At 35.6% G+C, this 58,934-nt stretch overlaps 1 protein-coding gene across 1 annotated transcript; it reads right to left on the reverse strand.

Annotated features, from left to right (window-relative positions):
- Positions 1 to 14,291: 14,291 nt before the first annotated feature.
- Positions 14,292 to 41,093, reverse strand: RPP40 (ribonuclease P/MRP subunit p40). Its single transcript, XM_074270865.1, has 8 exons — positions 40,855 to 41,093; positions 35,225 to 35,369; positions 21,647 to 21,715; positions 21,429 to 21,524; positions 20,287 to 20,412; positions 16,348 to 16,546; positions 16,078 to 16,212; positions 14,292 to 14,876 (listed from the first exon to the last, which is right to left on the reverse strand). The coding sequence occupies exons 1-8, from the start codon at positions 40,975 to 40,977 to the stop codon at positions 14,678 to 14,680; spliced, it is 1,092 nt and encodes a 363-aa protein (XP_074126966.1). The 5' UTR covers positions 40,978 to 41,093; the 3' UTR covers positions 14,292 to 14,677.
- Between the last annotated feature and the right edge of the window lie 17,841 nt (positions 41,094 to 58,934).

A 58,934-nucleotide genomic window follows, 5' to 3' on the forward strand; every position in this document is an offset into this window, starting at 1 on the left:
TTGCTCCCTTCTAATCTTGTCTGCATTGGTTTTGTTTGTACAAAACCTTTTTAACTTAATATAATCAAAATTATCTATTTTATGATCAAGTGTTAAGCACTTTAATCTCATTTGATCCTCACAACAATCAGGAGGTAAAAAGAGATTACAACATGTTACTAATAACAACAGAGATGATGTTAGGGCTTTAGTTCTGAATAAAGAGGTGAGGCAGCCATGGGACAAAAACAAGAGGTGAGCAGAAGGATAACCTGAAAGCTGTCCTCCTAGCTGCACAATGTAGATTCTTTAGAGACAGCATAGAGAGTTCATGGGCAAACAAAGGGTGAGAAAGACTGGATGAGCTGTGATTTGCATCCCAAGAAAGGATTTCAGCATTGATGAGCTCACAGATCCATTAAAGTTAGTTACACAGAGTTCCATCTTCTTCTTTAAGAGCAGATTTGGCTTTCATACCCCAGCACTTTTTTCAAAAGAAAGAAGCAATAGACCGCCACTTCTTTTCACTCAACACCTTATCTCCAAAGTAACAGTTTTATAAACTTTTATCAGAAACTCCTGGCTCCTCAATCCTGGGCTTTCTCCATTCATCTAGCTCATTTGAAGTAATATAGTCCCATCTATCACTCCAACTCAATGCCTATTTGGTTTGTGTTTCTGCGTGCTATTAATCCCTTGCTCTCCTAACCTGTTTTGGTAGGACTTTTAACAATAGTTAACAATTTTGTTATCCCAAACCATATTTTACTAATTCCAACCAAGTCCCAAAGAGGAAGCAAGAAAGATGATCTTGCTTGCTTGATAATTATACAAAATTTGGGGATGTCTGTTTACTTCATTTTACTTGCTTATAATCTTTGTCAATGTATTTACCAGTGAAACAAGTATGTGTGTACTTCCCTAATAAAATGTAAACTGCTAGAAGGTAGGTTTGTACTTTTAGACATGTAGTAGACACTTAATAAATGTTAATTGGCTGACTGATTGACAGTGATAGTAAAAAAGCCAAATGTGCTAAGAATTATACAGTTTTTAGATTCTCTATATCTACTGATAGGTAGTGAGTGAGTGAGTGAGTGAGTGGAGGGATGATGGTCATATCAATTCTGACACTAAGTGAAATCAGAAAAGAAAAGTCATCTCAGCTGAGCATAATTTCCCAGATTGACCTAGAGGAAAATAAAAAAACTAGTAAGTTGGTTATGTTGTGTAACCAAAGACAAGGAAATCATAGCATGATATACTTGAGTGATGCTATATTTTGAAGTGTTCATTATAATAAACATTTGCAAAAAAAAAAAAGTCACTGAAGATAATTGCAGTTTCCATGTGAACATCTGTTGCAGAAGATGAGGTAGAGACATTGTGTGAAGATCGTCCAAATCAAAGTCAACGTATATTTTAATATTCAGTGATTTTGATAGTGAGCATAAGGATATGTTGAAAAATATATTAGGAGAAATCAAAGAGGCAAAAGACCTAAAGCTTATACAGAAGTCTGGATATCATGAATATTTTCTTCAAAGAAATGAGATGAGCTGGACTTGGCTAGTTCTGAATGACATCATGAAGAATAAAACTGGGGCCAGCTGGGTGGCAAAGTGGGTAGAGAGCCAGCCCTGAAGTCAGGAGGAACTGAGTTCAAATCTGCCTTCAGGCACTTTAACACATCCTGGCTGTGGACCCTGGGCAAGTCACTTAACCCCAACTACCTCCGGAGGGAAAATACACACACACACACACACACACACACACACACACACACACACATGAGTTGTTCTTAAAACAATATTGTTGTCACTCTATGCAATGTTCTCTTGTTTCTCTTAGTCCTTTCAGTTGAGTCATTTTATTTATTTATTTATTTTGGTTGAATTTCTAGTCTTTGGCTTGCCTTTTACTCTGAGAAGGAACATTGCAGGAAGCAGATCCAACTATCACCAAGTGATTATCTTTTGAACTCATGAGGTAGCCACTAGGATTGGAAACCTCTCTTTTCTCTCTCTCTTGTGCTTAAGGAAATTGGTTGCTTAGATTAGAACACACTTCACAGGCTCCAAAGCCCGCTTGGCCACAGCTGGGAAACATCAGTGTGTTTTGGGATGAAAAAGCAATTCTCGTTTTAGCCTCTGAAGCAGAAGAGTTGCTGACTGTGGCTCTTTAAAAGGGAGTGACCTGCAATCATTTGTTGATTATCTATCCCTGGAGGAGAGGTGGACTTAGTCCTGCAACCTGGTGACATGGTAGCTACAGCAAGGAGCCTCAATCAGGAGAGTCAGAGCCAGGGCTGTTTCTTTTGAAAAAGTGCACATTCACCGCATTTCTGTTTGTTCATTTGTGTTGAGGCCCTATTGAAGTTAAAAGAATAGGGGAAGTGTTCTTTTGTGCCCTTAGTGCTACTTGAAAGGACTGGACAAATGAAAATAAAATTAAAAATTCCTAAAAAAAAAAAAAAAAAAAAAAATTCCTAGCTGTGTCCTTCAAAAGTCAACGTGGAGATTCAGCTTGATTACCTCAGCTCTTCGTTATTTAAGCAGTTTTAGGCATAATCCCTTTGCATTTATTTTTTAATTTGTTAAATATTTTATATCTCATTATATGAGTCATTTCAAATCCAGTCTATTCAGTTTATATTTTGAAGCCCTCCCTCATATGATAAAGGAAAACAATCAAATCAAAATATCTGATAATATTATGACTGGGCCTGGCAAAATAAACAATACTCTGTCCCTTTCTTCTTTATCTTGAATAGAGAATGTTATCTATTTTCCAGGATCTTCGCTGATTTTTCAATTACTGATATTTCTATTTTTTTATAGGGACTTGTTGTTAATAATTATTATAGTCAGCATTTATGTTTTTTCCCGGTTTTCCTTTTTTTTTTCACTCTGAATCAATTCATACAAACCTTTCCATGTTTCTTTGAATTCCTCACATTCATCTCTTATTTCATACTACATTCATTTTATTTCATAGTATAACCATTCTATATAGTATTTCATATTATATTCATACATCACAAGTTTTTCAGCCATTCCAAAATCAATGGATACTGGTTTCCACTACCTTGATACCACAAAAAAGTATGGTTAGACCTTTTTTGCCTGTATGGATCCAGAAGACAGCTGATTCCCAGGATTCTAGGGATAACACTGAAGATTGGGACTCTAGAACTGTACAACTCTATTAATTTTTAGAAAACAGAAGATATTAAAAATCAGTCATAACAAAACAATCCCTTCAAAATGAAAGTTATTCACACACAAAATCCTTGGGGAAAGTAGGGTCAGACTTGTTCAATCATGATGAAGCACACATGTTGATAACATGTGTGGCCAAGGGATATTTATCTCCTGGCCCCAGAAGTCTTTTTTTTTTTTTTTTCTTTTTGGTTTTTAAGGATGAGTGTCTTATCAGAGTACATAGCCAACACTTTTCTCTGTCACAAGAGGTCAGAATCCCTGAATCTGTCTTCTTAGGACATTCTTAGGAAACTGTCTTTTCACTATCTGCTATTAAATTTAGTCATTGATAGAACTTCTGTTGCCTCTGCTGGATCTCCTGTTCATTTTCCTCTTAGAAAATATAGAAAAGAATAAACTTTTTAAAGAAATAAATCACCAGGTGCTCAAGGATACATACTGGCTGGGTAGCAAATAGAGCATCTCTCCTTTCCCCATTCTCAATGGCACACATGATTCGCTAATGGAAAGGAGAAGGAAAAAGGGGATAATATGGAGGAATGTGGTGTATGCTCGGTTCCAGTTAAGTAACTTGTGAGCCAGCAGTTCTAACTCCTCAGCCTACCTGAAGATTCTTTGTCACCACATAGTTTCAGTCTCTCGGTCATTCATCTAGTATGTGATGAATTTAGTAGCATAAGCTACATTACTTGATAAAATAGGTTCATCGAGCCTTTGTGTATGAATGGATCAGAAGTCAAAGTATGTAATACTCTAAAGACTGAAACAAAAAAAAAATATATATATATATATATCTGCACCTGCTGAAAGTTCGGTCCCATATTACATATGTCTATATGTAAATGTAAATTCTGTTTCACTTTTATTTTTCTATTCCCAAGACCTAGTATAGTCCCTGGTACATAGAAAGTAAATAAATTGACTGCCAGGGCTTATTTCCAGCTGGCATAGCCTTTAAGAACTCAAGATCACCTCCATACTTCTCTGAGGGCACCAGCTTACAAGTTTAATGTAGAAAAAATAAAAGTAAGAGATATTTTTCTATTCATGATATAGTATCATACCCACTTCCTTTCCTCACTAACTAGAAATGCAGATCTATTTTCTTTTCTTTCTTTAAATAAATGGTTGTTTATAGATGGCAGAGATTACACATGCCTCTCTGCCATTCTTAAACTCCATCTATATTATCTGGGTCTGTTATACTGAATGCTATGTTAAGCTGCCTTGGTCTAAGAGCAGAGCTTCCCAAGTATTTGTTATCTGGAATGAGAACCAGATGCAAGTTCTGTTTAAAGGAAAGGGTCAAACTTTTCTCATTAGCTAAAAGAAGAAAAGTCTGAAGGAATATAATTATCTCTTCCTATTTTCTTTGAGAGAGAGAGAGCCCTAGAAGTAGTTTTCCACCCTGGTCCTTCCTCAGACCCATCACACACCTGATCTTTAACTGTCCTTCTACCCTCAAGGAAACAGTCTAGCAGCATCCAGATGCTTGAAGCTGTTTTAGATGGAGTTTCTTTTTTAACATTATTTTCTTCTTTAAACACAGGTAGGAAAGAAAAAAAGTAATCCAACTAAGAATACCAATAAACCCTTATTATTTCTTGTCTAAAGACCATTAAACTCACTTTATAAAGAAAGCATTAAAAGAGATTCCGTATCTGGGGTTTGTTGTTGTTATTTTCAGTTGTGTCCAACTCTTTGCGATCCCTCTTGGGGTTTTCCTGGCAGATTCTGGAGCCATTTCCTCCTCCAGCTCACTTTACAAATAAGGACACAGGATCAAGTAATTTGACTAGGATCACACAGCTGGTACCCGAGGCCAGATTTGAACTCAAGAAGATGAGACTTTCTGACTCCAGGTCTGGCACTCTACCTATCTGCCCTGATACATGGGCTATGGAGCCCACATAAGAGAAATTGTTTTTGTAAATGAAGTATACACATACAACTCTTCCAGGGTCGTTGTGAGGATCAAATGCGATAAAATATATGTAAAGTGTTAACACAGGGACTGGCACATAGGAGGCTTCATATAAATTAGCTATCATTTTTATTATATAAAATATAATATTTTATTAAATAATATTATATAAAATATAATAGCTATCATTGTTATTATTGTAGCTATAATATTTCCTTAGAACACACACAGGAATCAGGGGCAAGTGAGTCATTAGATGTGGTTGCTGCCCATCAGGGGCTTGCAATCTGACAAGCACCCGAGTCATTATAATACATAACAGAAAGGGGCAAAGGGGCTGCAGAGCCGGATGAGCAGCACAACAGATGCTCAGTAAAAACCAGGCAGACTAAAAGAACAAAACAAGCATAAATTGCTGAATCTCGTATATAAAGGGCAGACACAGCCATTGGGGAACGCTTCGTAAGCCCTTCAAAATCAAAAGGGAACACTAGTTTCAGGCAAAAACAGAACATGTTTTGCCCATTCGTGGCTGGAGGTGGCAAGTCATCTGTCAGCCATTCATTTGGCTTCTGTCCACTTCCCTAGAAATGGCATACAGCACTTGGCTTCCATCACTGAATTTATCTGTTCATTATGATGAATACAGCAGTAAGTCTGTAACCAAAGGAGACAGTCACTGTTTTTCCTCACCCAGATTCCACAGAATAAATTTGTAGCTATTTCTCTGGTCCCTAAAGCGCTTCCAAGTTATGCTATTATTTTTAAAAAATCTGATTTTTTTTTAAGAGGAAAGATTCAAGCTGAGCTTCATCATCTCTGTCCCCATATATGTGGGTAAGGACTTCATGTTGTTTCCACGTGATCAACACGTGGAGCACAAAGAAATGGTTTTTGTATCTTATGATTTCTTCAAAACTCTCCTTTGATAGTTTTGCTCCATGTAGATCTGTAACGTCATTCTTTTCTTAATTCACATTTATCTACTTTCATCTATCCCAGATGCAGCCTACAAGCTGATGTGTGTATGTATTTAATCTTGATTTTGTCAGAATATATTTTACATTTAGCAAGACAAAAGTGAAAATAATTCTACACAATTCTTTTTTTAAAGCTTTTTATTTTCAAAATATATACATGGATAATTTTCAACATTCACCCTTACAAAACCTTGTCTGCACAATTCTCAGGCATTCTGAGGAAGTGTAAAAAATGAATTAAAGTCTCTTGTATTAGGGCAGGAGTTGGGCAGGAGAGACTGAACTATTCACTACATTGAGGAAAGAGAAAAAAAATATCTTGGAGTTCAGTAGATAATAGCCAGCAATGTCCAAATTGGGTAATAAATATACATACAGTGAATTTTAAAACAGGAGAAATTGCTGAGTGATGTCTGGAACTTTGAGGAACCATTATTCTAATTCCTCCATCAGGACCAGTTGTTTGGAACTGGGAGTTGGGAGGTATGAGAGGAGGTACAAAGGATATCCAGGAGTGGAATACTGTCCAGAAATAGCCAGGTGTGATAAGTACCAGAAAATGGAAAGAGAAAAAAGAGGTTTATTAATTACAGAGTATGAGTAACAGGGCACAGTGAAAGGGGTGGGTGGGTGGGGAGCAGATACACTGCAGGCGGGGTAGGTTGTGATAGATGGCTAAGAAGGAATCACATAGCAGACATCGGGGAGAGCAGTTTTGTTCGTTAGCTGTGGAGGGATCTCTCGTGCAATTCTTTATTGTAAATTTACTACAGGCTGTTGAATCCTACCATACAATTCTCCATTGACCTGTGAGTGACCCAAAACGATAAGTTGAAAGACTCTTAGTTATGTAGTACCCCTCGAATTAAATTGCTATTGTAAAAGATGGTTTTTGTTTCAGAGAGAGACTTAGGATCATTAAAAAGCACTGCACAATTTCCCAAATGCAATCTAGCCTGTTTTCTTCCATTCAATGCTGGGCCTACTTCATTGTTCTTCAGCTGCACTTGGCTGAGATATATGTATTAATAGACCAGCTCTTTGGATTATACATTGAACTGAAAGCCATAGTTAGAACAACAGACATTCTTCATCCATTTTTTTTCCCTATACTGGATTCTCTTAAGTGACTGTGAATCTCATTTAGGGGGCTCTGCAATGTTCAATGTCACCATTTACAGGGAACCCTTCTTCCAATTGGACTCGGTCCTAGACATCATCCATAACAGTGGCAAATACCTATGGTGAGTATATATTTCCCTGCTTTATGCCTTGCTTGACATTTATGATCACAGGATTAAAGTTCTTTGTTGTTGCATCTTACAAGGAATTTCATGGTTTTAACATATGTAGTGAGGACACCTTATTGAAAGAGCCTTTAAGAGAGAATTTGGCTCTACTGACTCAAATGTATTTTTATAATAAACAAAGAACACTGTGGTATATTACATTCTTTACACTTTTCAGTCATTTGTGATTAAAGAGAAAGCTGCCTTAGAATATCATTTGTGAAAGCCTGTCTGTTCTCTTTACATAATTTCATTTAAAAGTCCTTAATATTTACATAGATTATTTGAAAAAAAATGTAGAGATGGGAAAGTAGGTACAATTTCAATAATTTTTTAAAATTGCCATTTTTTGTGTGAGAAGAGGTAGTAATAATGTCCATCATCATTTTTTTATATCTTCTTTCAGAAATTTTGAAAATCAATTCTTCAATACAATGAAAACAGTAACAATTTTAGTAGAGATCTTTCTCATGTACAGCTTTTCTTTCTATCTTTGTTTTCCTTAGTAGCATTTCTGCTTATTTTGGAAACTGGGTATTGTGATATTAGATTCTAAATGAAGTGATTCCACTGAAGAAGAAAAGTTTGTCGCAGTAATCATAACATTTTTTAAAAGCCATTTATATTTAACATGTATGGGTCAACCTGCCATCTGGGCAGGGGGGAAAGCGGAAAAATTAGAACAAATGGTTTGGCAATTGTCAATGTTGTAAAATTACCCACGCATATATCTGGTAAATAAAAACTTATTAAAATAAAAAAAAATTTTAAAAAGCCATGTTTTTTTCTTATATCTATTTAGCAAGGAGAATAAATGTTGGCCAAATCAGTATTTAATTAATCAGTCAGGACTTATGTGCTAGGCCCTGTGTTTCAGAGAGACCAAGAAGGATGAAGCCTAAACGGGAAATTTGGATTTGACAATTGAGATCATGAAAAAAAAAAGAAAAGGACCCCCATGTGCAAAAATGTTAGTGGCAGTCCTTTTTGTAGTGGCAAGAAACTGGAAACTGAATGGATGCCCATCAGTTGGAGAATGGCTGAATAAGTTATGGTATATGAATGTTATGGAATATTATTGTTCTGTAAGAAATGACCAGCAGGATGATTTCAGAGAGGCCTGGAGAGACTTACATGAATTGATGCTGAGTGAAGTGAGCAGAACCAGAACATTGTACACAGCAACAAGACTATATGATGATTAATTCTGATGGACCATGGCTCTTATCAACGAAATGATTCAGACCAGTTCTAATGATCTTGTGATGAAGACAGCCATCTACAATCATAGAGAGGACTGTGGGAACAAGGTGGGTCACAATATAGTATTTTCACTCTTTTTGTTGTTGTCTGCTTGCATTTTATTTTCTTTCTCATTTCTTCCTTTTTGATCTTATTTTTCTTGTGCAGCATAATTGTAAAAATATATATAAGAGAACTGCACATGTGTAACGTATACCAGATTACTTGCTATCTATGGGAAGCAGTGGGGGAAAAGGAGAAAAAATTTGGAATACAAGGTTTTGCAAAGGTGAATGATGAAGATTATCCATGCATGTTTTGGAAATAAAAAGCTTTAATTAAAAAAGAAAAAGTCCACTTCAAAAAATAATAGTTACCTTCATCAAAAAAAAAAATTGTTCACCTCTATTAAAAAGCTAAAGAAAAGAGAATCAGGGATGAAATTAAGGGGTTTTTTTGTTTTTTTTTTTTATGTAGAGTTGGGATGAGGAGGAAGCTCATAGTGAATGGCTTCTGGTATTTTGTTTTTCCCAGTACAATATGAGATACAGTCCCCAGTTGAGGTGATAGGTAGATGGGCTGTACAAGGCTCGAAACATTAAGCATTAAGGTTTGAAACATCCACTGTGGGGGAGTGGATCAATTAGAAAAATAGAACTGTCTTGTTACAGTGAGTATCCATTTGAGATTAAAATAGATTAAGAGTAGGAACAGAGAAATATAGAATGGTAGGTAGTTATCTGAAAGGCCATTCTTGATTACAGCAATTAGACCCTTATGAGTGATGATCAAGGGTGTGGCCAACATCTATTTGATTTCAGTGACATGAAGGTGTAAAACATGGGAGCTTCTTTAGCTCTTTTGATCTCTTTGTTGTGTTAACTGATTTACGTCCATTAAGCTCTTTTGAAAATAAGCGTCACAGTTTAAATAGACAACTTTAGAGTTATTTTAATTGCATGCTGTTTTCTCATTTTGTTTATTCTTCCAAATTGATAGATATCACTGTTTATGAATTTGAGGACCTGACTACACAGTTGATTGATGATTTCCACTTCCTGATTTAATAAATTTTACATCATTTTAAAAAATTAACTTTGTTCCACACCTGTCCTCTTATTCCCTTTTTTTGAGACTGAGCTTCTTCTCTATTTCACTCAGGCTGACAATGGAGTGAGCTTTCATAGGCGTGAGTATCTGTTGATAGATATGGGAACTTGAACTACTCCATCTCTAACTTGGGTTAATTTGCCCCTCCTTCGGTAACCCCCTTGCTTGGGGTTCATCTTATTGGTGCTAGACTTAATGTGGAAATCTGATCAATTTTTGTCTTCTGCAGCTCAAGAGATCCACCAACCTCAGTCTTCCTGTTAGCATAACTAAGTTATGGATCATTATGCTTGGTTTTGAAGACAATATTCCTGATAAACAGGTGTGATGCTTTTGCATGGTCTCTCAGTCTTTAGTTTCTTTTATTTCTTACTCCTAAATAATAAATTCCAACTTTTCTTCTGCCTTCTAATACCAAATTTGCTTTGAAGTTACTGAATATTAAAATATGTTAAGGCAGATTTCAGAAAAACCTGGAAAGACTTGCTGATGCAAAGGGAAGTGAGTAGAATAAGAACATTTTACACAGAAACAATAATATTGTACAATGGTCAACTATGAATGACATAGTTATTCTTAGTATTACAATGATCCAAGACAATTCCAAAAGCACTCATGATGAAAAATGCTGTTCACATCCAAAAAAAGAACCGATGGACTGAATGTGGATCAAAGCCATATATTTTCACTTTATTTTTTTCACCTATTTTTTTTTTCCTTTTGGTTGGTGTCTTTTTTCACAACATGACTCATATCAAACCTTACTATCTTAGAGGGGGGAGAGATGAAGAAAGGAGGGAGAAAATTTGGAATTCAGAATTTTAAAAATGTTAAAATTTGTCATTACATGTAATTTGAAAAATATTTAAAGATAACAAAAAATAAATGTTAAAGAGTTTTATGGACTTGACAGAATTTTTCTTTATTGTAGAATAATAAATCTAAAACTGAAAACAATCTCAGAAACAGTCTAATGTAACATCTTAGAGATGAGAAAACTTAAGGAGAGTGATCTGGTGAGGTCACACAGGTAGTCATTATCAGAGATGGGATATGAAGTGAGGCCTTCTAATTTTAAGGCCTTTCTCATCCTATGAAATAGGTATTAGTATATAACTATATCAGTCTTTGAGATGTTTTTACAAATGTTTATCATACAAGAATACCAAATATACGATGCTACTTATTACCTTTGGATAAGTAATAAAAACAATTTTGCTAGTATCTTTCTTTGCCTTTCTGAAGACCTGTGAATCATTCATCTAATTAGCTACAATTTTCTTTGGTCTCCTAATTTCATGTACATGGGCAATATCAATATTGATTTAATTTCGTTCCACCAGAAATTTTTCTTCTCACTTGTCATAGGATAAGGCTCTCCAGTTAAAATATAGCTACATTAATCTTTATAAATAGTCTATGTGGTATGATGTTTATAACACTCTCTGCCCTGATGTTCTGATATTCTGTCCCTGTGTCCCTGAAGAAAAAAAAAAGTGGGTCAAAAATAGTTGAAGGCCAATTAATCATCTAGTGGTCAGCCAACTGGTGATGGAACTGCCTCTGCTTAGCGAAGATGGTCACTAGAGAACCAATTCAATCTGAGGCTTTTCAAGCATGATAGAAGGAGCTTGTGTTCTGCTCTCATAACCTTTCAGAATCCAAAGTTACCGCCATTCCACAAAGAGGCATCAAAGTAGCACTTTACAGAGATGAACATAGGGACAAAATCCCTAAAAACAGAGACTCAAATATATACCTATTTGGAATGGAGCATAAAAATCAGTCTAAGCACTAAGCAAAAGTACTGATGATAAAAAAAAAAAAAAAAAAAAAAATCAGTCCCTTTTCTCTAGGAGCTCAGTCTAATGGAGAAGACACATATAAACAACTATATATAAACAAATTATATGAAGGATAAATAGAAAATAATCAACAAAAGACTTCCCAAGGAAGGCAAGATTTTATTTGGGATTTAAAGGAAGCCAAGTAAGGAAACAATTGAGATGAGGAGGGAAGAACATGCCAAAAATGTGAAACAGTAAGTAAAAATAACCAGTTGGAGATGGAGTGTCATAGGCCACAAAAGCAGAAGGAATACACGAGAAACAAACAAAAGACAATGGAAACAAGTTATCAAAAATGGAAATAAAAGTACCTCAAGTAAATGAGAAAACAGAATTTGATTTTAAATCATTTACAGAGATATGTTCTAAGAACATACCTTTCACAACAGACAAGATACACCTGAACTGGCATTCACAAGTGAATAGTACAGCTTGCACGACCATGAAAAGAAGTCTATATTTATTGTCATGATACTTGGACTGCCTGACAGCTCTGACACATCACCTATTTAACTCTGAAGAAGTCATTTATTCTTTCTGACCCTCATTCTCCTTTGCTTTAAAATCACAAGTTGGGTAAAATGTTCTAATGAGACATCCACCTTTAAAATGTGATTCTAGGATCCCAACCAAAGTATGGTCCCAACTTCCTTTAAATTACAGTTCATTGGGATGACATACATGCTTGCTTTATTAGAAACTGGAAGAATGGATAACAGTTAAATGGAAGAAAGGTTTAAAAATAACCTTTGTGTGTCATGGACTCCTTTGGCAATTTAGTGAAAGGGTCTATGGACCCTTTCTCAGAAAAGTATTTTTAAATGCATAAAGTGGGGTATTGGGGAAACTTACAGATGAGAGGGAAGACCAGGAGAGGAAGTAGGCAGAAGCAAAACACTGTTGGGGAGGGAAAGGGTGAAAGGAGAGAAAAAGGACAAACAGGAGGAAAAATAGGATGGAGGGAAATCCAGTTAGTAATCATAACTGTGAATGTGAATGGTGTGAACTTTCCCATAAAATAAAAGCAGATAGCAGAATGGATTAAAAAACAGAATCCTACAATATGTTATTTACAAGAACACACTTGAAGCAGAGATTTACACAGAGAATAAAAATAAGAGGCTGGAGCAGAATCTGTTATGCTTCAGCAGAAGTAAAAAAAAAATTAGGAGTAGCAATCCTGAAATTATCCTGAACTTAGACAAAACAAAACCAAAAATAGATCTAATTAGAAAGGGAAGGAAACTACAGCTTGCTAACAGGTATCATAGACAATGAAGTAATATCAAAATTAAACATATGTACCAAATGATGTAGCATACAAATTCTTAAAGGAGAAATTAACTGAGTTGGAGGTTCATGACTAAACAAAAGACAGAGAATATTACAAAATGTAAAAAAGATGATTTTGATTATATTAAATACCAAGCTTTTGCACAAACAAAACCTGTGCAAAACCAAGATCAGAAGGAAATCAGAAAGCTGGGAAACAATCTTTATAGCAAGTGTCTCAGATAAAGGTCCCATTTCTCTAATATAGTTGAATTTATAAGAATACAAGCCATTTCTCAATTGATAAATAGTCAAAGGATATGAACAGGCAGTTTTCATGTGAAGAAATCAAATATAGGAACAAGTGCTCTAAATCATTTTTGATTAGAAAAATGCAAATTGAAACAACTCTGAGATAACACCTCACACCTATCAGATTGGCTAATATGATAAAAAAAAGTAGAATGATAAATTGAAAAGGATATGGGAAAATTGGGACACTATTGGTGAAGTTGGGGCATTATTGGTGAAGTTGTAAATTGATCCAATCATTCTGGAGAGCAATTTGGAAATATGCCCAAAAGGCTACCAAACTGTGCATACCCTTTGACCTAGCAATACCATTACTAGCTGTATAGCCCATAAACATCATAAAAGAGGGAAAAGGACCCACATGTGCAAAAATGTTTATAGCAACTCTTTTTATGGTTGCAAAATATTGGAAAATGAGGGGACTCCCATTAGTTGGGGAATGCCTGTACAAGCTGTGGTATCAGAATAAGAAATAATAAATTAGCAGATTTCAGAAAAAGCTGGAAAGACTCATATGAACTGATGCAAAATAAAATGAGCAGAACCAGGAAAACATTGCACACAGTATCAGCAACATTGTGGGAGGATCAACTATGAATGACTCAGCTCTCCTCAGCAATATAATGATCCAAGATAAGGAAAAACTATCCACATCCAGATAAAGAACTGATGAACTCTGATAAGAGCATACTTTTTTCTCTCTTTCTCCATTTTTTGGCAAGGCAATTGAAGTTAATTGATTTGCCCAGGGTCACACACAGCAAGCAAGTGTATCTGAGGCTGAATATGAACTCAGGTTCTTCTGGACCAGTGCTCTATCCACTGAGCAATATAGTTGCTGAAAAAAAGGTTTAGTTAGATAGAGATAAAGAAGGAATAAGAACATTTGAAAAATCCTGTTTGCCTTCTGATCTGCTTCTTCTTTCACAATTGTGACTAATATGGAACTATGTTTTACATGGTAACATGTATAACCTATATAAAATAACCATAATCACAACCATACAGTGTGTATAAAAGTAGATCTTCTCACTGGTGCTTGGGCTGTTTCCTCTAGTTACATCACCAGGTGCTGAATCTGGCCGACTTGCCTGAGACATGAGGGCCTGGGGTTTCTTTTTTTTTTTCCTCAATTCACACAAACAAACCAGAGAGCTAGTTTGCTAGTTCATTGTCCTACACAGCCCTTGGCCTAGCAGCTCGCAGTCTTGGCTTGCTGCAGCTACAGAGAAGCAACACTGGCATTAGATGTTTTACAAAAACACAAAGTGACTGACAATCATTTCATTAGGTTATCCCCAAACTTTTTGCTATTCATTTTAAAAGGTTGTGGAGAAAAAAATTCTGGTCACCACAGCAAACAACACCTCAAAACATAACATCAGTCTTGGTATAAAAAACAAATCATGTTATATAAACATCCTAAATATGCAACTTCCTTGGAATGAAGACTTCCAAAGTGAACCAGAAAAAAAAAAAATCACAAGTATCTTTATTCTCATGGTGGACAGTCATCATTGGCTCCCACAGCCATCTGAAGCCAGTAGTCCTTATTGCTGAAAATCACAAAGTTGTACAAGTGTTCTCCTCCTTTTCGAAATCCATGTTCATTTTCTCTCCAAGATACAGGGCTGTCTGCAAAGCCCTGAACAGACAAGGTGACCCAAGGAGTTAACTTTGGGTCATCAAAATAGTGACTAAAAGAGAAGGGAAAAAAGCTTTAGTTAAAGAGAGATAAAGAAGGAATAAGAACATTTGAAAAATCCTCTTTGCCCATGTAGAATAGAATAACTAGTGAATTTGTTGATCAAAGAAGTCAAAATGCTAACTTTAGAGTATAGCGCTAAGAAGATGCTCATTAAACTCCTGCTGCCTTCTGTAAATATAAAGAACATAAATGGGTATAATACACATGAAACATACTCCAATAGTTACCCTACTCAGCCAGAAATACATTTAACAATGAGACATTTGTGAAGTGCACAGTAATTGTTCCCCTCCCTGGGCATTCAGACTTCATTGTTGCTATGTTTATATACACTTTTTTAACTGAAACAATAAAACCTCATTTTTAAAGTGCCTTTACAATTCTATTACGGGGAATTAAAGTACTATGCTAACATGAGTAAGAGAACAGAAATCATATTGGAATGAAAAAGCAAAAGATAAACTTGATAGATGTTTAAAGTTCAAAAAAAAAAACATATTAAGGGAATCTGTCTTGACAAATAAAAACTAAGTTGAACAAGGTTTCTTCTTTGTTGTAAACTCTAGATAGCAGAGACTTTATTTATTAAAGCAGAGTGCTTTATTTAGCCTTATTACCCTATTGCCTAACACAACACATAACATACAGGTGTTGAATAAGTGCTTATTCAATGGATAACTCTAATAACAAGTGATATGAGTCTACTACTATTACCTGAAATAATGATGAGTATGTTTCATGCCAACACTTGATGTAGCAGGCATACAATAAGTTTTTGTCTCTATTAATATCAAATGAACATTTTTTTTTTTTTTTTTGCTGAGGCAATTGGAGGTAAGTGACTTGCCCAGGGTCACCCAGCTAGGAAGTGTTAAATGTCTGAGATTAGATTGGAACTCAGCAAATGAATGAGTCATGAAAATAAATTTACCTTAAAAAAATTAATACTTTGCTTCCAACAAACATTTTTTACCTTCTCTTTTCCAAAAATAAATGATATTTCATCACAACTATTCCTAATAATAATTCTAGAATATCACTTAATATACAATATTACTATCCCAAGAGACCAAAAGAAGGAAAAAAGGTATTTGAGAGGGAATTCTACAATTCTAAACAATAAGATTTAAGGTCCAGGAGAGAGATCATTAAAACAACACATCTGCATAGATATATAAGATTTTTCTCACCACAGCTGTTCCAGTAACAGGCATATCTTCTCAGATACTATGAAGCCAGTGATTGTGCACAAATAAGCTTTTTCTACCAATATACTTGGTTGAGGACAGCAATATGTTGATACAAAATTGAATGACTGATTATTTCTGCCACAAAATAAAATGAGAGAGAGAGATAAACTACACATTGGTATTTGCTACACAATCATTCAATAGAATAAAAGCAGTTTTGTTTTTTAAGAGAAGGCCCCACATATGAACAGAGCCATTCCTGATACCTACAATTCTACATTACTGAAGATAGCACCAAGCCAGTCAAACAGTTCTGGTGAACTGCAGGATTCTTCAGGCTTCCCCCCAAGTTCTCCACTCAGCAGCAATGGACATTGAAGATCTCTCAAGGTGCCAAATGCTATTTTTGGTTGATGCTCTTGAATTTGGTATTTGGAAAAGTATGACATCACTGTTGACTGTTCTGCACCTTAAACACACCACATACAGTAGTTTAGAAAATTGTCAATTTAAAATCACTAAGTACAACAACATCCCACCAAAACAATTCTATTGATGTCCTTGAATGATGTGGAGAAAAGTTTGAAGAGAAAGGTTAAAAAATACCCTAAGGCCTATATTCAAAACCATTAAGATCCTGCTCAGCAGCTCCATGCTTCTTCTTCCTTCTCACTTTCTCTAGAAATGAGTTTCAAATCCAGTTGATGTTGCATGCCAAGCTAGATTAACCAATTACGTGCTTAACATGGCAATTTAGATTGAGTGAAATAAAATTCATAATTCACATACAGCACACTGTCACACCAAGAGATAGGTTTCAAGGCTATCCTTAAAAGAAAACACAGCAGGAATACAAATCACAAAGTATTGTTGTGGCATTTAAGTTGGCATTTAAAAATCAATAACAATGGATAGTTGAGCTATATACATAACTTATTTCTAGAGACAGGAGCTTGCCTGCCTTTCCCCAACAACCTAAAAATAAAAGAGTTTGGATGGAAAGGGCTGTTCTTCAAAATAAGACTGAATGGTCCTGGACCATAGACTGGCCAGCATCACTTTCACACCGGAATAGCACACTTTTGATGAGCTGGGAGAATACATGCCTAGCTGGAGATGGGAGCTTTTTCTCTCTTCCCAAAGTTCCAAGAATCATGTTTGAGAACATGCAAAAAAACATGCCATTCCCAGTTAGTCCCAAAACAAACTAGGAACTCTGAGGGGATTGGATGAGTATATTCAGCAAATGAGAGCCCTCTGTTTGGGAACATAATGTCTAAGAGCTTAGAGAGGTCACATTAAAGTTTTCCATTCCATAAGCCTTACATTTTATAATAGAAAATCAGGTCTGGGAGCTGGTTCTAATAAAAACTGAAGTCCTTATTCAAATAAATGGCCTTGAAAATCAAAGACTAATAATTCGGCAAGTATTTGTTAAGCAAGTACTATATGCAAGGTCTCCAATAAATGCAGCATGGCACAGTGTATGAGATTTTTAAGTTTTAAAAATAAATTTTTATTCAATTTAAACACAAAAAAGAGCATTCCTATATGTAGAGAATGCAAAGAAGTTTGTATATGAAATCGTAAATCACTATTCCATACTATTTGCTTTTTACAAAATAAATAAATTTCTCATGACTATCAAACCATCCTGCTTGTCTATACTTCTTTCTGAACTTCCTTTTGTTCTCTTCTTCTCTAAAAATGCTTCCTTTATTCCTGCTTTTTTTGGCATCACCATGGTGAGCTCTCTCCTCCCTTACAAATAAAAAATGATAGAAAAAAATCCTCGTAACAACTAAACATAGTCAAGGAAAATGAATCCATATAGCAGCCTTAAGCATATATATATATATATATATATATATATATATATATATATAATGATGCTTTTTTCTGCCCCTTCAGCCATCATCTCTCAATCAGAACATGTTTCCTCATAGGACCTCTGGAGACATAACTCATCAGTCTCATCATCAGACATGACCTCAGTCTCTTCCAGTTTTCAAGCAGCCCATTGCTAGGGTAAAGTTTCCACATTTCTATTCTAAGCAACTTACTTCTTCTCTCTTTAATTCTTGCCTCCAGAGCTTTTATTTCATTTTTTGTTTGTTACTTTTTTTTTTTTTAGGCATTCATGTATTCCTTGGGGAAAATAGATTTTTTTTTCTTTTGAGTCTTTGCTTGCTATTGTTACAAACTTACCTGCTCCTTCTTTTAGGAGATGTCTAAATGTGCAGCAACTTTTGATCATTTTTAAAATTTATTTACTCATCTGTCTAGCTGTAGTTCCTGAATTAAGGCTTTGTGCCAGGATCAGGCTTCACAACCCACTGGTACTTGTCACCCTGTCTGGTCTTCTCCCTGGGCTTCCTAAGCTGACCTCTCCTCCCTGATGGAGGGGGGGCAGAACCATCAGCATCCTCCCCTCATTCTGAGGTTTGGAGCACTGAATCTTTTGGCCCCTGTTTGGGATCTCAAACTGGCAGGACCTCGAGCCCCTGGGCCTGGACTGTCCATAGCTGGGTGCTGCAGCCATGCTGAGGAGCACCCCACCGTTTCCTGCCTGAGGACTTCCATGATCCTCACCTTGGGGCTTTCTGACCACCTGCATTTTTCATGAGCAGTCTTTGTTAAATATTTAAAAGCACATCACATCAAATCAGCATCTAGGTACTAACACTAAGAATGTTTTCTCAAAGGAGAAGGTATGGAGTACAGAAGAACATGAGGAGCGTAGTCTTTAGAGCAAAAGGGAGCTTCAGAAATCTGGCCTAAACCCCTCAATTTACAGGAGACTGAGGCCTGAAGCCATAAGGAGCAGAGCTATGATTCAAACCCAAGTCCATTCTGGTTTAGAATAAGAAAACACAAGTCCTAAGCATGAACATTAAAACAGTGGGAATAAGTTTGGAAGGCAGTGAACTCTTTATCACACAGTAACTGGATAACTATTTATCAGGGATATCAAGTAAAGGCTGGACTGGAAGACCCCTGCAGACGTTGGGTATTCTCGGCTGGGAAGGCAGTAAGGTTCCCTATTGCACTAGCCATATAACAGCTTCAGGAATCTTTTGGAGGAGCTAGAAGGATAGAGTTCAAGATGAAGAGTTCCTTTCTGGTCTTCCCCTCAGTCTAGGTGACAGCTGCTCAATGAAATGTATGGAAAATTTCCTATCCTAAAGTATCTCCCCACATAATTATCTGAAATTCCTCCCATTAGAAATTCTTTAAAATGGCATTAGGAGGAGAGTGGGAAAGGATGGGGTTATTATTAATAATGTAGCAGAATTTCATTTACTTGTTTTAATTTATTTTTATTATATTAATAAATTTTATAATTATAATGTATGAATTTTAAAATGCAAATATTATATTTTATAGATTATAAGTTAAATTTATAATTTTAATTTAATTAGAATGTTTTCTAGCTGAGACACACTGAGGAGATTTAGTTCTGGAAGGGGAAAAGCACTCTGTGTAGCAAATGGCATATAATGAATAGGAAAGGTTGGTAGCACAGGGTGCTTTGGACACAATTACAACATAACAAAAAAAATGTTAGGTAATAGGATACAGGAACCCATCACAGAAGCTCAGTCTAGCAGCTGCTAACACACGTTTCTTTTTTCCAGAGGCCAGGAATTGTTGTTTATTAACCATGATGAGGAAAGGGAAATTTCTTGCAATGATTTAATTCCATGATTCAATGAATAGCAACCTAAAGAGTCTTCCAGGGGCAAAGGCAGGTTGTAGACAGGAATACTTTATGCTACACAGACATGCAAGGCAGAAACAGAGTGAGAACCCTTGGTTCCCATTCAATGATTAAAAAATAACTTGAATCTTCTACGATATGACTGAGCACAATTTAAGAAACATGTCAGCCATGCCTACACAAGTGTACAACCCACACAAAATTAGACTGAATGATGAGCAGCACAGGCTCTTAACTAGAAAAGTTGCCTGTAACACATAAGCAGCCATAGTCTTTGTGCACTGGAAATATTTCTGCTCCTGACCATGGAAGCAGAGCTGTGGTAAATCCCATGTGGTTTGTTTTTCCCCAACTAAATTTATATTCCTCCCTGCTCCCTCCCACTACACACACCACAGAACTGAAACACTGTTCAATGTTCAGCTGATCTCTCCAATTATCAACTGAATTTCAGCTTCACAATATCCTCACACATGAATTCCCAATACCTTCATGATGCCAAGCCAGAAGGAAATCGAATTTCAGTGGTTTCTTTTCACTGAAGGCCCAATTTGCTCTTTTATACTTCTTGGACTCAGGATTGAAGGAAGAATCCATCAAATCAAGCGTAACAACTTGAAAAGTTTAAAAAAAAAAAATTGAACAGTATAGTTTTTATCTCACATAACTTATAACATAATGAAATTTTATGCTTAAAAAACGTTACAAAAAAAGCTTTATCATTTTACCTACTTCTCTGTAGACCTAGTAAAATTACTTTTGTGTTCCTTTTGTGTACAAAAGCAAAATTTCTTGAGGAACTATATTTCTAGCACTGAAACCAAGAAACAACAGTTTTCCTTCATTCTTTGCTTAGGCAATTTAAGACAACAATTTACAACAGATTAATCATCTTCTACTGTCAGACTTCATGGCTTTTTTCCAAGTGATCTCCAAGGCTCTTGTTCTCTCTATGCCCACCTCAACCAAGTCACAAATTCCAAGTGGGGAAGGCAGCCTATCCAGCAACCCTCTCATCCAACTGCCTCTAACAGTAACTTCACTCTCCATCTTAAAACTGGGGGAATTACAAAATAGCACCTCAACAGGCAAAAGTTAAGAATATTGAGGACAACAATAAACTAATAGCCAGCATTTATATAATTTTAAGATTTTCAGAATCTTTACAAATATCTTAATTGACAAGATTTAGGATATTATTCATTGCTTTTTGCTGTTGAATTTAAAACCTATAGGCCAATGACATCCACTTAAGTTTGGAATTTTGGAGGCAAAAAAACTTCAAAGAAATTCTCATCTTCCTGAAACAAAATAAAAGGATCAATACAAACATTTCTATTTAAGCCTATATGAGATCACTTCTGACTTGTTAAAAAGTAATGGAATCTTTATTTATTAGTTGATGTTTTTTATTTTGACATACCATTTATTTCCAAATATATTCCTTCCCTCTCTCCCTACTCAAAAAGCCCATCAATGATATAAAAAAGATAGGAAAAAAGGAATTTCAGCAAAACCAACTATAAAACATCAACTACATCAAGAAATATATTCAATATTCCACACAAATTGACCCCCCCCCAACTTCTGCATATGGGGAAAACACAATGAATTTTGTATAAATACTTACTGTATCTCATGACTTTTCTGCCAGAGTATCGAGATGGATGACCCTGAAGTCCAATTTCTTCATAAGTATCCTTGTCCAGGGACACAATTAGTTTTCCTATACATCAAACCATGATTTCCATGAGAAGCATACTTAAACATAAGTAGTTTTCTTTCAATTAAAAAAAAAATAAGCCATATTCAATAGTTTGGTGTTATTAGGAATAAAATAAATATTACCGTTGGGCAACAGGGCAACAGTATTGTCTTGATCAATATTTGTATTGTATGTTAAGGCATAACAGGAACCTGTAACAGAAAAATAAGCCCAAAGAGAGGATTAAATGGAAGACAAAAACAAACATCACACAGTAAACAGTTTAGAAAAATAACATACAGATGAAATCCTCAGCATGACTGTAACCCAGTCAATGGGTTCCAAATGGGAATCCAAATTATCTACCTGACCATGCCAAGGGACAGCCAGAATATGAGAAAAGCCAAGTTGCTACTGAATCACTCCACTCCAACAAATTCAAGCTGTATCCTGAGGAATATAATAAGGACTTAAGGACAAAGGGCATTGTCTTCTTTTGCCACAACTGATCTAGATAGCATTTTCTTGTTTAATTTACTTTTTTTTTTTTTTTAAATAAAGATACATTTATGTTCTCCGCTTCCCATTTTCCAAACTCGTGTGGGAGGGGTTGGAAAGAACGAAAAGCAAACTATGCATAGTTAAGCCAAACAAATGGCCATGTCAAACAACATATATCTCATTTTGCATATTGAAACTGATGAAATGGAGTGAAGCATGCTACCTGTGCAGGCAACTTTGTCAGCAAAAGTTCCGGCACTACTAGGATTAAGATGGGACAATGGTCCTTATATTCAAAGAAGAGTTTCTCACAACAGAAAAAGATCCCTAGAAGCAGACATTTTTGACTTACAGAAATGAAAAAAGACCATTCAGGGATCTAAAGTTTCATATGCTTGCTAAATTTGGCTGGCAATTGCTTCTAATTTAGAATTTATCTGTTGGGAAAAGAAAGATTTTCCTTTGAAATTCAAATGATAAGTATTCTAATCTCTAGTGCTATAAGGAAGGATGATCCTGGCAGTACTTAAAATGACCCATTCAACTAAAGAGAGACACTAAGGAAGACTATTTTTAAAAACCAACAACAATTACTCCTTTTTTTCTTTACATGACCATTCCTGACCTATGGCACTTAGAATCCAACAATTCTGCTAATCTAAAGGTTTTGGAAAGCCACTTACTCATTGTGTTAGATATTGTAAACTTGTAAAACATGCACACAGATCAGTCAATTGGTCTCCATGGCATTGATACAGCATAATTTTACTTGGTCTAAAAGCTGAAAGGCAAGGAAAGCCAGGTTCCTCCAAAGCATACACATTTTAGGAAGTACTAACAAAAAAACAAAAAACCAAAAAAAAAAAAAACAAAAAAAAAAAAAACCCTTTTTACCCTAATTTGGGTTTGGCCATAAGAATATGAGCAAAATCTCTATGGCAATGTGCTATTTCTTTCCTCCCAGCCACAGCTTGCACTAGTTTTTTGCTTAAATAATCTAAATTAAATCACATCTTCCAGATGTGGTGTTTCTTTCCTAAACACCTAAAATAACAGGCTTATTCTTGTTGGGGAACATTAGCAGTATAATGGATTTCGTACTTCCTTACTCCCTGTCTCCCTTTGTCCCTCCTTCCTTCTCTCTTTCTTCCTTCCTTCCTTCTTTCCTCCCTTCTCCCTCCCTCCCTCTTTTTCTTCCTTGTGTGGAATCCTGTGTGGAATTAATTGAATGAAGACACTCTCATGGGAATATAGCCTTAAACTTTACCTTAATTGTGACTTGAGACTTTAAAATAACAAATGAAGGTATAGCTAAAAATAAAAAGTTGCAGATGCTTGTACCCTCCTGTTTCCCACCTCTTAATTAGCATTTAAGTACTCTTTTAAAGGTTTTGTAGTAAAAAGTTATGTAGTAGAGTCTGTAAAAGGCTCCCATTTACTTTTGAACAGCAGAACTGATGGAGGTGGGAAGAGACTCTCTCCAGAAAGGGATCTCCTCTGCCAAGCAACTGGGGAGTCATCTGGATAATGGGAAAATCCTAGGAGGTTCTAGTCCATAAGGAGGTTCCTATGTTGATAGATAAGATCAGGTGAATCCTCCATTAAAAGAAGGTAAGATACTGTGAACCTTAGGAAAGGAAAGTAGCTGGTTCTAAAAATCTACCTGGTGTCCTGAGAAGAAAGGTCCTTAGGAAGAATTGGGATGCAGTACCAAAATGTATAGAGATTAAATACTGTTGCTTTGTTCCAGCAGGGGTCCAGCTCACTCCAAGGTGGGGAGAAGAACAGGAGCTAGATTGGTTTAGAAAAAAACTCTGTGTGCATGTGTGTGTGGGGTGTGTGGGGGTGTGTGGGTGTGTATGTGTCCATCCATGTTTTTCTTCTGTGTTTCTCTCAGCCGAATTACAAAGGAAAAGATCTGACTGTTTGGGGTTTAAAAATGCTTGTTTTATATATGATTGGACTTATGTAAATAGCTTTTAGCTAGAAAGAAGGGCTAGTTCTGAGATAAAGTTTTTAACTGCCATACCTAAAAGAAAGGAAAAAAGTAACATTTCTGTGGACCTAGAACTGGCCACTTTGGGTCTGCAGAAATAGTCAAAGTTACAGAACTATTAAAACATTTTAATAGATTCTGGGGTTTTTGAGGCAAAATTTTAAGTTTTTTAACACTGTTTCCAAGGCTCTTCCCCCAGGGTCCTAAAGTCCCCCAAATTCTTTAAACTCTGTGGACAGACCTGAAAAGGAAGTTTTCTGCCACTTTAAATTTTGGGGCTGTGTGTGTTTAAATTGGAATTCAAATTCTGAAATTGTATGAAATAATTACTATTAATTAGTGTATGCTAAAATTGTGAATTTGTTTATTCTGGTCTAATATTTTAGAAATATGTGTGCAATTATATTGAATTACTGTTATTAGAAATTTAAATCTATATTTGATTTGATTTTAAGTTAAAAATTTTGGCTCTCTGGTAACTAACCTGAAGAGATCCCATATTTGTATCTCCTAATTAAATGAAATATATTTAAGCTTGTTAAATGTTGCTTGCTAAATTGTATATTGAGCAATTTGTAAATTGTATAAACTGTGCTTTAACATTTTGTCAACCCAGCTGTACATGTGGTATAAATTTTATGAAATTTAGTCCAAAGCTATTGAGAATATTAATCTTAAGGTTTATCTTGCTTTCTCTCTTTAACAAAGAAGTAAAAGCAAGAAAATCAGACATATAGGGATGTGTGTAATTACAGAACAAATTGTGTAGGAAGGATATATAATATATCTAGAAACAGATGGGAAAGTATTGAGGTGTCCTTCCGGAGAAGGGAGCCTGGCTCCAGAATATTTAGGTTAGGTTTTATTGAAATGCCACCAATGGGGAAATTGAGATTCAGGGGATGAATGGAAGCTTTCCCCAGGGATTAGTGGAAGAAATACTTGGCACTAGCACTTCTCAGAGACAAAACAGCCCTTAGGCAGCAGATAGGATTATCACCCTTGGAAATGTAGTATGGAATGCCTTAGGCAGAGGGATTAGGAGAGGTCCCATCCTTTCAGATAAAGGATAAATTTTTAAAGAATTATATACTAGCCTGTCTTCATTCGTTTTTACTCTTGGGAAACAAGGATGACTGACCCACAACACTCTGAAGTTTGCAGTTTGTAGGAGAGTGGGTGCTTACCAAGTCCTGCCAGAAGCAGAGTGGAAGGACCTCACCAGGCCTTACAGATGACTGAGACTGCAATCTGGAGGCTTTGAACACCAGGTTTAAATGACCTGTGCAGGAACCTCAAGAATGGACTGTTAAGGGCAATTTATATCCTCTAAAATTGACTTTGCAATGAGGAATATTTCAATGAGAAGTGGGAATGTTTATGTTTAGAGGAATTTTGACAATACTGATGTTGATTCTATTATATCTCATGAGGACTCCTTGATTAGAGGAAATTGAATTAACATTTTTTAGGATGAAGAAATTGTTAATTCTGATAGAATTCTTTAATGTGAAATGAGGATATAGAATATGTGAGTTTGGATGTGTGATCAATGTGAATTGGTTGTATTGAGTCATTTCAAAACTGTTCCCATTGTTGTAGGGAGAACAGTGGTCTGTGTCTGACTTTTGAACACCGTTAATAAAATGTTTTAATATAGACTGGTTATTGAGCATCTTAAAGTAAAATGATTTGTGAAAAGCCATCTATACTTAGATATGAAGATAAGCTGTGAACTTTCTAGGATGAATCTCTTACTGTTATCAAGGTAAGAGATATAGTCAATATTTATTTAGGATAGGTGATCCTTAAGAGTTTTGATTAATGAGACTTGCTAGTTGAAATAAAATCTCTTAGGAATGTAGCTGATATTATTTGGAGTTTTGAATTCAGATATGTTTGTCTGATGGATCATCAAGCCATTGATCCACTATCTGAAAGGAATATGACACAAGCTACTCAGAGAAATGTAATTCTGAATTGTTACAGGCGAAGGTTAGTATCTGGACAAGAGTTGGGAGGACAACCTTGGCCTCCACTTAAGGGGAGATCCTTCTGACTAAGTTTCCCAGTGGTGTAAGAACCCACCTGATTATTCCTGAGTGACTATAAGGTGGAATTGTTAAACTGAGCTGAGGATCCTTTATTCTGTCATATATGTGCTCTTAGGCTAAGGCTTAAAGGACCAGTTTTTTATTATAATCTTGTCAATTTTTCCTTTTTCCTCATAGCAAGCTTCTGTAATCAGAGGAAGTAATGAATAGAAGTCATGAGCACAACTTAAGCATGCAAGATCTTGCCATTTTCAGTCTGAAAACATGTGATTATTATATCTTAAATAAGGAGGTAAATGAATATTTGGCCTAGTAATCTTTCTGTTGCTAGATCTTTATATGTCTGTTTCTCTTAGTATTTTATTGTTGCTAATAGGCATTTTTATTTGTTAAAGGTTACCTATTCTAATTACTGGAGACAAAAATGGTTGGGTTATAGATGACCCCAGATAGGAGTTGGGGACTCTTAATTTGTATGCTGAATAGGCTCATTATAAGTTCCTTGGTGGAACATACAATTTCCCAGGAGAAAGGGAGTACCTCATGAGGTTGGGGTACACCCTGAGCTGGGAGGCTAAATCCTGAAAGGAACTGGCACCCTAAAAGAGTTAGTTAGCTGTAAAGAGGAGAAGTGGGGTTGGAAAGCATAGTGAAATTAGGAGAGATATCATATGGTATAGAGGAAGGGAAAAGATACCATAAGGCAGGATGCTGTTGTGGGCTAACCCAGAGGAAGTGGCAGCCTGAGATTTCCACAGAAGAAAGATTGAGCAACATAGAGAGGGAAATCCAGTTAGACAAGGATGGACCCCAATAGAGAAAAAGGACAAAGAAGGTCCAGAAGGATTGGAGACTGAGAACAAGCTGCTTGAAGAAATGTATCAAAATGGAGTATGGGTCTGTGGACAGATAGGAATATGTGTGTGTGTATACCTATTAAATATATCTGTGCTTAACTATAGTCTGCTTACAGGAGGTAGGAGGATGAAAGGTGAAAAAAGAACAAAGTAAAAAAATTGCACAATAGAGAACAAAAGAATAACTATAAGGAAGTAAAGAAAAGGCGGGCCCTCATGAATATAATTTATTTTACTATTATATATCCTTTCTTGAACTGGAAATTCATTGTTATATTTTGAATCCTCCTTGACATCCTGCTTGGTACATGACAATGTTCTGCTTTGTTATGTTTTGTTTTATTTTTATTTTCTGTCTTTCTATTTTCTATTAAATTAAAAAACAATTAATGGCCAAGAAGTAGTTATTCAAACAGCTATTGCTTCTAGCACAACACCTTAAAATATGAAAATAAAATTGCAAACAAGTAATATAATATGAAGCTATTAATTGAAATACACCCATTAACTCACATCTACACAAACCCAAAATTTCTAGTGCAAAGAAAGAGTTTTTCTTGCATCTATTGATTGGTGTCTTAATACAATAAGATAAAAAGAAGTTCACAGAACAAAATTCAGTTTGGACAGAAGCAAGGATTTGCTTGGGAAATCTCTAGGCTTCCTAGGTATGACTGTCTTCAACAATTAAATCTTGAGAATTATTGTATACATTTAAATGGAAAAGGAGACCGGATAAAGGAGCAAGCAAGGCTGAGTGCTGGCCCTGTCCCTCCTGAATATACATAGTTCAGGAAACATTCAAATCAGCTTTCTTTAAGTCTTTTCTGTGGAAAGACTTCAAGACTTCTATTGATTTTAATTTGGGTGTGGGCTTGAGGGAGGATCAAATTCTGCAAGACAATGTGCTGTTTATTTCCCCCAAACTCTACTAGCTTTTTGCTAATCTTTTCTTGGAATCTGGCTCCTAAAGACCTAGGCTGGTCTTGGGACCAAAGCAAATTTGTCAAGCCTGAGCCAGTTTTTCTTGAGCAAAGATTGCAAGCAGAGGCTATCCCATAAAGCCTAAGTGTCAGCAGGAGAAGAGCCTCTAAGATACCCCAGTCTACAAATAGCCACTGGAGACAGAAGCCACAGTGCAGCCTTCAGAAAAGGCCTCAGAGTAGCTGTGTATTTGAGAATAAAGACAGCAATATCATCTACCTTCCTTTGTCTTCACAAAGGAAGACTGGGGATGTTTTCTAGGGAACAGGCCAGCTAAGTATGGAAAGGCTCACTGCTAGAAGGTAGACTACCAGGTAATGAATTTTCTGAAAATGGCAGCCCATGAAAGCTAGGCACACAGAAGTCCCTCAGCATGTACCACACGGAACCCTTAGAGTTCCGTAGAGACTGTAATGGAATGGCAAAAAGAGGGGGCGGAGAACACTGAGAAACACAATCCTTAGACTGCCTGCAAAAATTACTTTAATTGTCAGTACTTTAATGTGTCATCTTTGTTCAGAGATCAATTAGGAAAAATTCTACAAGATGAACTGAACCAGTTTCATGCTGACATCCTCACTATAAATGAAATCAGAAGTGGTAATCAAGTTGCAGCCAAATGGACTAAGAGGAGTTGATTTCACTAAATAATCAAAGGCAACAAGAAACAGGGAAAAGCTTGGCCTTGGAGAAGAGATGAGAAAACATACCACCCTTTGTTGGTTAAAGGGAAGGAGACTGTGAGTGTGCTGGTCTGATTTGCTGATTTTATTTTGTTCCTTGGGAACGCTTGCTCCAAAGGAGAAGCATATTTGTAAGTGAAAAAAAAAAAAAAAAAAGGAAAAGGCATCAGTAAACTTTTTTTTTTAAAGCAAAGACAAACAGATTACTATGAAATAATTACAGATTATACATCAATATTCATTACAGGAAGCTAAGACGTAAAGACAAGTTTTGAAGAACTTTTTCAAGATCTTAAAAGTTTAAGTCAACTTCTACCTGGGTAGTGAATGACTTCGACATTACAATGAGTACTTAAGAAGATGAGGCAATGTAAGGCAATTAGGTGGCACCATAAATAGAGCAATGGCCCTAGAGACAGGAGGCTCTGAGTTCAGCCTCAGACACTTGACATTTACTAGCCATGTAACTGTAGGCAAGTTATTTAACCCTGACTGCCTCACAAAAAAATTAAAATAAAATTTAAAAATCAAATAAAGAAGTGGAACACCATGTAGCATTTACACTCTTTCTGTTATTGTTTGCTTGCATTTTTGACTTCCTTCTCAGGTTATTTTTACCTTCTTTCTAAATCTGACAACTTTATATATATGTATACATATATTCTATTTAACATGTATTGGACTACCTGCCATCTAGAGGAGGGGGTGGAGGGGAAAGAAGGGAAAAGTTGGAACAGAAGTTTTTGCAAGGGTCACTGGTGAAAAATTACCCATGCATATGTTTTGCCAATAAAAAGCTAAATTAAAAAAAAAAAATTAAGTCAAACAAAGATGATGTTACAATGTGTAGGAAAACATGGTTTATGATTAAGAAATAAGAAAAGTCAGACTTGTAAAGGCATGAGGCTTCTGACTAATCCACATTATGAATATTTTCTCCAAGAATATAGTCAGAAAGTGGTCAATATTGCAAGTACTGAACATCATTAAAACATCAAAACAAAATAAGAATGAAGATTAAAATGTGATAATAATGAGACAATTATAGCAGTTCTAATCTAATCGATTAAATAAGTCAATTCCAACCAAATACGAACTAAGACAAAAGAATGTTGACTTAGCCAATCATCATTTCTTTGCAAAATTTAAAGCAGTAACTAAAAAATATCCTGAAAGGCCAACAATCCATCTTAGTCAAACACCTGAGACTACCAAAGTGATTTTCCTGAAAACATGATTTAATTTAAAATTAATTTAATTAAACTAATTTAAAAAACTCAATTGGTTTCCTATTCAGCTCCAGAGTCAAATAGATATAGAATAATTTGTTTGGCATTGAAAGCTCTTCACTTTGCAGATGATATGATGGTATAATTAGAGATTCCTAGAGAATAAACTAAAAAACATCTAGAAACAATTAACAAGTTTAGCAAAATTGCAGGATATAAAACAAATCTGCATAAATCATGAACATTTCTATGTCACCAACAAATCCCAGCAGGGAGAATAGAAATAAAAATCCCATTTAAAATAACTGTAGATAATATAAAATATTTATGGGTCTACCTGCCAAGATAAAGTTAGGAACTGTGTATGAACACAACTACAAAACACTTTTCATACAAATAAAATTCGATCTAAGTATTTGTGGGTAGGTTGAATTAATGTAATGAAAATGATAATTCTACCTAAATTAATCTACTTATTCAGTGTCATGCCAACCAAAAATACCAAGAAATTATTTTATAGAGCTAGAAAAAATAACAATACAATTAATCTGGAAGAATAAACAGTTAAAACTTTCAAGGAAATTAGTGAAAAAATGCAAAGGAAGATGACTTAGCTATAAAACTATATTAAAAAGCAGCAGTCATCAAATCCATTTGGTACTGGCTAAGAAACACAGTAGTGGATCAGTGGAATAGGTTAGGTTCACAAGACACAATAGTCAATGACTATAATAATCTAGTGTTTGATAAATTCAGACTCCACCTTCTGGAATAAGAACTTACTATCTGACAAAAATTCCTGGGAAAACTGGAAAATTATATGGCAAAAACTAAGCAGTGACCAACATCTAACACCAATATAAGGTCAAAATGGGTTCATGATTTAGACATAAAGGATGATATCATAAGCAAATTAGGAGAACAACTGATACTCTATCCATCAGATCTGTGGAGAGGAGAAGTATTTACATCCAAAGAAGAACTAGAGAACATTAGGAAATGAAAAATGAACATTTCTGATTACATTCAATTAAAAAGTTTTTGGACAAACAAAACCTGTGCAGACAAGATTAGAAAGGAAGCAGAAAGCTGGGGGGGAAAATTTTATAGCCAATGTTTTAAATTGGCTTCATTTCTAAAATATATATAGAATTGACTCAAATTTAGAAGAATACAAGCAATTTCCCAATTGATAAATGGTTAAAGGATATGAACAATTTTCAGATGAAGAAATTAAAGCCATTTCTAGTCATATTAAAAAATGCTCTAAATCACTATTGATTAGAAAAATGCAAATTAAGACAACTCTGAAATCCTACCTCACATCTCTCAGATTGGCTAAGGTGACAGGAAAATATAATGATAAATACTGGAAAGGAAACTGGGACACTAATGTATAGTTGGTGGAGTTGTGAAACGATTCAACCATTATGGAGAGCAATTTGGAACTATAACAGTGTGCATTCCCTTTGATGCCATACTGTCTCTACTAGGCTTGTAAACCAAAGAGATCATAAGAGGGGAAAGGACTCATATGTGCAAAAATATATGTAGTAGCAAGGAAATGGAATTGAGTGGATGCCCATCAGTTGGAGAATGACTGAATAATTTATAGCATATGAATGTAATAGAATCTTATTGTTTATGTGAAATAATGAGCATGCTGATTTCAGAAAAGCCTGGAAAGGTTTACATGAACTGATGCTGAGGAAAGTGAGTAGAACCAACAGAACAATATACACAGCAACAAGATTATGTGATGATCAACTTTGATGATGAAAAGTGCATGCAGAGACTGAATGTGGATCAAAGCATATATGGTATTTTCATCTTTGTTGTTGTTTTCTTGCTTTTTCTTTTTTTTTTCTTTTTTTGGATCTTTTCCCCTTTTGATCTGATTTTTCTTGAATAAATATGTTAAGAATGTTAAGAATTGCATATTTAACCTGTATCAGATTGCTTGCTGACTTGGAAAGGTAGGAAGAAGAGAAGGAGAAAAATTTGGAACACAAAGTTTTGCAAAGGTGAATGGTGAAAACTATCCTTACAGGTATTTGGAAAAATAAAAGGCTATTAAACAAACAAAACAAGAAAGTTCTTCAAATCTTGCCCCTTTCTACTTTTAAAGTGTTTTTACATTTTACTTCCTTCCAAGAATTCTCTTATCTAACCATTTTGGCCTCCTCACTCTTTCAGACACAACTTTTCATCTCCCACCTCTTTGCCTGTGCACTTGTCCCTCATGTCTAGAAAGTTCTGCTCCCCACTTCCACCTCTTAAAAAATCCCAAATCTTTCAAGATTGAGCTCAAACAACCCCTTCTGCAGGAGCCTTTTCCAAGTCCCCTCAATTGCTAGAGCTTTCCCTTGTGAGGTTAGTTTCCATTTACTCTATCCATAAGGTGTATGTATCTAATTATTCACATGTCTTCCCCCACCAAAATGTAAATTCCTAGAGAACAAAAAGGAGTATTTTAACCTATTTTTAATGGCTGGCACACAGAAAGTACTTAATAAATGTTGTTGAATGTTTTTCTTATGTTTTGTCTTGTTCATTAAAAAAAAAAAAGGTTTCAGAGAATCTCTCATGTTTGGTGGCTATCCTATCCCTGTACAATTCTTACCACCGTATATAATTTTTTTTCTTTAAAGAAAGATAAAAGCCCTTATAAAATGCATTGTTAAACAAAGCACATTTCCACACAGGCTCTGTCCAAACCTGTATGCCTTATTCTGCATCTTGAGCCTAACAGTTCCTGTCAAGAGGTAGGGAGTAAGTTTTATTATCAGTCCTCTGAAATGATGTCTAGTCACTGAAACTGATGAAAGTTCTAAATCCTTCTTAAAATAGTTTTTCTTGATGATCTTGTTACTGAATAAATTGTTCTCTAGGTTCTTTTACTTCATTCTTTATGGTTCAAACAAGTATTCCCCAGGTTTCCCAGCAACTGTCTTCTTACTGTACAATAACATTCTATTATGTTCATAAACTGTGACTGATTCAGCCATTTCCCAGCTGGTAGGTATTCCCTGAGTTTCTAATCCTACCACAAAAAGATGATAAAAAAAAAATGTTTGTACATATGGGTCATGTTCCTTTTTCTTTGACCTCTTAGCAGCAAAGATCAACAGTGAAGCTGCAAACCAACACACAAATTTGGGAAAGCAATTTGGAACTAACTATGCCCCCAAAGTTACTAAATTATACTGCTGCTGGTGCAGCGATATCACTACTAGATCTATGTTTTGAGAAGGAAAAAGAAAGCAGAAAAAGACACATATTCATATGCTATTACATATGTATGTGTGTATGTATATATCTTTATATGTTTACATGTACATATATACACACATATATGCCATATACATACATACATACATATATGAAAACATTTATAGTGGCTTTTTTTTGTTGTAGCTATTAACTGAAAGGAAAGTTAGGTTCCCATCAATTTAGCAATGGCTGAACAAATTATGGCTGGAATATTATTGTGCCATTACAAATGACAATTATGACAAACTCAGAAAATCCTGAGAACATTTGTATGAAGTGATGCAGACTGAAATAAGCAGAACCAGGAGAACAATTTATATAACTCAGCATGAATTTAGGAAATTGATCATGAGAGATGCCTCTTAATTCTTGACAATGAGGTGAACAGTTAGAGCAATGGTGTCAAACTCAAACAGAAATAGATCCCACATATATACATACTGACTTAGAAACCATAAATTAACATTATCTATGTTATATTACATCTTTCTTATTTTATTAAATATTTCCTAATTACATTTTAATTGATTGAGCTGCATTACTCTAAGTTTAACATCTCTGGGCTTGAGGTTCAGGATACCCACACCCACACCCACACCCACACCCACACACACACACACACACACACACCTTTTTTTTCCTATTAAAAATGCCTGATGTGTCAATTTGGTTTGCTTAATGATACTTATTTATCCATAAGGGAAGGCTCCTATGTGGTGAGGCAGTATTGGTGGGTAGTGACAGCAATGTAAAAAAAATGAAAAAAGTGCAAAGAAAGCATTAAAAACACAAATAACAGAAAAAAAGTTTAGAAGGGAATAGAGACAAGTAGCATAATTTTTGTGCTATTGTATTAAATTTGATACAGCTTTTAAAATTTAGCATATAATGGAGGTTCACAGTTTAATGTAAATCTTTACTCCTAGTTATCTTGATTCATTGAAATATTCATGTTTGTTGATGTATAAAGTAGAAAACACTATAGCAGAATGGGATTTTGACTAATATCTTATACCATCTACCACAATAAACTCCAAAACCTAAACAATAAAGATCAAATAAATAAGATTTACTTAAGAGACTATAGAAAATAAATAGAAAATTTTTAATTGCATAAAATTGAACAATTTTTTACACAAGCAAACTAAAGGCAGAATTAGAAGGAAAATAACTGAGGGGAAAAATCTTCACAGAAAGTATTTCTGATTTAAAAAAAAGGTTAGATAGGTATACAAGAGGTCTAAGAAATAAATACATATAATATATAATAAAACACCTACAAATACACAATGCTTAAGTGAAGAAACTCAAGGTATTATCAATCATGAAAAATATCCTACATAATTAGTAAGAAAAGATGCAAATTAAAATGTCTTTAAGATTATAACTAACAGATTGAAAGAAGACAAAATATTAATTGTTCTAAGGGCTATAGGAAGACAGGAACACTAATGAATTGTTGATGAGGCTGTGGAGTGGCCCAACTATTCTGGAAGACAGCAATTCAAGGTTTGGGAAGCACTTTACAAATATCATTTGTAACCCTGGAAGATAGATTATATTATGTTTTTCATTTTACAGATGAAGAAACTGAGATTAAATGAATTGCCAGTCACACGGCTAGTGAATGTCTCAGGCTAGATTTGACCTCAGGTTTTCCTGATTCCAAGTCCATCAATCTATCCCCTGAGCCACTTAAAGCAGTATATCCTTTAACAGTTATCAAAAGGACGTTCAACAGAGACAGACACTGTGAAGTTGGTTCAGACAAGCAAAGCTCCCTTGTCTTAGCCTCCAGTTGTTTCTCCACAGTTTCTTCATTACAAGTCCAGTATGTCCAAAAGCATTTATTTTTTAACTACACATACTTGTTATAAGGGAGGGCTTTTATTTCAGAAAGGAGGAGAGTTAGGGGGTAGTGATTAAAAAATGTCCCAAAAGAGAAAATCAAGAAAATTTTTTTTTTAATTCACAGAACAAAACAAAGAACAGAAAGGCCATGATATAGAATAAAAAGGTTTCACTGAGGGATAAATGAAACACATTTAATAAAACACATATTATATCAAGAAAAAGAGACCAAAATACTGATTAGTAACAGTTCCTGAGTGTACTAATCACACCAAAAAATACTATTTTCCTACCTTTTTTCACAAAGTTATTGATGAAATCATGTACAATTAATTCATGAAGAGGTAAATTCTTCACCAAGTAGTAGGGTCCAATCTCCATGACAATATTTTTCAGTTCTTTTGATAGTATCCCACATTCAGGAATCAGAAATGATACCTATATGAATGGGTTAACAGAAATAAAGATTTTATTTCTATAGCAAGTAGCACTCAAGTTCATAAGGACAAAACAACTCAGTATTTTTAAAGCCCCCAGTACATATAAGGTGCTATGGAATTCAGAGAATAGAACAGTCCCTATATTCATGGACCTTACTTTCTACAAGAATTCAACCTATTCAAATAATTATAATAAAAATAATAAGCAAATGACCATTTGAGAAAAGAGAGCACTAGCAATTAGGGAGACCAGAAGGCTTCACAAAAAAGGTGCAAGTAAAGCAAGGCTTGAAGAAAGACCAGAATTCTCTGAAACAGAAATAAGGAGAGAAGTGATAGAATGTTGATTTAGGAAACATCTGGCTCAGACATGAAGTTGTGATGCAAAGTAGTATGAAATAAGACTGGAAGGGTAGAGTGCTGCCAGATTGCAGCAGGGAGAGATAGGGATATTCCTAAACAAGAAAAAATAACTTACTTATATTTCAAGGAGAGAGAATTTATAAAAGATTTGTTTTATGACATGTACCCCAATATAAATTAAGTAGATTTTTACATAGTTTTATAGTTTCATATGTAAAGTTTTAAGCTATTTAAGCTTAAATTTGCATTAAGATTTTTGGAACATCTTGTATATTGTGGCTGCTTTCTCAATAAAATACTGTCAGGGTCTCATTTCAGGAATCCACTTGTACAGGGAATAAATGTTTTCTCTGTTACCTTGTAAAACAGTTAATTTGTATGTCAAGAAAATAAGAAGACATCAAATGCCCCCTGTATCCACTGTCATTTTGGGACCAATGAAAAGATGCTCAACCAATAAACTATCAAGAAAATTATAAGTGTGCTCCCCCTAATATCATTAGTGTCAAAAATCCTACAGGACAAAATAGAGTAATGGGAAAAATCACTGGTTTGATAGCCAAGCAAAGAGAACTCTTAATATACAAATGAAATGATCAAGTTGTTACCTTCTATAATAGTAATAGTGATGATGATGATGACAAATAATTGCTAATATTTGTGTAGCCCATACATACCATGGCACAGGCATTACAAAAATTACCTCATTTGATCCTCACAACTAGTCTAGAAGGTACAGTTGAGATAACTGAGGCAGAGGTTAAATGACTTGTCCAGGGTCATATAGTCAAGAGAAAAATATCATTATGGAAAAAAAATGGATTTTTGTTATGGGAAGAAGGTTGAGGATATTATAAGCACAATAATCTAAATAGTAATTAAATTGATTTCCTTCTATTCAATTCTGGGATTGGCTAACTACCAAAACTTAGTGTATGTCCAAGATAAATATATATACAAATGGACTATATATGCCAATTCTAAATAGTCCATCTAAGGAGAGGAAAATCTTTAAGGGAAAATATTGTTCTCTATACATTTCAATCTGTGCAATTATAAAGATGCAGTCTCCTACAGAATATAGTTTTGTGAAATCCTAGCTATTCCCTTCTCATACCACCTGATGATTTTTATATAATACACACACATATACACATATGTGCATTTTTATAAAAATTAGAAAAGAGGCATGAGTCAGCAGTCGCTGACATTTTCACAAATCACCCTTTTTGAGTAATAAGCCCAATTTTTTTCCCCAAGCACTTTGTATCCTCCTCTTCCTTTTCAGAAAGCTTGAGAATTGTTTCTACAAATATTCACAAAACTTATCTCCACTATAAAGTTTACTATTCTTATTCTTATTATAGGTTTAGTCTAACTGTCCTTACCATCTTTGTTTTGATTCCAAAGTCCATTGATTTTTTGGAGCAAAGTTCATAAAACCCTGAACCAGCTACACCCAGCGAAAGAACTCTGGGAGATGACTATGAACCACTACATAGAATTCCTAATCACTCTAATTTTGCCAGCCTGCATTTTGGATTTCCTTCACAGGCTAACTGTACACTATTTCAAAGTCCGATTCTTTTTATACAGCAAAAAAACTGTTTGGACATGTATACATAGATCGTATTTAATTTATACTTTAACATATTTAACATGTATTGGTCAACCTGCCATGGAGGGGGGAAAGGAGGGGAAAAATTAGAACAAAAGGTTTGGCAATTGTCAATGCTGTAAAATTATCCATGCTGGTAAATAAAAACTATTAAAATAAAAAATTAAAAATCCACTCAAAAAAAAAAAAAAAAGTTCATAAAACCTCATTAGAAGAATGAAAATTAAGACAACTCCAAAATGATCTATTTAAGTAAGTTGCATATGTTTTTAAAAAGGGGAAGGATGAATAAAAGATATTGCTATAAACAATCACTGTTTTCTAAAAAAAAAAAAAATTAACCATTTAAAATCAATAATAAACAAAAGAAGGGTCCCTAGAATAAGTATTTTCTGACACACCAAATGTGCTGATTTTGGAAAAGAAAGAATATGAAATTTTAAAAACATGTCTTACTCAAATAAGTACAAATAACTGGAGATTATTAAAGGTTTGTGGTTGTCAATATAATCAAAATGATAAAACCGAATTAACTTGCAGAAGTAGTATCATGGATAATTTTATAGAAATAAGCAAAACAATAACAAAATTTATCTGGAGAAACACAAGCTCAAGAATCTCAAGAGTAATCAATCAACAAGCATTTTTTTTTTTTTTACTGTTAATTATTTATTAACATTTGTTAGATGCTTAGCACATCTACAATGTGGTTGTGGGACTGTTGATATGAGTGTAAAGAATTAGAATAATCTTTACCTTGGAAAAGATAAGGAAGAAGACTTTTAAGTACCCAATATGACAAAGTAATAATCATTCAAACTATTTGGTGCTGATTGAAAAATAGAAATATTGATCAATGAAACAAAGCAAACAAAATCCAGAAGCAAACAAACATAGAAGCAAAGAGTTTGATAAATAAAATTTTATCAATTACTAGAGTAGACAAAACTAAACTCCCTAGTTGACAAAAACTTCCAATTAAATCGTAAATTTCTAGTAAAGTAATCTGTCTGAAAGTTTTTAGAGGACAGTGATAAGGGAACCAAACAGTTTTATTCCCAGCTGTCAATAACTTAAGAAAACCTTTAAATAAGTCATGCAATAAATTTCACACCTTGATTAATTTCTACACTTGCAAAACAGAAACAAGTCATAGTGCTTATTTCCTCCATTACCTCATTAATACACTATCAAAATAACTGCTAAATTTTATGAAGCAAACACATTCTTATCACCACAGTAATTAGTGAAAAGTTAAGTGTATCATCTTTGGATACACTCTCGTTGTTCTTTGAGGACAAGAGCTGTTTTTGTTTTTTGTGTTTTTCCATTTGTACCTTCAGCACTAAGCAGAGAAGGGAACACATAGCAAGTGATTGATAAATTATTTGTTGTTGATTAATATATTCTATAAAGGCAGGAGCTTTGTCTTTATCTTTGTTTTTCCCCCCATTGTCTATTAAGCCTAAGCACTAGTGAATTTATGGATCCTTTCTTTTTTTTTTAATTAATTTTATAATTATACATTTTTTGATAGTACATATGCATAGATAATTTTTTACAACATTATCCCTTGCACTCACTTCTATTCTGAATTTTCCCCTCCTTCCCTCCACCCCCTCCCTACATATTAAATATGTTATAGTATATCTTAGGTACAATATATATGTGCAGAACCGAATTTTGTTGTTATTGTTGCAAAAAAAGAACTGGATTCAGAAGGTAAAAATAACCTGGGGAGAAAAACAAAAAATGCAAACAGTTTACACTCATTTCCCAGTGTTCCTTCTCTGGGTTTAGCTGATTCTGTCCATCATTGATCAATTGGAATTGGATTAGCTCTTCTCTATGTTGAAGATATCCACTTCCATCAGAATACATCCTCATACAGTATCATTGTTGAAGTATATAATGATCCCCTAGTTCTGCTCATTTCACTCAGCATCAGTTCCTGTAAGTCTCTCCAGGCCTCTCTGTATTCCTCCTGCTGGTCATTTCTTACAGAACAATAATATTCCATAACCTTCATATACCATAATTTACCCAACCATTCTCCAATTGATGGACATCCATTCATCTTCCAGTTTCTAGCCACTACAAAAAGAGCTGCCACAAACATTTTGGCACATACAGGTCCCTTTCCCTTATTTAGTATTTCCTTGGGATATAAGCCCAGTAGTACCACTGCTGGATCACAGTTTGATAACTTTTTGGGCATAATTCCAGATTGCTCTCCAGAATGGTTGGATTCTTTCACAACTCCACCAACAATGTATCAGTGTCCCAGTTTTCCCACATCCCCTCCAACATTTATCATTATTTGTTCCTGTCATCTTAGCCAATCTGACAGGTGTGTAGTGGTATCTCAGAGTTGTCTTAATTTGCATTTCTCTGATCAATAGTGATTTGGAACACTCTTTCATATGAGTGGATATAGTTTCAATTTCATCATCTGAGAATTGTCTGTTCATATCCTTTGACCTAGGAATTCTTTTCAATCTTTCACAAATGTAAACAATATCATATTGCTTAATTTTTTTTCAAAGGGGAAGGATGAGAATTTGGAACTCAAAATTTTAAAAATGAATGTTAATGTAATTGTTTAGTATTTAACAAAATAAATAAAATGTGTGTTTTTAAAAATTCCTTCCAAAGCACCCTTCCTCTTGCCCCTCCCCTCCAAAAGTAGCTCACTTTGATAGACAACTGCAATGGATTAGCAAATGCAATTCCTTCTTTGGATTTCAAACTATTTTCAATGAGTATTTTCTGGAAATGTAGCCAACCAATTGGGATTAACCACAGTATTTTGGCTTAAAAAAAAAGTATCTAAAATCAAGGCTGGGATGGAGAGAGGGGAGAAGATACTGGAGCCTTTAGGAAAAAATAAATACAAAGATATGTAAAAGATAGCCAGCACCAGTCACTTTCAGCTAGAGCTCGTAAACATCTGAAGAGTCAACTCAGGTGTGACATTCATACTCTGGAGGAAAACTGCAATCTAAGCGATTGACTAGGACTGTGCCCATCCATTTCCTGGATTTTTTCTTGTACGGTACAGACTGTGGGATACAAAGACTGAGTTCAAGATTTTTCTCTGAAACTTAACCACCCTGGGCCTCAGTTTCCCAATTTATAACAGAGATAACAACTTATAACATAGGGTCTTTCATGTGTAGAACTGAGATCCCCAAAGGGAGTCCTATGCCTGCTGCATTGTGGGATTTGTAGTCTTCCCAGGCGTCAGGAGCCTTCGCCAGAGAGACTCGGAACACTACAACTCCCAGGGTGCTTAGCGCAGTCCTTCCCCTCAACCCCCACCGATTCTAGCCCACAAGCCGGGTAAAGAGTAACATTCCTAAGGAAGGCGGAGGGGGGGGAGGCGTGGGGTGAGGAGCTGGCCTGGGGTACGAGTGCGTTTGGGGGCAGCATCGCCCCGAATCCTCTTTGGGGTCTGCGCAGACCACCTTGGTGGAGAGGAAGGGCCAGAGGCGGGACTTACCCTGTGGTTGAGGTAGTGCATCTGCACGTGCTGCCGGTGCCGGGACTTGTCATGGCCGAAGTTCGATTTCTCGCACACCAGCAAGTGTCGTGGCGCCTCCCGCAGCCTGTGCAAAATAGACATTGTCACCAGCAAAAACACACCTGGGCTGTAAAAAGTCGTATTTGGCTAGGCGACGGCCGTGCCGCGCCTGCCCAGTACTGTTCTTCGGGCCTCCCACGTGGCTAGTGGGGGAACGCGGCCCACGGCTCTGCCTCAGGATTGGACGAGGCCTCCTGAGGGCGGTCCCAGCCAGAGAATAATTAGGGAGGAGGGCCTGGGACGTTGCCGCCTTCGAGGTGGCTCCTCCCCCTTTCCGTTCTCACTTTCCTCTTCCTCCTCCTTTCCTTTCTCTTCCCTCCCACTTCCTCCTCCTTCTTTCCTTCTTCTATTTATTCTCGCGGGTTTTCTTAAAGCATTTTTGAAGTTTTGAGTTCCATATTCTTCCCCTCCCTCTCCGAGTCGGTAAACAATCAGATACAGATGCAATTATATGAACCATTTCCATACTAGTCATTTTGTACAAAAAAGAGTAGAATAAAAGAAAAAATGGCACGCTTCAGTCTAAAACTATCAGTTCTTTCTCTGCTTCATCATTAGTCCCTTGAGATTGTCTTGCACTGTTTGGTTGCTGTGAATAGCCAAGTTCAGATCAGCAGAGGTTCCTTCCTATAGTGCAGATTGCTGGTCAACCAAGCCTGACTGACCTGAAAGCTTCTTGTGTCCCTCCCACAAATTAACCCCAGGGGAGCTAAACGGCCGGGAACTGTTTTTTCCTGCCTCTTCCGGACATTACGATATCATCAGTAGATACGATTATCAGTAGTATGAGGCTCCATAGCTAGTAAGTGTCTGACGCCTAGTTTGAACTCAAGACTTCCTGACAGCAGGTCCTTTGTGCCAACCGACTGCACCCGTGCTTAGTGCTTAGTTTTTAGGCCCATAAATTATCCCTCACCATTGTCAGGGGACGGGCCTGGGCTTTTCAATCAGTCCCTTAGTGAGTCTTTTATTCCAGTTTTGATGAATAAATATTTATTTAGCACCTACTGTGTGCCACACACAGTGCCATAGCACCATGCTATACCAAAAAAAAAAAAAAAGGTTTTTCCCACCTTTAAGGAGTTCACAATCTAATGGGGAAGATAGCAAGTAAACAAATTATGTATATATATAAAGCAAGCTACACATATGAAAAAACAGAAATCAAAAATTTTCAAATTAAAGGCACTGCATTTAGGAGAGATTAGAAAGGCTTCATGTACAAGCTAGGATTTTAGCTGGGACTTAAAGAAATCCAGTAGTTGGAAAAGAGGCAGGAGAGCATTTCAGACATGGGAAAACAGCAAGAGCTCAGTGCCAGTATCTTATTTGTTATCCTATTCCATCCCCGTCCTCTATGGCCTTTCCCTTGTATAATCTCATTTTTAATTCCATGGATACTATACAGTGGTCCTCAAACTTTTTACATAGGGGGCTGTTCACTGTCCCTTAGACTGTGGGAGGGCCGGACTATAGTAAACACAAAAGCTCACACTCTGTCTCCGCCCCTCAGCCCATTTGCCATAACCCGCTGGCGGCATAAACGTCCTCAGCAGCGCAGCCTGCAGGCCATAGTTTGAGAACCCCTGCTATAGAATCTTATGTCTTGTAGCAAGATAAAGGTTTTAAAAATAAGGTCTTTTGTTTCAGAGAGAAGTTACTTATATCTATGGATAGGGGAAGAGTTCATGACTGACTAAATGACAGGGTCATATAAGGTAAAATGGGACAGTTTTGATTATATAAAATTTTAAAACTTTTGTACATATAAACCTATAAACCTATATATATATATATATATATATATATATATATATATATATATATATATATATATATATATATATATATATACACACACATATTTTTTTTAATAGTTTTTATTTACCAGATATATGCATGGGTAATTTTACAACACTGACAATTGCCAAACCTTTTGTTCTAATTTTCCCCTCCTTCCCCCTCCCAGATGGCAGGTTGACCAATACATGTTAAATATGTTAAAGTATAAATTAAATACAATATATGTACATACAAATCTAATGTAAACAAAAAGAAGGAAACAGATAATGGGAGGAAGAATCTTTGTAGCTAGTCTTTCTGATAAAGGTCTCATATCTAAAGAATATAAGGAACTGATTCAAATTTATGACAGCTGTTTTTCAGTAGATGAATGGTCAAAGAATACAATCATTCTTCAAAGAAAGAAATCCAAGCTATTTAGAATCACGTGAAAAAATTATCTAAATCACTGATTATTAGAAAAATGTAAATTTAAGCAACTCTGAGAGGTTCCGCCAAGCACTTATCTTATTGGCACAGACTGCTGCTTGGGTTAATTCCCCAAAGAAATCAGAGAAAGAGGAAAGCAGATCTCTCTGTATAAAAATATTTGTAGCATCTCTTTTTGTGGTGGCCACAAATTGGAAATGAAGGGGATGTCCTCCTTTTGAGGAATTATTAAACAAATATTGGTATATGAATGTAATAGTATATTAAATAATGAAATGGAGAATTTCCAAGTGCACCAAAAAAACCTTTGAGATACAGCATGAAGTAAGCAGAATTAGAAAATCAATTTATAGAGTGATAACAGTAAAGAGAAAAACGACTTTGAAAGACTTTAGAACTTTGGTCAATACAGTAATAAACCATACATCCAACTGAGTGAAAATTGAGATGGTGCTAAGATGTTGGAGTAGCAACCAGTGAACTTCCTCCCTTCCCCTCATTCCCACAAAATGGAATTATAAACAATGTGCATAGACTACACTTTTTAAATGTTTGACTGCTTAGAAGAGGAAGAAATAGGAAGATAACATAATGACAGATTCAAACAAAGCTGTGCAATTAGAATAATGGAGACAAGGACGGAACCTAAGGTTTGTTTCCTAAATGGAAAAGCAAAGTGTGGAATCTCTCCCAAAGCAAGTTAGCACCTTCTCTGAAACTTATAATCTTAGAGAATTGTCTAGAGCAATGATCAGACAACCTATATATGCCAGGGATGGGACTTAAACCCAGGTTGTTCTGGATCTGAACCTGGCTCTTCATTACACTATGCTTCTTTGCAAAAACAGTGGAGACCTCAATTTGAATTCTGATTTCCTTAACTTCTGATTTTAGTAGAGAGAAGGGAGCCAGAAGAGAGTGAGCTTGAAATATGTGAAAGAGAAGATAGGTGATGAATCCAGGTCAAAAAAAAAAAAGAGATGGGAAGTAATGAAGCAGAACTGGGCTTATCTTGGGGAATCAGCTTGTCTTCTAAGATTAAAGAGAAGGAGTTGGGGTTGGGGGTGGATAGTGAAGTTAAAAAGAATACAAGAGTCAAACTGAAAAGTTCAGAATTAAGAATTGAACTTCAGTCTTCTCAGGTTGACACCAATCCACTAATTATCTTCATTAACCACTAGCATTTATTAATTGTTTATTGTGTGCCCAATACTGTTTTAAGCACTGAGAATACAAAGAAAAGCAGTCTGGTCATTCTATCAGCTCTGATTCTGCTTCATTTTGCTATCATCCAGCCCATCTTTTTATCTTTTCCATAAAGATAATGAAAGATGTCATCAACTGTCTTGCTTTAAGTCAGTTGACTTGAGTGAACTCTGTAAAAATTGTGTAAAATAATCACTGAAACTATGTCCCCTTTGATCTGCAAAAAGGAGAGAGATTGGGATCTCCAGACTTCAGAGAGTCTAGAAAGAAGGCACATCCTCCCAGAATGAGATAAGCAATATCATTCAAGGGCAAATCAACCCCCATTGAGCTTTTGGGAAGTCGAATCCTCATTCAGAAAACTCTAAAGTCTTCAAAGTGATTTTCATTCAATTGGGAGATCTGAGCCTGGTATTGATAAGTATGTAGGTTTGAGGACATTGGCTTTCTTTTCAATGGAAACTTCAGTCTTAGATTTCCTATTAAAGGGCAATTTTAGACTCATTTCTTTGCAGAATGTCCGAGAATAGGAATCATGCTTCTGCCCAGAGTCCTCTCTCACCCCTTGGCACAGCTGCCTACTAGGACTCCTGCTCACTGGGAAGACATTCTCTTCTCAGTGTTAAACCCCATTTTCCCTAACAGGACTTTGCCACTTGGAACACAGTCTTCCTAACAAAGCTGACTTCTCATCCAACAATCAACTTTCCTTTTTGCCACTTTTCAGATTTGTGAATTCTTTCATGTTGAACCTGTGCACTGACCAGAAGGGGATTCCCACCTCAACTCTCTGCACTGCCATTAGAACAGCATTATAGGGACACTATATTTATGGGAGTCTCTTGTAACTTTGTAAGAATAATAAGTAATCTTGCTTAAAAATAAGTAGGAAACTAATGCATTATTTCTTGGTTTGTGAGGATTTTGAAATCAATAATTGGGAAACTGTGACAACTAAAAAGTTTCATTCAACATGAAATAATTATATATTTTCTATTTATTTCATGTCTGATAGAAATGTGAATTTCATTTTATCACTGTAATACAGAGGCAAGTCACTTCACAAAAGGAAACCTTGCTTTGAAACAGGAGTGAGTAATTGAATATAAATAGAGCACAGAAGAAGGAAGCAGGGAAAGTAGAACAGAGGATAAGGAATGGGAATTCTGCTCCTTGAAGGAAACCTAAGTAAACTGAGCCTAGGCTCAGAAGTGGGAATGCCCCTTTATCCAACAGAAAGGCGAGAGAAAAATTTAGAACATGAATTACATTCCCCTGCTGAACTGGAATGGAAGAAGATAGGTTATATTTCTGCTGCCATGAGCTTAGCTGATTAATGGGAAAAAAATTGTTGCTGAGAGCTGATTAAAAGAAAAATCCTCATTTATTTAGGGTAAGGAAGTATTTATATGACTTGCCTATTACTCTAATCCTAGAGAAGAGTGGGAAATTTCTTGGAGTGCAGCAAAATAGCCAACTCTGCAAAAATAACTTTGCAGCTTCTAGGCTTGGGAGGCCTGCTTTTGCTAACAAAGCCTAATACTTACTTGTAGCCCAGTCAAAAGGCAATTCAGGTAGAATAGTCTAAAGACAAGTGATCTCAACCAACTTGTCAATTTTGGAACAAATCCTTCCTTAAGGAAAGCAAAGACATCAAGGTTTACAGTTAAGAGTTGTGACTTGCCCTGGGAACATGGATTTCCCTGGTCATGTGCCTCCCTACCAGGTTTCTCTGAATTTGTTTCCACTTCCCCCTACATTGTGTGCATTTGTGGGATACTATTACCCATATTTATGAGTGAACTCTTATGATTATTCTTGTTTTGCATTCTATTTAATAAATGTTTTATGATTAAGAGTTAATGGTCATTCTACAATAAATTCAAAATGGATATGTGGCCTTAATTTTAAAGATCATAAAAATATTTAAATTAAAAAAGAAACATCATATATTTTTGACAGGTATGATAGATAGGATATATGCCAATGCAACACGGAATAGAGGCAATTCCAAAAGATTAAATAAATAATTTCAATTACGTAAAACTGAAAAGCTATATACATACACAAACTTAATAAATACAGGGAAACAGTTGACTGAAAGAAATTGTATCACATTTCTTATTAAAGGTTTATAGTCAGACATATAGAATTCTAACACACATACATATGTAGACATATATCAAAAGACATTCCCCAATAGTCAATGCATATAAACAGTCAGTTCTCAAAAGAAAAATCTCAAACTATTTGCTATTTGAAAACATGAACCAAATCATTAATGACAGAAATTAAAGTCAAAACAATCTTAAGATTTTACTTCATATCCAGCAAATTGGCAAAAATGAGAAAATATGAGAAGATTTAATGTTAGAGAGAATAATGACTAGATAGTGTTGTTAGTGAAGCAACTACTCAGGACAACCAATATGGAAAGCAGTTTGAAATTATGAAGTTAAAGTGATTAAAATGTTCATATACTTTGACCCAGAAATTCCAGTATGAGATATATGCTCTCAGCAGAAAATTGATAAGAAGAAAGTTCCCAAATACACAAAAAATTTGTAGCAGCACTTTTTATGTTAGCAAAGAACTACAAACAAAGTAGATTCATATCTTTGTTCATATCTACTTTAGCTGAATAACAACTAAGTAAATTATGGTAGATTATGGAATACCCCTGTGCTATATGAAAAATATGATAAATACAGAAAAACATTGAAAGACTTAACATGAACTGATGCAAAATGAAGTAAATTGAGCCAGGAAAACATGCACAATAACTACCACAAGGTAAATGGAACAATCATAAAACAGTCATACCAGTGCAAATTATAAAGAACATGATTACCCCCAGGGAGGAAATATAATAAAGTATCTTCCCCTACTCCTTTGTAAAGGTGAAAAAAATATGAATGTAGAATACTGCATATAATGACTGGTTTTGTGTGTATTGACTTGTTGCACTTAATTTTTTTTCTTCTTTAAAAAAAAAATCCCTTGTAATATAGAATGGCTTTCTGAGGGGGAAAAAGGAAGGATACCGTGGGAAATGTGGGCTTGTAAAAATCAGAAGATAGCTGTAAAGGGCTGAAACACTGAATAGGTACTCTGGAATCAGACAACCAAGCACTTAAGACTAATTACCTATTGGACAATACTCCAATGACCCTTCCCACTATCCTGTGCTGGCTCTATCTTTTGGTGTATACATAGAATTATAGGAGGGATTAGGGGGTGGAGTAAAACAATCCAGAGTCACTTTGGAGGAGCACAAGGAGAAGTGATTCTCACTCTCATAGCCTAGCTTCAACCCCCGCCTACACCAGAGCAGATGCTTGACATGCCCCCATCAACTTCACCTTCTGGGATGGAGGGAGGAGGAGTAGTGGGAGGGACAGTGATATCACAGCACCTCCCCCCCCCACCAGCAATCACTCCCTCCTATACCTAGATTATAAAAGGCACTACTTAAAGCCACAGAAGAAGGGCAGGATTTAGCTGATTTGAGAATAGAAATGTGTCCTGTGATTCAACAGTTTAACTCTTCAGGTAAAGAAAGTAGAAGATACACTCCTTTTGATATAGAAATCCTCAAAGATCTGAAAAGGGCTTGCACTCTTTACGGGGCTACATCAGCTTATGTTAAGATGTTATTGCAGAATTTGGCTTATGAAGTCTTAACTCCTAGGGACTGGAAATCTATAGCAAGGTCATGCTTAGAACCTGGACAAAACTTATTATGGCTTTCTGAATATAGTGAGCTCTGTAGGATACAAGCCCAACAAAATAGTCATAGTGGAGTTAATCCTCCAATCACCTATGGCCAACTAACAGGTGTAGGTTCTTATGCAGACATTTCAGTACAGATTAATTACCCCTTAGCAGTATATGAGCAAATTGCTGCTGCTGCTATCAAAGCATGAGCTTTTCTCCCCGGTTAAAAATGACAAGGGTGAGACCTTCACAAAAATAGGACAAGGGCCATGAACCCTTTGCTGATTTTGTGGGACGTTTGCAGACAGCCGTCATACAAACTAATGATGAAAATGCAGCAACAGAAATTATGATAAGGCAACTTGCTAAAGAAAATGCTAATGAGATTTGTAGAAGGATTATACTAGGACTATGCAAGGATGTTCTTTTAGAGATCATAAGATGCTGTGCCACAGTGGGAACAAATGCCTTTCATAGCCAGGCTATGATGCAGACTTCCCAAGATTTGAACATGGGAAGAAAGGGTACCTTTTGGCAAGGGACTTCCAGAGAGACTCATCAATGCTTTCAGTAAAGTAGGGCATCTGAAAGCTCAATGTTGGCACAGAGACAGAGTGAGAAGACAGGGTGGGAAAACAAGACCCAATAATCCATGTCCAAAATGCTACAGAGGCTTCCATTGGGCATCAGAATGTAGACTGATTCAGGGAAACAGGATGAGGGGTCCAAGGCAAAAAATACTTAGGGCATAATGGCAGCCAATGCAATACCCAGACAGCTTTTAGAAGTTCAATACCCAGACATGACCAATAAGCTCGGAAGCAACCTGATGGGAGAAAGGGACTACAATTGGGGAGGATAGAGTTGTATGCAGTTGGGACTACTGAGAGAGGTGAAATCTGTTCCTCTCCAGCCTATGAATCCCTTGACTCCAGGCACAGTAAGCTTGACCATTTTGCCTCCTGAGAGTACTTACAAAACAGTGTCCAGCCATACACTGATGTGGGAAACTGGGGAATGTGTAGATAATATCCCAGTCACTAATACAGATAGACAATGTGTGACTTATCAACCAGGAGAAGTAGTAGTAGCATCAGATTTACTAATACAGACTCCTAATAAGCAATCTGGTGATAGTTGCCCAGATTCTGACTCCAAGTAATAAAATCCAGGAATATTCTGGACAGCAGCTGTGACAGCTGACTGACCTATGCTCACTATCTATATAAATGGAATACCATTAGAAGGATTGATAGACACAGGTGCAGATTGTACTGTCATTAGAGGTGCCAACTAGCCTGATCACTAGCCAAAGATTAAGGCAGACGCCTACATGTCTAGTGTAGGAGGATGAATAACAGCTGACGTTAGTGCTATCCCTTTGAGATGGAAATTTGAAGGTGAAACAGGAGTTTTTTACTCCTTTTATAGTTGAAAAAATCCCCATCAATCTGTGGGGAAGAGACATTTTACAACAATTAAGATTACAAATGAGTACTTCGGTTTTTTTAGGCAGGGCTGCTGTTGAAGGCCTGCCAACACTTTCACCTATTCATATCCAATAGAAAACTGATACACTAGTGTGCATAGAACAGTGGCCCTTAGGTAGCGATAAAATTCAGGCCTTATTAGACATAGGACACTTACAGCCTTCTCTAAGTCCTTGGAATTCCACAGTATTTGTTGTAAGAAAGAAATCTGGAAAATGGAGGATATTGACTGATTTAAGAAAGGTAAATGAACAGATGGAAACTATGGGAACTCTTTAGCCTGGACTTCCATCTCCTACTCAGTTGCCTAGAGAATGGCATCTTTGGGTTATAGACATTAAGGATTGTTTCTATTCTATCCCTCTAGATAAGGAGGATATGAAAAGATTTGCCCTCTCAGTGCCCAGCATTAACTTAGCTGAGCCTTATAAAAGATATGAATGGACAGTTTTGCCACAGGAAATGAAAAACAACCCTACTATGGTCAAAAGTATGTTGCTGCTGCTCTTACTCCAGTAAGAAAAGCATTTCCAAAAGTAATGTTATTACATTACATGGATGATATATTGGGATGTGCCCCTGAGGAACAAATGTTAGAAGACCATGGAAACACTAAGGAACTACAAATTGCATATAGTTCCAAAAAATTCAAAGACATGCTTCTTTTCAATATTTAGGATATGAAGTATATCCTAAGCTGCTTACAGTATAAAAACTTTCCTTAAGAACAGAGAAACTAAATACCTTAAATGACTTTCAGAAATTGATAGGAGACATCCAATGGATGCGTCCAGTGTTAGGCTTGATTAGCTATCAATTGCAACCATTATATGACATATATAACTGTGCTTTAAACTCACCACGCCAGCTTACAAAAGAAGCTCAAGAGGTTTTGAGAGAAGTTGAACTGACTTTATCCAATGTGGTTGAAAGAGTCACTCAAAAACCCTTGGAAATATCAGTTTTTGCTACACAAGAGGCACCCACAGCAGTCCTTCATCAAGGAGACAGTGCAATAGAGTAGAGATAGATAGATAGACAGTGTGATACAGCACAACCAGAACAAAGCCTTACTCCTTACCCACTGCTTGTGGCTAGAATTTTATTAAAGGCAATTAAGCGAGCAATACAATTATCTGGGATAAGACCTGACAAGATATACACCTTTTATACTAATGCACAAATTAATATATGCTGTGGCAAATCCCAGAGTGGCAAATTTTATTGGCCACAGCTCCAAATTTTACACAAGGGTCTCCATTAAAGATAACCAGAGTATTACATAATTGGCGATGGATTCTTGAAGAAAATGTTTCTAAAGTTCCGCTTAAAGGACCAACTATCTTTACAGATGCATCCAAACATAATATTTGTGCTGTATACTCTCGTGTCTTAACTATAAAGAGAGTAGTCAGAACTCCTTTTCAGTCCACTCAGCAGAATGAATTGTATGCAATCATTCTAACTCTTACTTATTATCCAGGAGATATAAATATAATATTTGATTCAGTCTATTCATAGTTTCCATCTGTTCATTTACCTTTCTTAAATCAGTCAATATCCTCCATTTTCCAGATTTCTTTCTTACAACAAATACTGTGGAATTCCAAGGACTTAGAGAAGGCTGTAAGTGTCCTATGTCTAATAAGGCCTGAATTTTATCGCTACCTAAGGGCCACTGTTCTATGCACACTGGTGTATCAGTTTTCCATTGGATATGAATAGGTGAAAGTGTTGGCAGGCCTTCAACAGCAGCCCTGCCTAAAAAAACCGAAGTACTCATTTGTTTTGTGGTACAAAGAATTGCCACAGCCCAAATAAAATTTGTAGCCTCCAATATATATCAGCTCTTTAAGGAACTTCAAGAGCAAGTGAGAAAGCATCCAGGTAAGAGTTATACCTTGCATGTCTACTCTCATAGTGGACTTCCAGGTCCTATTTTTGATGGTAATTCAAAGGCAGATAGCCTTTAACCATGTTGGCCTATACTCCTTTATTCCAAGAAGACCAAGAATCTCATTTTAAATACCATCAGGCTGCTCGAGCTTTACATTTACCATTTGGAATAACAAGAAAGGAAGCTAAAAGTGTAGTAAAAGCCAGTACAGCTTGCATTTCTTTCCATGCTCCTACCACAGAAGAACCCTTGTGGTTTGAAACCCAATGAAATTTGGCAAATGGATGTGATCCATTATAAATCTTTTGGTCTTCTGTCTTTTATCCATGTTGTGGTAGACAATTTTTCAGGATTCACTTTTGCAATACCAGCAGCAAAAGAGACAGCCTGAGTGGTCACTGAATTCCTTATACAAGCATTTGCAATTATGGGTATGCCACAAGCAATAAAAACAGACAATGGACCTGCATATACTTCTAAACATTTTGCACACTTTTGTGCACAGTATAAAATTTTACACACCACTGGCATACCCTTTAATCCTCAAGGACAGGCAATAGTAGAGAGGAGAAACGGAGACATTAAGACACTCCACCAAAAACAAAAGAAAGGGGGAGCCACAGGTAACCCTAGAGAACTTCTAAATCTAGCTCTTTATACTATTAACTTCTTGATTTTTGACAAGGATGCACTGGCTCCAGCAGACAGGTTTTATAACCCACTGGAAGGACAGTGTCCAGTGTGAGCAGCTCCACTATCTTTAAATAATTGCCAGGTGATGTGGAGAGACCCAGAAAGTGGTGAATGGAAAGGACCAGATAGGTTAACTGCATGGGAGAGAGGGTTTGCTTGTATCTCTACAGATGGAGAAGGAATCAGATGGGTGCCAATGAGCCGTATTTGCCTTGTTCATTGGAGAGAGATGGAGCAGACCCTTAAAACGAAGGAAAAGACCAAAAAAACATCAGGAAGTTCCATTGCTGACTATTCCCACCACTGAAAGAGCCTGGCCGTTATGGCATTTGACTCATGGACATCAAAAATTGTTGGACTTCAAAACCCTCAGGATTCATTGGATTCTCTGAGACATGATAAGACTGTTGTAGAACTTGAAAACCCTCAGGAATCATTGGATTCTCTGAGACATGATAAGACTGTTGTAGGACTTGAAAACCCTCAGGAATCATTGGATTTCCTAACATAAAAAGACTGTTGCAGGACTTCAAAAACTTACAGGAATCATTGGATTTTCTGAGAGATGATAAGATTGTTGAAAGACTTCAAAATCTGCAGGAATCATTGGATTCCCTAACATATAAAAAGACTGTTGCAGGACTTCAAAAACTTGTGGGGATCATTGGATTCCCTGACATGTGAAGCATTGGACAATAGATTGGTTTTGGACTATCTCTTGGTTCCTGAAGAAGGCATATGTGTGATTGATGTTTACATACCCTCCTTCTAGGACTTCTGGAAATCTTTTACAAGACCATGTTGATTTATATTGTTTGTTATATCACTATTTGCATGTACAATTCATGGTTGTTATACCACATTGGGCTTGCACTGACTGTGGGGAAAGTCATCATTAATAGCCTATGTGTTATTGCTATGTGCTTGTGTAATACCTCCCATGCTGATGGGTTTGTGCATACCTGTCTCTAATAAGACCCTTCAGACCAAAAACCCACTAGCAATAACTGGCTTGACTCACACTTCCCTTTGGTGTTTTTCATCTCCCTTCCTGAGAAGTCAGGGATAGTGTGATCATAAGTTGTTCTAAAACAAAAGAAAGCGGGAGATGTAAAGGGCTGAAACTCTGAATAGGTGCATTGGAATCAGACAACTGAGCACTTATGGTTAATTACCTATTGGACAATAGTCTATTAACATATGCTTGGAAAAATGGCCCTTCTGACTATTCCATGCAGGCTTGATCTGTGGGTGTATACAGATAATTGTAGGAGGGATTAGGTGGAGGAGTTAGACAAGCAAGAGTCACTTTGGAGGAGAATGAGGAAAAGGGAGGTCGATTGGTGGAGAAAGTGAGTGATCCCCTTCACTTCTCGTAAAGACCAAAGTCTTTTGCTGATCCTGACTCTGGCTGATTCTGAGGTCAACAGGGAGCTAACTCGGACTTCACAAATAGCAAATGAAAAAATTTTAAGATAGCGTTCCTGGTGTCATCTTGATGAATTTATTTAAATGAGGAATTTAATTGTGATGAGGCTCAAGAGCTGTAGTTATGAATTATAGGCATGCAATGAATTGGGCTTACAACTAAAATTGCTAGAAAAGAAACAAATTAAAAACCCCCAGACAAACACAAAACTTGAAATTCTAAAAATAAAAGGTGAGATTAATAAAATTGAAAGTAAAAAAACTATTGAATTAATTAATAAAACTAAGAGTTGGTTCTATGAAAAAAAACCAACAAAATAGACAAACCCTTAGTAAGCCTGATTAAAAAAAGGGAAGAGAAAAAGCAAATTGTTAGTCTTGAAAATAAAAAGGGAGAACTCACCACTAATGAAGAGGAAATTAGAACAATAGTTAGGAGCTACTCTGCTCAACTTTATGCCAATAAATTCGATAATTTAAATGAAATGGAAGAATACCTTCAAAAATATAGCTTATCCAGATTAACAGAGGAAGAAGTAAGTAGTCTAAATAGTCCCATCTCAGAAAAAGAAATAGAACAAGCTATTAACTCCCTAAGAAAAAATCCCCAGGACCAGATGGATTTACATGTGAATTCTATCAAACATTTAAAGAACAACTAACTCCAATGCTATATAAACTATTTGAAAGAATAGGGATTGAAGGAGTCGTACCAAATTCCTTTTATGACACAGACATGGTACTGATACCTAAACCAGGTAGATCGAAAACTGAGAAAGAAAACTATAGACCAATTTCCTTAATGAATATTGATGCTAAAATCTTAAATAAGATATTAGCAAAAAGACTACAGAAAAATCATCCCCAGGATAATACACTATGATCAAGTAGGATTTATACCAGGAATGCAGGGCTGGTTTAATATTAGGAAAACTATTAGTATAATTGACCATATTAATAATCAAATTAATAAAAACCATATGATCATCTCAATAGATGCAGAAAAAGCATTTGATAAAATCCAACATCCATTCCTACTAAAAACACTTGAGAGTATAGGAATAAATGGACTATTCCTTAAAATAATAACGAGCATATATTTAAAACCGTCAGTAAACATCATATGTAATGGCGATAAACTAGAACCTTTTCCTGTAAGATCAGGAGTGAAATAAGGTTGCCCACTATCACCATTACTATTCAATATAGTACTAGAAACACTAGCCTTGGCAATAAGAGCCGAGAAAGAGATTCAAGGAATTAGAGTAGGAAATGAGGAAATCAAACTATCACTCTTTGCAGATGACATGGTGGTATACTTAGAGAACCCCAAAGACTCTGCTAAAAAGCTATTAGAAATGATTCAGAATTTTAGCAAAGTTGCAGGATACAAAATAAATCCACATAAATCCTCAGCATTTTTATACATTACCAACACAATCCAACAGCAAGAGATACAAGGAGAAATTCCATTCAAAATAACAGTCGATAGTATAAAATATTTGGGAATATATCTACCAAAGGAAAGTCAGGAATTATATGACCAAAATTATGAAACACTTGCCACAAAAATAAAGTCAGATTTAAATAATTGGAAAGACATATAATTAAGATGACAATACTCCCTAAACTACTCTATTTATTTAGTGCTATACCAATCAGACTCCCAAGAAACTATTTTAATGACCTAGAAAAAATAACAACAGAATTCATATGGAACAACAAAAGGTCAAGAATTTCAAGGGAAGTAATGAAAAAAAAAATTAAATGAAGGTGGTCTAGCTGTACCTGATCTAGAACTATATTATAAAGCAACAATTACCAAAACCATTTGGTATTGGCTAAGAAATAGACTAGTTGATCAGTGGAATAGGTTAGGTTCACAGGGCAAGATAGTGAATAAAAATAGCAATCTAGTGTTTGACAAACCCAAAGATCCCAACTTTGGGGATAAGAATTCATTATTTGACAAAAATTGCTGGAAAAACTGGAAATTAGTATGGCAGAAACTAGGCATGGACCCAGATTTAACACCACATACTAAGATAAGATCAAAATGGGTCCAAGATTTAGGCATAAAGAACAAAATCATAAATAAATTGGAGGAACATGAGATGGTTTACCTCTCAGACTTGTGGAGGAGGAAGGAGTTTGTGTCAAAGGGAGAACTAGAGACCATTATTGATCACAAAATAGAAAATTTTGATTACACCAAATTAAAAAGTTTCTGCACAAACAAAACTAATGCAAACAAGATTAGAAGGGAAGTAACAAATTGGGAAAACATTTTTACAGTTAAAAGTTCTGATAAAGGCCTCATCTCCAAAATATACAGAGAATTGACTTTAATTTATAAGAAATCAAGCCATTTTCCAATTGATAAATGGTCAAAGGATACAAGCAGACAATTTTCAGATGATGAAATTAAAACTATTTCCACTCATATGTTCCAAATCACTATTGATCAGAGAAATGCAAATTAAGACATCTCTGAGATACCACTACACACCTGTCAGATTGGCTAAGATGACAGGAACAAATAATGATGAATGTTGGAGGGACTGTGGGAAAACTGGGACACTGATGCATTGTTGGTGGAGTTATGAAAGAATCCAACCATTCTGGAGAGCAATCTGGAATTATGCCCAAAAAGTTATCAAAATGTGCATACCCTTTGACCCAGCAGTGCTACTACTGGGCTTATATCCCAAGGAAATACTAAAAATGGGAAAGGGACTTGTATGTGCCAAAATGTTTGTGGCAGCTCTTTTCATAGTGGCTAGAAACTGGAAAATGAATGGATGTCCATCAGTTAGAGAATGGTTGGGTAAATTATGATATATGAATGTTATGGAATATTATTGTTCTGTAAGAAATGACCAACAGGAGGAATACAGAGAGGCTTGGAGAGACTTACATCAACTGATGCTGAGTGAAACAAGCAGAACTAGGGGATCATTATACACTTCAACAATGATACTGTATGAGGATGTATTCTGATGGAAGTAGATATCTTCAACATAGAGAAGAGCTAATCTAATTTCAATTGATCAGTGATGGACAGAATCAGCTACATCCAGAAAAGGAACACTGGGAAATGAGTGTAAATTGTGAGCATTGTTTTTTTGTTTTGTTTTGTTTTGTTTTTCTTCCCAGATTATTTTTACCTTCCGGATACAATCCTTCCTTTGCAACAGCAACAACAAAATTCGGTTCTGCACATATATATTGTACCTAGGATATACTATAAGATATTTAATATGTATGGGAATGCCTGCCATCTAGGGGAGGGGGTGGAGGGAAGGAGAGGAAAAATTCGGAACAGAAGGGAGTGCAAGGGATAATGTTGTTTAAAAAAAATTACCTATGCATATGTATTGTCAAAGAAAATATTATAATTATAAAAATTAATAAAAAAAATTTTTAAAATGAATTATAGGCATGTTGTTGGGAAGTTATCCTAGGGAAGTTAATTGTAGAATGCTAATCTGTCAGGGTAAATTGGGTTGGGGTGAACAAACTAGTCCAAAGATTCTTCTTCAATCATAGGTCTAACAGTTAATTTCTTCCATGCTAATTTATTTATGATGTCTACTTTTATGTTCAAGTTGCTCATTTGGAATTTATTTTAGTATATGATAGGAGACATTGATCTACATCTTATTTCTGCCAAATTGATATCCAGTTTTTTCAGCACTTTTTCTCAAAATACTGAGTTCTTACCTGAGTGGGGTCTTTGAGGTTATCGAAAACTAAGCTACTATGCTCATATTCTTCTAAATATTATGTACATAAGTTTGTTTCATTGATTTGCCTCCCTTTGTATAGAAGCCATTATAGAAGATCAAAAACTAAGTATACTTTATTGAGGGAAAGTTCTTAAAGTCTATTTGCTCATTTAAAAAGAATTAAATGTCCTTCATGCCCTCCTTGCTTATTTACCAAAATTTGCCTTCTTTTCTAACTTTTCCCTTACTATTAACTAAGAAAGAAAAACAAACCCCTTATAACAAATATACTTAGTCAAACAAAATAAATTCCTTTATTGGCTACATACCAAACTAGTACTAACCCATTTTGATGATTACTGCTTTGTAATTGCATTGTATTGGTTGAAATCTGATATTGCTAGGCCCTTTTCCTCCCCACTTTTTTTTCTTGAGATTCTTTACCTCTTTTTCCTTCAAGTGAATTTTGCTATTATTTTTTTCTAGTTCTCTAAAGCAAGTCTTTTGTAGTTTGATTGATATTGCATGTAATAATTAAGTTAATTTAGTTAGTATTGTCATTTTATTATATTAGCCCAGCCTACTAATAAACAATTTAACATTTCTCCAATTATTTAAAACATAACAAGTTTATATTATAACAAAATTAAATTTTAACCAACGGATAAATTGAGGCAGATTTCTGAATAAGATGATATTTATTAAGGGGGATGCTACCTGCTAATAAATGAGTCAGTAGCTTGTTTCTATTAATGCCAAAGATCGTGACAAAAGAACAAGCTCCCCATTTATAGGTTTTAGGGAGTACAGAACAAAGAACTCAGTGGGGTAGATAACATGGAATGAAAGGCACCATGATTAGTTACAGAGTTGGGGTGCAGGGAACAATATAATTGGTTGAAAGTTTGTTAATGGGGGCTAGCAACAATCCCTCTCCATTTACTGTAATCCCCATTCTTATCTCATGGGACTAAGAAACTTTTTGAGTCTAAGTGTGAGATATTAATCTCTAGATATTTAGACAGCCAATCAGACATTCTTGAAGGGTAGCTTGGAGGAATGGAGATATTACACCTAAACTCTCTTACTTTCTCACATATTCTCCAAGATCAATTAAATTCCTTGAGGTGGGAGAACTGTATTTTTAACAACCCATTACAGGCCGGCTAAACTTTGAACTAAGTTCAGGGACAAAGAACCACGACTTACACAGTTATAGGATAAAAACAGTTAATCAATCATAGTTATCTCTTTCAAATTGCAACTTTTCCTGTCATGGTTTTGATATAAAACAGGTTGGCAAAAGAAATTAAATGTGAGTTCTTTTGGAGTTTTGAAGAAACTACAGACAATACGCCAAGTCCAGCAGATGACACAAATACTTAACTATGACCAAATACTTAACACAAATTTTATAATAAGGTACTGAAAAAAGAAAGAAAGAAAGAAAATCCAGACTTCTTTTCTGATTCAAAGAGAGAACCAAAAAAAATTTTACATGAATCTTCCAGATTTCAGGGATGCTATACCTCCAACCCTCACAATGTGAGTGGGATAATTATACTTGTAAATTAGATCAAAGAGAAAATAATATAGGATCAATTTAAA

This window comes from Sminthopsis crassicaudata, chromosome 1 (assembly GCF_048593235.1).
Source record: "Sminthopsis crassicaudata isolate SCR6 chromosome 1, ASM4859323v1, whole genome shotgun sequence".
In the NCBI taxonomy this organism is placed as follows: Eukaryota; Metazoa; Chordata; class Mammalia; order Dasyuromorphia; family Dasyuridae; genus Sminthopsis; species Sminthopsis crassicaudata.

Bases quoted from the DNA above. Each gene is read 5' to 3' on its own strand.
- RPP40 (XM_074270865.1), bottom strand. From the start codon at position 40,977: ATGTCTATTTTGCACAGGCTGCGGGAGGCGCCACGACACTTGCTGGTG. The intron at 21,525-21,646 runs GTAATATTTATT...TTTGATGTATAG, and splicing joins TGTTGCCCTGTTGCCCAACG to GAAAACTAATTGTGTCCCTG. The intron at 16,547-20,286 runs GTATTGGGAATT...GGTGTGTTTAAG, and splicing joins TCTGGCTTGGCATCATGAAG to GTGCAGAACAGTCAACAGTG.